The sequence below is a fragment of the Oncorhynchus mykiss genome, chromosome 15, assembly GCF_013265735.2.
Source record: "Oncorhynchus mykiss isolate Arlee chromosome 15, USDA_OmykA_1.1, whole genome shotgun sequence".
Taxonomy (NCBI): Eukaryota; Metazoa; Chordata; class Actinopteri; order Salmoniformes; family Salmonidae; genus Oncorhynchus; species Oncorhynchus mykiss.
In genome coordinates, this window is record NC_048579.1 from 57,519,195 (window position 1) to 57,574,521 (window position 55,327).

The 55,327-nt window shown below is 42.8% G+C and overlaps 1 protein-coding gene across 2 annotated transcripts; it reads right to left on the bottom strand.

Moving 5' to 3' along the window:
- Window positions 1–14,091: 14,091 nt before the first annotated feature.
- LOC110490399 (leucine-rich repeats and immunoglobulin-like domains protein 3) lies at window positions 14,092–36,817 on the bottom strand. 2 transcript variants are annotated; one of them, XM_021563774.2, is made up of 19 exons: window positions 36,350–36,817; window positions 32,610–32,681; window positions 32,416–32,490; window positions 26,067–26,201; window positions 25,750–25,893; window positions 25,179–25,322; window positions 24,760–24,903; window positions 21,874–22,017; window positions 20,223–20,303; window positions 19,980–20,051; window positions 19,317–19,388; window positions 18,905–19,068; window positions 18,070–18,408; window positions 16,887–17,168; window positions 16,233–16,691; window positions 15,776–15,937; window positions 15,447–15,587; window positions 15,082–15,300; window positions 14,092–14,843 (listed from the first exon to the last, which is right to left on the bottom strand). In XM_021563774.2, the coding sequence occupies exons 1-19, from the start codon at window positions 36,550–36,552 to the stop codon at window positions 14,578–14,580; spliced, it is 3,318 nt and encodes a 1,105-aa protein (XP_021419449.2). In that variant the 5' UTR covers window positions 36,553–36,817; the 3' UTR covers window positions 14,092–14,577. The 2 variants fall into 2 exon arrangements, with proteins under 2 accessions (XP_021419449.2, XP_036800670.1); XM_036944775.1 differs by having other exon boundaries at window positions 15,028–15,300; window positions 36,350–36,815.
- Between the last annotated feature and the right edge of the window lie 18,510 nt (window positions 36,818–55,327).

Consider the following 55,327-nt stretch of genomic DNA (forward strand, 5'->3'; position numbering starts at 1 on the left):
TTTACATGTGCATTGAGTTTTCCAGCAGGGGGCACAAGGCAGCAGAAACAGAGAGCTGCTGGACTCATTCTGCCATCACCACAACCATCTTTTATAATAATCGTATTTATGTTTCAGAAAGCTAGCAGTGCCAGGACATTATCTAACACACTGATGGAGCCACCACAGTGCTTGCTGCCGCTGCTTTTCCCCCCTTCGCTGGTCTGGAAAACATTAGAAAGTCTTTGTTATGAAAAGCGTGTGATGCTCACCAAAATGAACTGCACGTTTGAGCTCTCATGCCTCAGTCTTCATGTTGTAGAGTCTTGAGGAAGAAAAATAAAAAAATCTCTATTTCCATTTGGACCGTACTAAATTGATGTGGGGAGGAGGGGGTAATGTATACAAGACTTTGGCACCATACCCAGAAAGTCAACCTATGGAGAGGAGGGTTGTGTAACTTAATAAACATTTATTGTAATATTCTTCTGGGTGGGCTTGGAGATGTACATCTCAGAAGATGTCTCCAGGGGCTTAACTGTACTTCTCCTTCATTTTGGGGTGAGAGAGAGCCATCAGCTACAAAAAGACCCTGGCTAAGGTAGACCGATCCATCAACGGAGAGCCCCTCTGGACAAATCCACCTGATATGGAAACTCTTCATCTATCAACTGGAGTTGGTGTTATGTCTTAAAACAGAACCAACAGACTGCTAGCCAAATGGCACACTATTCCCAATTTAGTGCACTACGTTTGACCAGGATCCATAGCACTCTGGTCCCAGGGCCCTTGGGGCACTGGTGAAAAGTAGTGCACTACTTAGGGAATAGGGTGCCATTTGGAATGTACAAATCTGGGCTGGGAAAGTGGGAAATCCCCCTCTCTCTGTCTCCACTGTGGGCCTTGTTGCTACTCAAGTCCAGTGTCATAATTCAGTGCTATAACCCAAAACCAAACAATAAATATTAGACAGTTTAGTTGTTTTAAAAGCAGCTGTGTTTCTACAACAGTGCATGCCTGAACATGTTCGCTTTATGGCGATGTGGAGGCTTTTTCTATTGTCAACCACCAGCCTCAAAACATACTGCAGCCTACTATACACAACCCAAATGAGGTTTCACACACATGCTCTTACGTAACTTCATTGCAAGTTCTCCAACAGCACAGATCTGTCTGTATTTTTACATATAATATTTTATCAGTTCAATAGTCTTCAGGCACATGGTATATGTCAAGTGTGTACATTTTCAGATTGACTGCACATATTATGATTAGCCTGGAAAACACACAAGTTATATGTTTCAATTGGCTTTTTTGATGGCAGCAGTGCATCAGGGCTCCCCAGACAGCACCAGTAGAGCACGAGGCAAACAAATACACCATGGAGCCAAGAGTGGGTTCTTTGCATGTGAAGGGATCGAACAGATTGTTTCCATTAATCACTGGCAAAACCCAGAAAAACACAATAATTGCCTTAACATACCAGCCAAGACTTGAAATCAACATATCTGCAGCGCTCTCTGATGCTCCACAGAGAAACTCTTGGAGCTGAGTACTTATAATACTGTATATGGGAATATAGAAGTGCTCCCTATAATGAAAAGTCTCCGGCACATTCAGGTAATCTCCATAGCACAGTCCTGGCTAGCTATCTTCCCCACACTGTATGTAGCCATATTACTCCCCAATGTCATTCCTGGTCCACCTTCTGTTTGGCCGAGTCATTTGGAGTATTCTAAAACAGCAGCCATTTGGTGGCTTTGTCTCAGTAAACAGTGGATTGGTTACCGTGGTAGAAGACCAACCCAAACACCCCCGCTACTCTAAACCTCTTCCCCTGTTTGTTTTCTGTCATCAGATCTGGTTTCTACGTAGAGCACTTTAAATCAATGAATGAGTCATTTTGGGGGGTGAGGGGTCGATGTCTGTGTGCCCTCCTCCTGCCTTCCTCCCTCTTCCTCCCCCTCATCCCTCCTCTCATTCAGGTGTTGTTTGAGCTGATGACAGGGGGCTTGGCTTCACATTACAGGCCTTTGGTGTTCGCTTGCTCATAGTAAACAAAAGGGCCTATTCCATCCATTTATGGAGGAGCATCACTCACACCTTTTCAAAGCACATCCATTGACTTGTCCCAGGCCATCCATTGCAGTGCCGTAGGTAGACTCCCAATGGTGGAATTGAAGATATGTCATGTCATCGCTTGACAAGGACTCATCTGCACCTCAGTTCCAGGACAGCATCTTCAATGCCTTTAAAGGATAGCTATCTTTATTTAAGAAATTAAGCAAATAAGTGAAAGACCCTTGAGGTCAGGTCTTTGCCCATTTTTGTGTGTGGTTTGAGTGTGTGTGTGTATGGTGAGGTTCTCCTGAGTTGTTGTGTCAGCATGTTTGACCCTGGAGTGTCTGAAGTGGCGGTGCTCCAACAGGTCAAGGGTCAGATCAGTCACTACCTCGTGTGGGAGTGTCACCATCGCCTACATGATCAGACACTGTGTGGCACCCTGAGTTTTGCTCCATTTCACCTGTCAGTTACTCCAAGGATGTATGACTTAATAACCCCCTCTCAACCTCTCTTTGAGCAAATCTTCTATTTGCATTGATCTACGATACCATCTCAATTTTGAGCATGTGTCTCAAGTTAGCATTAATCTTTAGGTTTCTTGTAATTGTAAATAAATTCTGAAATTCTTGAATCGGACAATTAATTAGCATGGCACTTCAACGCAGACTCGGACGCATTACTCACTTCACTATGGAAAGATTGGGGGGGGGGGGGGGGGGGTATCTTACATGGAATAGCCTTGGGGTCAAGCCAATCAGGCCCTTCTCAAGAGTGAATGACCCTCTCTCCATCGTCAAGCGTGCAAGGCAGATCCCCTATAGATAAGAGAATTGGCCCTCTGGCCAGTCACACATTTTTAAGGGGGGTACTAGCCACATGATCTTAGAAGTTTCATGTGGCTGGTGAAAGCACCACAAAAAAGGCAATATTCATGCCTAAACTTTGCTGTTTTCTACAGCTTTAATACGGAACATTGTAATACTGAATATATTGTTTTAATATGAAGTTGTTATAAGAAGGCGGTGGAAGAACTATCAGTGCCAAGGGGCATCTTCTATCTACAGAGAGCATGGGGCACCCTTGATTGATTGATATTTGTGGCAGTGCCCTCCAAGGTCGTTCACTAAGTGAAGTTAGCCATGAAATGTGGGTTTGTGTCAATGACCGATAATGTCATAGTTGCCAGGTCAAAGAGGTTAACTCATGACACAATCTACCAGGCTTGACAAATAGCATGATGTAGCTGTAAAAGACGTTATGTTCTCACCTGCCTTGCTAAGACTGTCATTGCCATCATCGTGGCATCACGGAATCGTGGCTGAATGATGAATGATGACATGGATATTCAGTTAGCAGGATAAACGCTGCACCGGCAAGATAGAACAGCACACTCCGGTAAGACGAGGGGAGGGCGGTCTGTGCATATTTGTAAACAACAGCTGGTGCACAAAATCTAAGGAAGTCTCTAGACTTTGCTCGCCTGAAGTAGAGTATCTTGTGATAAATTACAGACCACACAACTTGCCTAGAGAGTGTTCAGCTATACTTTTCGTGGCTGTTTATTTACCACCACAGACGGATGCTGGCACTAAGACCGCACTCAGTCAGCTGTATAAGGAAATAAGCAAACAGGAAACCGCTCACCTAGAGGCAGCGCTCCTAGAGACCGGAGACTTTAATGCAGGGAAACTTAAATCAGTTCTACCTAATTTATATCAACATGTTAATAACCTGTTGAATCTAGGGTCACTATTTTCATTTTTGGAAAAATAACGTTCCCAAAGTAAACGGGCTATTTTGTCAGGACAAGATGCTAGAATATGCATATAATTGACAGCTTAGGATAGAAAACACTCTAAAGTTTCCAAAACTGTAAAAATATTGTCTGTGAGTATAACAGAACTGATATTGCAGGCGAAAGCCTGAGAAAAATCCAATCAGGAAGTGACTCATGTTTTGAAAGCTCTGCGTTCCGATGCGTCCCAATTGAGCAGGGAATGGGCTATCAACCAGATTCCCTTTTCTACTTATTCCCCAAGGTGTCTACAGCATTTTGACATAGTTTCACGTCTTTATGTTGAAGAATGAGCGTAAGCAACTACATTGGGTAAGTGTCCGACTGAAAGTCAATATATAAAAAAAAACTTGAAAAAAATAAAAAGAGTTCTTAACAGGGCGTGTTTTTTTTTTTTTTACCCACGCAGGTGTTGTCTCCTTCAGACATGAGCTCTCCAGAGGTAGTTATTTTTCCTCCCGGTCTTACTGAAAATACAGCTGTCCCGGTGGATATATTATCGAATATATATTTGAAAAACACCTTGAGGATTGATTATAAACAACGTTTGCCTTGTTTCTGTCGATATTATGGAGCTAATTTGGAATATTTTTCGGCGTTGTCGTGACCGCAATTTCCAGTCGAATTCTCAGCCAAACCTGAAGAACTAATGGAGTTATTTCGGCTACAAAAATAATATTTTTGGAAAAAAGGAACATTTGCTATCTAACTGAGAGTCTCGTGAGTGAAAACATCCGAAGCTCATCAAAGGTAAACAATTTAATTTGATTGCTTTTCTGATTTTCGTGACCAGGTTGCCTGCTGCTAGCTAGGCATAATGCTATGCTAGGCTATCGATAAACTTACACAAATGCTTGTCTTGCTTTGGCTGTAAAGCATAATTTCAAAATCTGAGATGACAGGGTGATAAACAAAAGGCTAAGCTGTGTTTCACTATATTTCATGAATATTAATATTTTCTACAAAATATTTTTTTGTCCGTTTTTTGTCCATTGCGTTATGCTAATTACTGTAGTTGATGACAATGCTCCCGGATCCGGGATGGGTAGTTAAAATTTTTTAATGTGCAACCAGAGAGAAAACATTTCTAGATCACCTGTACTCCACACACAGAGACACGTACAAAGCTCTCCCTCGCCCTCCATTTGGTAAATCCAACCACAAGCAAAAAATTAAGCAGGAAGCACCAGTGAAGTGAGGAAGTGATCAGATGAAGCAGATGATAAACTACAGGACTGTTTTGCTATCACAGACTAGAACATGTTCCAGTATTCTTCCGATGGCATTGAGAAGTACACTACATCAGTCACTGGCTTTGTCAATAAGTGCATCGAGGACGTCGTCCCCACAGTGACTGTACGTACATACCCCAACCAGAAGTCATGGATTACAGGCAACATTCGCACTGAGCTAAAGGGTAGAGCTGCCTCTTAAATGGTGCGGGACTCTAACCCGGAAGCTTATAAGAAATCCTGCTATGCCCTACGGCAAACCATCAAACAGGCAAAGTATCAATACAGGGCTAAGATTGAATCATACTACATCGGCTCCGAGGCTCGTCTTATGTGGCAGGGCTTGCAAAATATTCCAGACTACAAAGCGAAGCATAGCCGCAAGCTTCCCAGTGACACGAGCCTACCAGACAAGCTAAATCACTTCTATGCTCGCTTCGAGGCAAGCAACATCGAGGCATGTATGAGAGCATCAGCTGTTCCGGACGACTGCGGGATCACGCTCTCCGTAGCCGACGTGAGTAAGACCTTTAAACAGATCAACATTCACATGGCCGCTGGGCCTGACGGATTAACAGGACGTGTGCTCCGGGCATGTGCTGACCAACTGGCAGGTGTCTTCACTGACATTTTCAACATGTCCCTGATTGAGTCTGTAATACCAACATGTTTCAAGCAGACCACCATAGTCCCTGTGCCCAAGAACACGAAGGCAACCTGCCTAAATGACTACAGACCCGTAGCACTCACATCCGTAGCAATAAAGTGTTTTGAAAGTCTAGTAAGGGCTCACATCAACACCATTATCCCAGAAACCTTAGACCCACTCCAATTTGCATACCGCCCAAACAGATCCACAGATGATGCAATCTATATTGCACTCCACACTCCACACCTTTCCCACCTGGACAAAAGGAACACCTACGTGAGAATGCTATTCATTGACTACAGCTCAGCATTCAACACCATAGTACCCTCAAAGCTCATCACTAAGCTAAGGATCCTGGGGCTAAACAGCTCCCTCTGCAACTGGATCCTGGACAGGCCTGATCACCATCAACAACGAGACAGCCTACAGGGAGGAGGTCAGAGACCTGGCCGGGTGGTGCCAGAATAACAACCTATCCCTCAAAGTAACCATTACTAAGGAGATTATTGTGGACTACAGGAAAAGGAGGACCGAGCACGCCCCCATTCTCCTCAACGGGGCTGTAGTGGAGCAGGTTGAGAGCTTCAAGTTCCTTGGTGTCCACATCACGAACAAACTAGAATGGTCCAAACACACAAAGACAGTCGTGAAGAGAGCACGACAAAGCCTATTCCCCCTCAGGAAACTAAAAGATTTGGCATGGGTCCTCGGATCCTCAAAAGGTTTTACAGCTGCAACATCGAGAGCATGGTTGCATCACTGCATGGTACCGCAAATGCTCGGCCTCCAACCGCAAGGCACTACAGAGGGTAGTGCGTACGGCCCATCACATCACTGGGGCCAAGCTTCCTGCCATCCAGGACCTCTACACCAGGCGGTGTCAGAGGAAGGCCCTAAAAATTGTCAGACTCCAGCCACCCCAGTCATAGACTGTTCTCTCTACTACCGCATGGCAAGCGGTACCGGAGTCTAGGACAAAACGTCTTCTCAACAGATTTTACCCGCAAGCCATAAGATTCCTGAACAGGTAATCAAATTGCTACCCAGACTATTTGCATTGTGTGCCCCCACCCCAACCCCTCTTTTACGCTGCTGTTATTCTCGATTTATCATATATGCATAGTCACTTTAACTATACATTCATGTACATACTACCTCAATTGGCCCGACCAACCAGTGCAACCGCACATTGGCTAACTGGGCTATCTGCATTGTGTTCCGCCACCCACTACCCGCCAACCCCTCTTTTACGCTACTGCTACTCACTGTTTATCATATATGCATAGTCACTTTAACCATATCTACATGTACATACTACCTCAATCAGCCCGACTAACCGGTGCCTGTATTTAGCCTCGCTACTGTTTTTTTCGCTGTCCTTTTACTGTTGTTTTATTTCTCTACTTACCTATTGTTCACCTAATACCTTTTTTGCACTGTTGGTTAAACCCTGTAAGTAAGCGTTTCATTGTAAGGTCTACCTACACCTGTTCTATTCAGTGCACGTGACAAATCAACTTTGATTTGATTTGAATAATGGTTCATTGTCTGCTCGGGTATTGCCACTCTGAAATCTGTTGATTATGCTGAAATTAAACCTGTAAATACAAAAAGGTTAATACATTTTTTGTGGTTGTAGTTTGTAAGTTTGACTTATTCTTCCTCTAAATCTACAAACACATGTCCCCCTCTCCATCTCACAATATGAGTTTCTTCACAACAAAATTACTTTTAACAAGAATTTTAACACAGAATTTCCATTTTTCACACAGTTTATTTTAAGGCTTCAAGAGGGATCAGACGAGCCCAAACAAATGAATATGATAATGATAGCCTGCCAATTACAGTGCCCACTGGGCACAAAGAGCATTGTTTGCTCCCTGCAGTGGCTCTTTGCATACAGTGAAAGAATGCAAAGAGGCTGGAACGTCGATTGTGTTGACAGAACGAGCAGAAACCACCTGGACTTAAATTAAACAGGCAAGGTCACCTTTCTTTAAAATATATATATATATATATATATATATATATATATATATATATCTCCGCTCACAAAAGATGCCCCGAAGACATACACTCAACCAGTCTGTGTTAATCCAGGGCTATAATTTCAGTCAGGCTAAACACAGACAACATTTAGCTCTTTATTGGCCATTTGTTAAGGGATTATTTCTGGAGTGTTTGACACCACCAATATTGTAACACTATGTTTAGATCCATTAGCTACTGTTATTTAATTGATACACTAACTGTTCTATTCTTGTTTTTACTATGATAATGACTATCCCTTTCCAGCAAAACAAAGTAACGAATCCTTCTTTTGTTACACAAGGGGAATATGCCATGGAATTAATATAACTGTTCTCTCTGACAACACAAACAAATTGACTGAAACGTACTACTTCTGAAACAAGAAAGGACTCCTTGCAGTCAGTCTTCAAAGCAGCTGTAAACCAAAACAAAAACCTTAATAAGGTCTGAGGTAACCCTGTTTCAGGCGAGACTGATGGTCTCTAGTGGGTTGCTGTCACCATCACCTCCATAAATCCTGACACTTAGCCTCTCGTCGCTGTACTCCCCCATTCTTCTCTCACCCCTATCCCTCACTACACTACTCCCCCAGTCCACTACACTCAGAGCAAAATGTCACAAACCCCTATTACAAGGTCAGGAAATGGAGAATGAAAGGGGACACACCACTATGAGTTAGTTAGACTATGTTTCACCTGCAGGGTTTGTGTCAACTATAATGGGGGCATGTAACTGTACACTAAAGCACAGAAAGGTTAAACAATGATGAATAAGACACATCTTGCTTTAATTGATGGGGAGAACTGGAATGTAAATCCATATAGAGTTTGAAGGTCTGAAGAAAATATTGTTTTCCTGTATCTTAGTCTAATTAACAGTAGATTAGTTGGCTAGACAGTATAGTGGTAGTCACTATTCTTGTATTTGTGTCAAAATAGCAAGATATCTCCTCCCCTGGTTATAAACATAAAATCCTCTGGGACCCTGTCCTAATCCACCATTATCAGTGTGAAATGCAATGGGATGGGAGTAGACAGTAGTGTGGCTTTGAGGCTATGGTGAGAGAGCATCTTTTTCGAAGCTGTCAAGGGACTGATTCATGGCCTTGGCCGTCACCTCAGCCATTAATGCTTTTTTATGGGGTGGGGATATTAGCTAACACCATCCGTGGAGGCTTAGGCAGTCTGGCTGGTTCAGCCGCCATCATTTTGTGTGGAATTAGTCACAGTATAGACTGCATTGGAGACAAGGGAGTTTAAGATCGTAGCCTCCATGGTGAAAATAAACTAGTGTGAGAGAATGAGAAAGCCGGCTGTGGGCGTTGTTTCCTTCCTTTATGGTTCCTTCAGGTTTTCACCTGTGCTGACATGGCTGGGAGTTTACAATTGTCCCGAAAGATTTACAAGCAACCTGGCAGAAATTCCAGACTTTTTTCTTCAAATAGTTTTTACGGGAACGGTGGGGTGGGGGGCTTAGTTATTGTGGAACATTTGTCAGACATCCAGTTGCCTAGGCAAGGCCAACTAGTGATTTATTACAACATCTGCAAGATTGAAAAATGCGTATATCTGCTTTTAATCATATGAGCCCCTATGGTTCAATGGGAGAGCCAAATGAGAGCTTTTTAGTTGCGGAGAGGGTGGGATTCACTGATGGTTAACTTAAAGAGACGTTCCGGGAACTTTGGCGACTATGTACGTATTTTTTAAGCCTCCCAATTTGGGCTTGATTTGTCTATTTTTAGTTCATACGTGCATAATCTATGAGCATTATTACTGTCTTACAGTGGCACGTCCTTCAGGGCAGGTGGGGCAAAAACAAAAAATAATAATTGAGTTAATAAAACCGCATACAAACATGGTCTCAGCAACTTTCTGTGCCAGCGGAAAATACAGAGCATAGGGGTTGGTAATATTCATTAGTTGCACCGTGATTGGCTCAGTGTTCTGTCACTCATGGGGACACTACATCACCGCAAAATCTACGGGTAGAGCTTGAAATTCAAGCCCTTTGGGTGCTGCCAGAAACTTACATTAGAAGTGCCCATCCAAGAAGCCTCAAGGACATTGGCCACAGATAAAATGACGTCAAATCAAGTTATATCTACCTTAGCTTTGATTGGACTGAGCATGTCAACATCATACTTTCAAAATCTTAGCTAGCAAGCTACACAAGCAGTCATCATCATGCATCAAGTCAGCAATCTACTGGCAAATCCTTTTCAATCCTTGTCATATGAAGAGAAATTATAGATAAAACGTATCGGTTCTCATCGGCCATTGGACATAAACATTACACAACAAGTTGGAAATCGCAAATTCAACAATGAGTGCCACTGCAGCCCCGGGTTCGATCCCAGCTTGTGTCACAGCCGGCCGTGACCGGCAGACCCATGGGACGGCGCACAATTGGCCCAGCGTCGTCCGGGTTAGGGGAAGGTTTGGCCGGCCAGGATGTCCTTGTCTCATCATGCTGTAGCGACTCCTTGTGGCAGGCCGGTCGGTCGACTTTGGTCGTCAGTTCGACAGTGTTTCCTCCGACACATTTGTGCGGCTGGCATGGGTTAAGCGAGCAGTGTGTCAAGAAGCAGTACGGCTTGGCTCTCGGCCTTCTCCGAGTCCATAAGGGAGTTGCAGTGATGAGACAAAATCGTAACTACCAATTGGATATCACAAAAAAGGGGGTTACGCCATGAGCCATAAAAGTTTGAATACATTGGCTGTCAATCAAGCATGACTTCTGTCATGTTCAAAACAACTGTAAACTCAGATCTAGGAAATCTCAGATTTCAGTGAGTTCAAAATACGGAAAATAATGTTGATCGGTCATCCAACTCTGAATTCCAAGTCGGGATTTCAGGCCTCTTTCTAGAGCTCACAAGAAGGAACGTCGTGCCACCTTCCTGTTCAAGTGAGCACAGCACAACAAGGTGAGTGCAAAAATGTATTGTATGCTGCTGCATAATTGATCAAATCAAATTGTTTTTGTCATATGCGCCGAATACAACAGGTGTACCTTACCGTGAAATTCTTACTTACCGTGAAATGCTTAACCAACAATGCAATTTTAGGAAAATATAGTTAAGAAAATATTTACTAAATAAACTAAAGTTAAAAAAATGCAATAAAAACAGTTACACAATAACATAACAATAACATAACAATAACATAACAATAACATAACAATAACATAACAATAACTCGGGGGAACCGAGTTAATCTGCGGCTTTCAGGTTAGTCGAGATCATTTGTACATGTAAGTAGGAGTAAAGTGACTATGCATAGATAATAAACAGCGAGTAGCAGCAGTGTAAAAACAAAGGGGGGTTTTGGACCTAGTCTTGGTTCCCCGGTACCGCTTGCAGTGCGGTAGCAAAGAGAACAGTCAAAGTCTTTGGTCAGGAGGTATCTCTCACTGGCCACTACTCCAGTGTTACCAGTCAACTCTCAAGACGCTACAGCTAGCTCCCCGCTTGTGGAAGATCCAAACATTTTATCATGCTGTTAATGACAATCAGACAAAACCAAGAACGTCCTTTAGGCAAAACCAGCAGTGGGTTTGAGTTACTTGAGAAGGGTAAACTGTGACAGCATGAACAAACTTGCAAACAAACTCAAATTTGCATTGGTTTGGGGGTGGTACTGTTGTTTAGAAATGACATGATGCGTGGAAGAAGCAAGCGCTCACCATTTTGTTTTCCCCCAGAAGTTGCATCAACCAAAAAGTTGTGAACTAGTCTGGAAGGGCTTGAAAGAATATCCACAAGAAAGAATCTCCACTGACCAGTGAATGTAAGTCTCACCATGTTCAGAAGCAGATAAAGGTAAACATGTTTTTTAAGAGAATCATTATGAATAATTCTAATTATTCATGTCAGTGAATAAACATGATTTTCTCTATGCACGGTCTGAAAACTTCTCACAGACGGAGTTTGAAAGCAGAATATAGGGATGTGGAGGTAGGTAGTACGAGTTAGACTCCATTCCCCCAGCAGATTTTCTGAACTTCACAACAAAAGAATACAATTTCAGCGAGCCGCCCGTGGCCATTTAATATCATAAACATCTGTATCCATGTCGCCACATCTGGCAACAATGAAGACAAATTAGATACGAATTTCAGAGTGTCTGGCAATGAGATAAGGCTCTGGCATGCTAATTCACAGGGTTGGGCTTATTCACAGGGTTGGGGAGTCCAATGCTGGCCTAAGGAACTGATCCAAGATCAGTGTTCGATTGCTGGTGTGGGTCAATGTGTGATGCTCAGAAGCTGATCCAGGACCAGGGGTTGGGGGGGGGGGGGGGGGGGACACACACTCACTAACCCCTACTGTCAGTCATTTGTAGTCTGAGGAATAGTCGACTTCCTGTCTCGTTTCTCTGGAGCCGAAATCAAAGAGGGGAAATTATTCTGCAATCTGGCCAGTGTTTTCTTTTTTCCCCCCGGCGGGAAACGTGAAGGTTCTCGCTGGCTGCAGTCTCTGCAGGAGTTTACTGGCTCTAAATCATTTCTTTTTTTCTCTCAAGTAAACCTTTTAAACCCCCCTCAGCCCCTTGTTATGGCACAAATTGTTTCTCGATTGCAGTTGTTTTCAAAAAAACTTTGCCAGAGGAATAAATAAACCATTTTGGCCTCACCCAAATGTGTGGAGGTAAATTACATCCACACATGCATAGTAGTTTGGTGTGTAGTTATAGTAATACATAGTAATAGTTAAGTGCAAAACTATGTTTTCTAGTGAGAAGTCTCATCTGAACAACATTGTGGGGAAATCAACAAGGTATAATCTTAACCTAAAGAAACCCTTGGTGAGAGTTCATGAACTATGATTTTTTTTATTTACATGGGCAGCTAACTAACTCAGTAATGGGAACAACATATACATTTCCTAGATCATTGAAAAAGACACGAGTTGAAGTTTGGATTTACTGACTAATAACATGAACTTCAGCATTCTTTGTGTTCATCAAACATCATCTAGCCATGAATTCACTACACTGTTTAAATTCAGGAAGGTTTGAAGTGAATGCTTGCAGGTTTTGGTAATTCTCCAAGTTGATCAAACATCACATCTTTCTGCACCACCTCATCTGTATCGGGTCATTTTTGTTAGACCCCACAAGGTTCTCTAAACCAATGGGAGGCCTTGGGTTTGAGGACTAGCTTCAGCAGCTGTCTTCCAGGTGTTTAAATGTGTGTGGTTCTGGTTCCACCATCTTGTGCTTAGCCCAAGTTCCTCAAAGAGCTGGCAAGACTTCCAACAGATTGCTTCATTCCTTCACACTGGGGTGAATGTATACTCCCCAATAAGCACTCAGTGAATAACAAGGTGTGTCGCTGAGGCTCAAGGACATGGATGGGTTTTCAAACAAACCACTCTGAATATGATTCCATCAAACAAAAGGTTTAAACAAAACATTTGAATACATCTAGAAAATGTGTTATAACTCAATGAGGTCTTTATAAGCTCTTGTAATATATTCCACATTGGAAGATTGGCAGATGAAGTGGACGGCTGAACTGAATCCCCTTAGTAAGGCGTCTTTCTATAAGCCCACCTCAAAATACTGGCACCACCATCCCCTCTCAGTGAATCATCCATTTTATACACACATCTCCAATGTGGCAGTGAGAGAGCCCGCAAGACAATTTCCAAGGGCAAGTTTCAACAGCTAGCGGACAAGCACACCTTTTTCCTCCATTTTGAAAAGGAGAGGCCTGAAAAAACAAACCCAAGATGTGAAAAAGCCAGAAGGGGACAGGCTTGGGGAGTGACTCATCTGGTGAAAAGCTTCCATGTGCTGAATACAGCAAGAGCAGCAACCCCCACCCTCCTTCCCAGAGACGAAGGCCCAAAGAGGGGGAGAGGGGAGCCCTGTGACTGGCTGGTTGGGAGAGAGCAGGACCAGAACAGACGGCCAGCTCCAACAGTTCCAGAGACCTCATGTGACTGTTCCTTTCCTTGACATGTCTTCACTAATTTAGCCTTCCATCGATTGTCTCCAGGGTACTGAGTCTACACTGAGCCAAAGACTGAAGAAGCTAGCCCTGAACTTCCCACACACACAGACAAATGCCAAACGTATACACACACACACACTTTCTCAGCATACACTTGTTGGATTCTATTTGGGCAGCATGGTGGGGGGCCTCATGGCAGGCACAAGCCGTCCTTGGCGGTCTGTGGTTCTGCTCGGAAAAGCCACGCGCTATGTCAAACCCCCCCTTCTCATCCCCGGCATCAGCAATACTCTCTTCTACCTCGATTCTCTTCATCCTCCATTACAGAACAGTGGTGTCTGTGCATGGTACAGCCATTTAAAGATAGGAAGGAGTCACAGTACTTTTAATGTACGTAGCAGCACATGTTATGGTGTTTTATTATGTATAGGTATGTGCAAAGGGGTGCTTAACTCAAAGCAAAACAAAAGCTAGAATAACTGAACTGGCGTGGTCGGTCGCACAACACAAAATACTCATTTACAGGAAAAAGGACAGCAAAAATAATGGATTCTATTTTTACACTTAATTTACAAAATATAATAAACTTTGTATAAAAAAGTATATACATTCAATATCTATCTTCAATTGAAGATGTTTCCTTTTTTTCTTAAAAAAAGAACAGTCCTCGCTGTTAATATCTCCTAATATAATTTTTCAGCCTTTTGTAGGCACAATGCATTATCCTTTTACATTCAAGCGTTGCACATTTGCAGTGTCCATCATTGAGAAAGTGTCCATTCACTGAGGTAGTATTTTTTTTTGGTCATCCTCATTGTGAAGAAAAACTCAAAGGAATGTCAGTTTGTTTGAACGCACATAGTCAGCTATGTGCTCACTCGACCTTGCTGACTAGTAGCAGTCCTGTGGAGATCATATGGTTTCTCATAGATATTATTGCCGCTCTTTTCCGATTCCGATTTAGAAATCTTTGACTGGACGCTGTTCTTGTCTTCCTCGCGTTCCGAGTCTGTGTCCAGGGCTGCGTAGGGATTCTCGTGTAGCATCATGCTGTTGTGCAGGGCCAGTGGCGGTGGTCCAAATCCGGGGTATAATTCCTGTTGAGGCCTCCATGGGGCTTTCCCAAACGTTCCTGCGAGAGAGAAGGATGGAGGGAGATACAGGGTAAGGCCTGAGACATTCACATGTTGTGCTAGTTGTCAAGAAAATTAATATTCAATAAATCACTTAGTAATTGAGTGAATTTATTTTCTGAGTGGACTTAAAATGTGCTTGACTTAACCCAAATCCATACGGAGAAATTTCCTCAGACGTACCCATGAATGTGTTGGAGGAGGAGAGCCTCGTCTCCCGAGGTCGGCCGTACTCACTTCCATCTCCCTCGTCCATGGAGAGGGGGCCTTCGCCCTGTAGGTGGGGTGGCCCGTGGAAGCTGCTGCCGTTGGGCATCTGCATCAGCACACTGGGGCTCCCGTGGTCAAATGGGTCCTGGAGGGCCCCGCCACATGGATAGTAGTTCCTCCTCTTGGAGCTAGTCAGGCTGCCACTGTAGGAATCTATGCAGATGGGCCGCTGGTCCATAGCACAGCCTGTAAGGAGGGGGGAAGAAGTTACAGTGAGCCATGGTAAATCAGATCAGTATGACAGCAACACATTATTGTTATTGTTTCATTTAGGGAAAAATACTTATAATGCTACAATTTAAAAAATATATACATCTATCTGTTGCACCAACCTGTGAAAGACTCTGAGGATTCTTCGGTGTACATGTTGCCTCTCCTGAGGAGAGAGCTGATGGGTCCTTGGTAATGGCAGAGCAGGGGATCTATGGCCGCCTCCATGTCCGCTTCACTTCCCGTGTCCAGCTGACACAGACCTGTACGAGTCACATGACATATTAGTAACGCATTGGTACTTGCCTCAAATTACTTACACTATTCCAATATGTATTCAGGTGAAACAATACATATAGAAAAATGCTCAGAGTACAGTTGACTGATCTAATGCACATATTCATGACATAAAAGTCCCCATGCATTTCCAATGAAAGAGCTGCTCTCCTACCATTCATGTCTTTAGGCTGCATGTAAAATCCACTCATGGAGGAAGCCATGAACTGGTGGTTGCCACTGCCACTCTCTGAGGGGACATAGCCATCTTGTCTGTCGGCCAGCGTGCCCTGAGAGGACAGGTAGCTGGGGATGTCTGCAGGCAGGTTGGTCTCGTCTGCAGGGAAAACACCAGGGAGGGAAAAGTCTCAGAAATGTTTCCATAGAGAAATACAATGCCCAATAATAATCTGTTCAAGGCAATGGTCTGTCACTGATTCATTTCAAAGCATTCGTAAAAGGTGTGGTTTTAACAACATGCCAGCCAAAGTATGTGGAGCTGGAGCCCAAAACTCAAGCTCCCCCAAAAATGTTATTTTCTGTTTGAAGGAGGAGGCAACATGGGCATGCAAGTACTGAACTCTTCAAAACCAGTTCCGTGCTGACAAAATAAAATGGCACCCTCTCCTCACCTGTGTTAGTGACGCTGCAGTCCTCGTTGCGCCGACGTGTATGGTAGATAATGACCACCCAGACCAGCGAGGTGCCCACCACGCAGCACACCACCGCGATGATGACGATGCCCACCGTGGTCCAGCCGTCCTCGTCCGAGCCTACGCCTCCCGAGGCGCCCACCCCCACGTCACAGTTGGGGTTGGGCAGTACGGCTAGGCGCACGTTGCCCCGCTGGGTGCCCAGCGTGTTGGACATCTCGCACGTGTACATCCCGGCGTCGTCCTCCGCTGCGTCCACGATTATGAGCAGCTGGTTGCCGGCGGCGAAAAAGTGGCGCTCTGTGACCACAAGGGGGCTGTCATCTTTGGTCCAGTTGAGCCTGGGGGAAGGGCTGCCGCCGGCGATACACTGAAGGACCGCAGTCTCCCCTTTGGCCACGGTGCGGTCCATGAGAGGGCGCAGGAAGGAGGGCGTTTCTGGAGGAGAATGGGGTAAGGGGGAATGTTAGTTGTCTTACAGTCCCAAAACGCCTGATTTATATGTCATTTTTGGGGGGGGGAAACTTATGGAATACCATGAAATTAAATTGATCTGTGACAAAATGAAGAGGCACACACAGACAAATGCAAAGTTCTTTGACAGCAGGTGAAAATAGAAAGAACAATTCTCACCTAGCACAGTTAGCGTAGCGTTAGCTGATATGGCTCCGGCGGTATTCTGGGCGGTGCAGCTGTACAACCCGATGTCCTCTGTCTTCACATCCACGATGAAGAACACATCGTCCTCAGGCATCACGTGCATACGACGCTCCCGGGCGGCGGGGAAGTCTGTGCCCCCATCTTTCTGCCAGGCGATCTGTGGAGACGGGTGACCCACGGCGGCACACTCCAGTCTGGCCGTGGCACCGGCCCGGATACTCAGGTCCATGGGCATCTTGGTGAAGGACGGAAGCACTGGAGGGACAAAAGGGATGGACATTTTATTTGACATCTAACTGCACCACCACTTCAAGAGCAACATGATAGTTACAAGGTTTTGCAATGTCAGTCATAATGAGATTCCTTATATGTTCTTAGGGCACTCAAAGATGATACAAGTGTACTTGTGCACTGGTTCGTCATAGTTTATCATGCTGAGAGTTATACTAAGAAAGACAAAACTCTTGAAATAACCAGTGTAAGGGAATTCCACCCTTTGTGCACACAAGTGACCCCAGGAAACTTTGATCAGAGGTTAGTTTGTTTTTGTTTAATAATGATTGCAATCTGGAGTATTCACCCCCCTACTGAGGATCACCCCGCCCAGGGTGATGTCCCTTAACTTTAATACCATATAAGCTCATAATTAATAGTTGCTAATACAAAGATGTCTCTGCTAGGAGGAGTTCAGCTTATTGTTATTTGCAGTTAGTTTCCCAATCCTTCTTCCTCCTATTGTGCCTATCATGTGCCAGCAGAAGTAAGACTGGAACATAGTATCAACAAGAACTGAAAGTATAGTTTCAACACACATGAGGCAGCGCACAATTGGCTCAGCGTCGTGAGGGTTTGGCCGGCCGGGATGGCCTTGGTCCCATTGCGCTCTAGCGACTCCTTGTGGCAGGCCTGGCACATGCACGCTGAGTTCGGTTGCCAGCTGTACGGCGTTTCCTCCGACACATTGGTGCGGCCGAGTCCGACTTTTGCACAGTTGACCTCTTCATGCACTTACAAAGTCTACCACTGATTCTCAATCTCAAGCTAAAACAAAACATGAATCATTGTACTTTTGTAATTACAGGTGTTCCTATAATCTACAGATATTATACAATTCCTTTCACTAGTCAAATCAATACCAGTAGGATATTTAACTTACTGTTGACAGTGAGCTTGGCCTTGGTGGAGTAGGAGGAACCAAAGTGGTTTGAGATGACACACTGGTACTTCCCCTCGTTGGTGAACTCTACACTGCGTAGCTGCAGTGTGGTGGTGTACTCTGTAACCTCTGTTTCACGGCCTTGGCCTCCCCCCTGGGCTCTGAGGTGTGCCTGGTTGTGGATTTCAGCGTCATTCAGGACCTCATTGTCCTTCTTCCAGGCAAAGGTCATGGGTGAGTCGCTGGAGCTGGCTGCCGAGCACACGAAGGTGACGTTGGTGCTTTTGATGGCCGACTGGGTCTCAGGTTGCACCGTGATCTGAGGATTGGGGAAGTCGTCTGGTTGGAAGACAAGAGAGGAGAAACATTAGTTTCCATTTGATGTGAATGGGGCTAACTCAAACTGACATTCATTTTGGGGCTAACCAGTTTTTGTTAAATCCGTGATGGTCCACAAACAGCTTAAATATGGAAATTATACTATTTTATGCACCAAGAGAAATGAGAAATGTTGAAAGCTCCGAAGGCAAAGCACCTCAGCTCTAATAGTAGTCATTACTTAAAGAAACTGATCCCAGAAATTCCTCAACAATGATTTATTTTCTCCCTGCTCTCTCTGACTCCACCCGGCCAAGCTGTTAACTCACTGAGTTTCCACATGGTTCCATTACTACGCTGGCTCCATCAGAGTGTCCATGAGTTGAAGGAAAATATGGAACAATCTGGGTTAGTTCATAAAATGGAAAACCTGTCACGGCTAAATGGCTGTTTTTAACTAGGGCTACATTAAGAGGCTTTGTGTGTGTGTGTGTGTGTGTGTGTCAGTCACACTCACCACACACAAAGTCCTCCTGTCTGACGGTGAACACGCTCTTGCCCTTCAGCATCAGGGGATGGGCACAGCTGGCGTTCACGTAGGGCAGGAAGGCCTGCTCCGCCACCCACAGAGGAAACCACTTGAGCTGGCAGTCACACAGCAGGCTGGATGTGTTCAGGTGCCTGGGAGGGAGAAGGTACTGCATTAGAGCCAGGAATCACAAGAGAGACCCAGCACAAATATTATCCATAATACTTGAGCAAATGTATAGTTGTTACATTTTAAGATAATCACTTTTATCAGTATAGGTGCTTTTGAAGTAATTGTCTATGGAGGATTCTTCCTTTCCTCAGTTAGTCCAGAACAGTGACTCTGGTCTATTGGCATTGCAGAATATGAATGCAGTGTGACTGAACCCAGAGATACTTACAGTTCCTCAAGCTTCTTCATCTGCACAAAGGCGTTCCCTTGGACCGACATGATCGCATTGTTACTCAAATCTCTGAGAAGGGGGGGGAAAGAGGGGAGAACGGATGGATCTTTACACAGAAAGATGGCAAACTTTCCCCTCCATCTAGGCCTATCTGGAGGAAGACTGCTAACACTTCAATCATCAGAGAGAGGGAGGGAAGAAAAGGTCTTGAGAACAATAGAAATCTGGGCAGCACCGTGCTTTGTTAATCAAGAGGGGCCCGACTTCAGCTCCTTTGAGCTCAGACACGACTGGGGAAAAAAGTTAATTACAATCAAATGCAGCTGTTTCACAGATAGAAATACACACACACAGATGTACACACACACACACACACTTGTACACAGAAACCAGCACACATGCAAGCACAAACACTCCTCTCGCAATGCCTAAGCAGTTAGTGATCAATAGTCTCCCAACATATGGAGATGGTGAATAACAGAGCTCTGTTTTTCATCAAAGTTTGGACAAGAAGCAGGGACAAGAAGCAGAGACAATAAGGTGATGTGGTTCTCACTAACAGGCTTTGTTTCTCATGGTTATGGATTCTCCCATATTTAGTTTACAGCTTTAGGACAGTTGAGACAGACGTATGATGATATTGATTTGAGGTCAACTCACAGGTGCTCCAGTGTGTCCAGGCCAGAGAATGACTTCTTGGTCACCGAGCGGATTTGATTTCCTTGAAGGAACCTGAGAAAAGGATTTTTGAGTTTTCATTCAAATACAGCAATTTATATTAAGATAACAAGAAAATACTTCCAGTTAAAATCCGTTCTCATGGTCCATTTTATAGTTTCTAATCTATCTTCTGGAAACTAGCAGGTTAGAAGACAACGCCATGGTAAAGTCAAGCCTACTCACAGTTTCCTCAGTTTGTCCAGAGCAGAAAATGGTCCGTTCATATCTTCAATGGTCCAGGAGATTTCGTTGTTCTGCAGATCTCTATTTCAACAAAAAACAAAAACAAACCACATTGTAAAACTCCACACCCAGAAAACAATTGCACTTATTATAGTCTTAGCAAACCTTGGTGCGGCTTTGCGTTTCGTCTGAAAGAAGTCAAAGTCTTTACATTTGTATTCAAAGTGGTCCCATCACTGGAGGATGTTTCTCGCAAACTTTGGGGCTTTTTAAATGTTTGCGATGGTTTCTCCGTGTCTCGCAGCATAACACTGCTTCACATGCAATGCAGCGTGTTTAACAGGGAGGAACTCAAACCCACACGTTGGTTCTTCTTAATTTAGTGAAAAATTATACGTTTTTAGTCATGGGTTTTATGGCTGGGGTAAATAACATTTTAACTATATATCAAAGGGTTTTGAAAAATGCGAAATATCTTTGAACCTAACTGAATGTCATGTGCACACAGCAGTACATCATGTCTGCTAAAGAGATTTGCTGGATGTCGTCGCCCTTCCCCCGCTCCTTCACTCTCAAGTCTCTAAATACTTTCAAACAGCTAGTTTCCTCCTCTGCATGCCTGGTTACAAATTATTGGGGTTGAGGAGGGGTGGAGAGGGTAGAGGAGCGGGTTGTGGAGAGAGGCTGGGGGGTAAAGCCCTCTAAGCCACCCCAACTCCCCGTCCACCAACCTACATACCTGCCCTCTGCTGACCTTTCACGCACAGTTAACATTTGGTTCCATTTAAGAGAGGGACCAGGGCAATGTTATGGAGCCGGTCTGGAGAGGGGGGGGGGGGGGGGGGGGGGGGGGTGGAGCGGTGGACTCAGTCTCACTCTGCTGACTTGTTGAGGTTATGTTTGGGGAGAAACCACAGGCAGTACGTTCATCTATTCCACATCCCGAAAACAAACAAGGCGGGAATATTTACACTCACGCCTCGATGAGTGTGGAGAGGGACAGGGAGCGAAATGCAACAAGCTGGCAGCATCTGAGAAGTTAGCTAGCTGCTAATGTACTCTCATAGAAGTGAAATAGGACTTCTCTTATAGAACACAAAGCAATGATAAAGTGTAGGCTGATGGGGCCTCCCAAGTGGAGCAGTAGTCTAAGGCACTACATCGCAGCGCCAGAGACATCACTACAGACCTGGGTTCGATCCCAGGCTGTGTTGCAGCTGGCCATTGTGCTAAGGCGACTCCCTGTGGCAGGCATGGCGCATGCACGCTGAGTTCGGTTGCCAGCTGTATGGTGTTACCTCCAACACATTGGTGCAGCTGAGTCCGTAAGGAGTTACAGCAATGGGACAAGACTGTAACTACCAATTGGATATCATGAAAAAAGGGTAAAATATATATATATATTTAAGTGTAGGCTGATGAGGAGTTTAAATCGAGTTCATCCCTAAACTCTCATGAGCCTTGAGGCTTCTCAAACAACATCAGGGAAAACTCTAACCAGGATTAGTGATATTAACCATGGCTAATACACTCACTGCCAGTGGGACGTTGAAAATAATAATTTTATGCTTCGGCACATTATACAATAGAGCTGTCATCTCTGACAAGTAATTCACTGAAATTGAGTTTAGACATCCTTATTCAAACTTACAGCATCTGTAGGTGGGAGAGTCCTCGGAAGGCTCCGTCTGCGATGAAGCTCACACGGTTGTTCCCGATGTGGAGTTCGTCAAGCAGGCTGAGGCCCACAAAGCTGGACTCCTCCAGTCTTGTCAAGTGGTTGGACGAGATGTCCCTGTCGGGTGGAGAGAGAAGGAAGATCAGCATCACACAGTTCATACCCCCAGGGCAAATGGAAAGGAGGGGGGGTAGAAATAAACAGTTGAGGTAGAGGATAAACTGGCCTCAGATCACTAGGAAGGTGCACCAACTAAAGCCAGATTAATCTATGAATTACCAATAAGGTAAAAACCTTTCGGTATAGACTATTTTAAGTTAAGTTTTGAAAGTTAGATTGTACCTTGCACAGCTGGTCTACTTTGTTTAACCGTATGCAGACTAGAGGTCGACCGATTAATCGGAATGGCCGATTAATTAGGGTCGATTTCAAGTTTTCATAACAATTGGAAATCGGTATTTTTGGGTGCCGATTTTGCCGATACATTTAAAAAAAAAATTACACCTTTTCTTTAATCTTTATTTAACTAGGCAAGTCAGTTAAGAACACATTCTTATTTTCAATGACAGCCTAGGAACGAGGCAGAACGACAGATTTTTAACTTGTCAGCTCGGGGGATCCAATCTTGCAACCTTACAGTTAACTAGTCCAACGCTCTAACCACCTGCCTCACGAGGAGCCTGCCTGTTACGCGAATGCAGTAAGCCAAGGTAAGTTGCTAGCTATCATTAAACTTATCTTATAAAAAACAATCAATCAACGACTGTCGTTGCTCCAATGTGTACTTAACCATAAACATCAATGCCTTTCTTAAAATCAATACACAAGTATATATTTTTAAACCTGCATATTTAGCTAAAATAAATCCAGGTTAGCAGGCAATATTAACCAGGTGAAATTGTGTCACTTCTCTTGCGTTCATTGCACACAGAGTCAGGGTATATGCAACAGTTTGGGCCGCCTGGCTCTTTGCGAACTAATTTGCCAGAATTTTACGTAATTATGACATAACATTGAAGGTTGTGCAATGTAACAGGAATATTTAGACTCATGGATGCCACCCATTAGATAAAATACGGAACGGAATAAAGGTTTTGTTTTCGAGGTGATAGTTTCCAGATTTGACCTAAGGCTCGTATTTCTGTGTGTTTATTATAGTTAAGTCTATGATTTGATATATGATAGAGCAGTCTGGCTGAGGGGTGGTAGGCAGCAGCAGGCTCGTAATAGTCAAAGGTATATGGTTTAGAGAGAAATAGTCGACGCGTTAAAATTCCTGTAATAACCTGCGGCTGAACTTGAGAGGGGTTCCTTCGTTATTTTACCGTTCATGTCTTCCATAGAGAATGTCTTTATCTACTTCAAATAAGGTCTGTGTTTCGTGCAGGCTTAAACCGCCTCAGCGTTTTGATACTCGTGTAACTCTCACTAGGATAAGGTAACGGTTGTCAAAATATTTTCATAAATCCACTCTAGAAAAAAAATGATCTTCGCTTATATTTAGCCAATATTGATCAGAGTTACCTTGTCCTATGGATATCTACACAGTTATAAAATTGGCAAGGTGGTGTAAGCCTACACGAAACACAGACCTTATTTTAAGTGAATCTAAAAAATATCCTATGGAATAAATGAATGAACCGCTTTTCAGATTTTGCTAGAAGGTGTCATGGGAATTATGACTCACACTTTGGTAGTCAATTCTTATCATGTCCATTATTAAAATAGGATTTCCTGCATATAGAAGTACAGTTTTTGTTTTCAACATTCATCACAGGTAACTTAAACTCTATTTTTATTCAAACAGTTGAGAGTATGTGTCTCCTAAGCAGACTCTTCAGTATCATTGTCACTTCAGAGCTGTGTGTGTTTTACAGATGGCAGAGAAAAGCAGTGTAGGACAATGACATGGAATTGGCACCAGGGAAAGCAAGGTGTCTTATTTGTGATAAAGATGTAAGCATGGGGTCAGCAACGGCTAAATCAAAAAATACCACCAACCTGTGGAATCACCTTAAAAACACCCATCCAAAAGCCCATAATATGTATTATATTAAGTTAAAATAAAAGTGTTCATTCAGTATTGTTGCAATTGTCATTTCTACAAAAATGTATATAATACATTTTAAAAAATTGGCCGATTAATCGGTATCGGCTTTTTTTGTCCTCCAAAGTCGGTATCGGTGTTGAAAAATCATAATCGGTCGACCTCTAATGCAGACAGTATAAAAAGTATTAACTTTGTACTAGAAATCCTCAAATGCCAACATCAGACGAAAAAACTAACAAACCAGGAAGAAGGTTATTTACCAAAGAGTGGGAGAAAAAAGATCAGTCAACTGCCAATTTGTTTAACGCTCAGGCTCACTTGATAAGAGAAATGGAAAAAACAACCACTCCCCTCTCAGAAACAACCTTGTCGCTAGTAAAAAAAACATGGCGGACTTAGTAATTGGCCAGTGCCATAAACAAAGTTAACAACAAAGGAAACAATATGTTGCTGCCGCCACTTGTGGCAGCAGACACTCTGGTTGTGAAATCCCTCCCTCCTTCTCCCCCCTTTCTCCCCTATAGACGTGGCGAGGCATTAAAGGAAGGGGGCTATAGTGGCGGGGGTGAAGTGGGGGAGTAATATTTTGTCAGGAGCCCTGCATTGGTGTTGGCACTGGGCACTAGGGGTGGAGGAAGAGAGGGTGTGTGTGTGGGGGGGTGGAGAGTTGGAAACTGCGAGGAAGGTGGGGAGAGCAAAGGAGAGAGAGAAAGAGAGAGGTGTTGGGAGTTCACAGTGTGAATAGGAGAGAAAGTAAGAGGGAAAAAGAGAGGGAGGGAGAAGAAGAAGAAGAAAAAAGGGTCACTCACAGCTCGCTGAGTTTCTGGCAGAACTCCCAGGCGTCGGGCTGGATCCGGCTGATGGCGTTGTGGCCCAGGTGGAGCTGCTGCAGAGTCAGCAGGCCGTACAGCCAGCCCTTACTCACCTCCGTCAGGTTGTTGTAGTCCAGCTGCCTGCAGGGACACACAGAGACATACAAACAGAGGTCAGTCATCAACATATAGACATATAGACACACACAGACAGACAGAGATGAAGACGTATGCTGGCCTGGACTGATCCCACACTGTATAGGCTATAGTCAACTATCGTTGTCTAGACATATAGCTGCAAATACGTATCCAAAGATGGTATGCAGACACTTGCAACCAGATATATGCTGTTAAATCCACCAATGTACACTAGTAAAGGAAGACACATTTTCTTGTCACAGAGGACAGTTACTTACAGGACCTCCATGTTACTGAGGCCCCAGAAGGCTCCGTCCATCAGGCGGCTGATACCATTCCTCTGGATCTTCAGCGAGCGCAGGGCGTGCAGACCGTGGAACGTCAGGCCCTCCACCCTGCGCACCCGATTCCTGTTCAGCTCCCTGCAAGGTTGGACCACAACCAGACCGTAAGAGAACCGCAGCATCATATATGCAGGGTAGGAATAAGAGTTCACTCAACTCAAGAAGAATCTAATTCATCCAAGAGAAGCCAAGAAGATGTCAATGACTGTTGGAAGAGTGGTCAAAGAGTGGTTAGAGACGTCAACGCATTGTCAATAAGTGCCGTCACAATGTGTTTTCAGGAAGTTCACAGAGCAGTCAGAGAAACATCAAAGAGTAGCGAAAAGTCGTGGACCGTTACACAACCGCTCAAAGAGCGGTCATAGTATAGTTTGTGGTCAACCCCAACAGCGCTTAAAGAGCGGTCATAGTATAGTTTGAGGTCAACCCCAACAGCGCTCAAAGAGCGGTCATAGTATAGTTTGAGGTCAACCCCAACAGCGCTCAAAGAGCAATTGTCACTTACAGGTGCTGGAGGTTGGGGAGCTGGAAGATCTTGGCAGGGATGGTTGAGAGGCGGTTGCGGTTGAGCCTGAGGACCTGCAAAGTGCTGGACAGGTTGACAAAACAGCCCGTCTCCAGGGTGGAAACGCGATTGTTGTTCATGATGCTAGAGGAGAAGAAAATACATAATGTGATATTGATCATATAATTCATTCCAAAGAGGAAAAATGACCAAAGAATGTTGCAGTTCCACCAAAATGTTACTATTTGATCCAAACACTTATATCGTATTCTTGGACGGGGTTTAAGCATGCATTTTAGTTAAAAAGACAGACTCACAGGTTCTTGAGAGGCAGCGCAGGGAAGGAGTCAGCCTTGATATCCACTATGCTGTTATTGCTGAGGTCCAGGGTCTCCAGGCGTTGCAGGGGCCTCAGCTGCTCCAGAGAGATCTGCGTGATCCTGTTGTTTGCTCTGAAAACACAGATTGAACGGCTCCAATGAACGCTAGAAAATACGCTGTATTTTAACAACGCGGGTCACCAATCTAACGTTTCCAGACATACAAACACTCAGAGCAGTCAATTAGCAGGCGGTATTTAAAAATGACCAACCCTACCCCTGTTTTCCCATTATTATTATGTTAATATTATACATTTTTCCTAGAACATTGAGTCTCTCCCTGAACCATGAAAAAGACCACAGTTCCCTTGTTGTCTAGGAAAGGGGGGAGGACGGGGCAATACTAAAGCTAACCAATGTCACTACTCATCTCAACAGGTCAAAACAGCCGTTTGGTTTAGTGCTGTGTTATTTTGTTTATAAGGTAATTACTAACAAGGTATTTAAAAAAATAACCTGCCAATTACTTGTCTGATGAATACCATTCCCTCAGTGAAAGCATGCCTCAGCAGAGGCTGGCAATTTCCTGAGCTGCAGTGCAGGGACTGCTTAGTTATAAACAGTGTCTGTACAGAGCCGTCTTTGTGTATGGGCCTCGATGGGTAGAGAAAGGGAGAGTGAGGGAAAGGAGTAGGAATTCCCTCTAATACACCAGACTGCAGGCCCCGTTTCAGTATTAATTGCAAGGCTAACATAACAACAACCCCCCCCCCTCCCTCCCTCAAAAAATATAACTTGTATTAATGCATCAGTTCTTAATTTGATCTTCTTTATGATACGTATTTTTTGTGCATTTTCCTGATACTGATCAAAGTGTTTGCGTTTTCCCTATACTGTGCATGCATGCAATACACACGTCAACATACAGCCCTTTGGAGAAATGGATGAACATTGACATGGCTGAGAAGTACTGCTTTATGTGAACACTAGCACCCTTCAAGAAGCTGCCAATAAGAAAACAACAATGAAACGGACACACGGAACCAGCACTAGTCGAGAGCCAGGCTCAAAGTCTCAAACTGACTCAGCTCCTCTGTACGCCTGGCCAAAGCGAGACTAAAACAGCACTGAAGATACAATCAAGCGAGAAATTGAGCACAGTGGCAACGTAGCTTCTCAGTCCATCATAAAGCCTCAGAAAGTGGGATCTTTGACTTGGACAGAGCAGTCATTTTCCACACATTTCCCTAAATCTGCCATCCATACCTCTCTTATGACTAGGCTCCCCACGTTGAGACAGTGACACCCCTTGGCAGCCTTACCACCAAAACATACAGAGGAAAACAGACGAGTGTGTCTGTCAGTCAGTCCAACCTGGAACAAAGGCAGTACCAGGAGGATATATGGATAGAGGCCCAGGAAGGAGAGGCTGATGGGGTGTCTGGGGCACTTAGGGGTAGAACCTGCCACAGCACGTCCCTCTGCCTAGCCTCTGGCAAGGCCAAGACTCAACGCTTGGTTCTATGCCAACCGACTGTAAGAGTGTGGAGCTGAGGGTGGGGGTAGAGTGTGGGGCTGGGCGTGGGGGTAGAGTGTGGGGCTGGGCGTGGGGGTAGAGTGTGGGGGCAGAGTGTGGGGCTGAGGGTGGGGGTAGAGGGTAGGTTCTGGGAGGCTGAAACTAAATCCCCCTTTTTTCTTCTTAAACACTAAAAATGGTTTTATCATTTTTTAACACAGTTTAGGCAACAGCCACTGGCTGAGCTAGGTGCAGTGCAGCACACCACACCTCCCGCAGTAAAAAGGGTACAAGCCAGCCTTTTGTGTGCAGATTTGCAAAGGGCTTTCCACGCACCACGGCCTCTGTGGTCCCAAACAAAAGGGGCACACACCACCTGGGCCTGGGTTTTCATGTTCCCCTGACTGGTCGCTGAGAGAAGAGGAGAAGAGAGGTTGGCGAGAAAAATAGAAAGAACCTGTATTTCCAGTTTTGTGGAGCCCTGGATATTTTGAGGGGAGGGGGCAGTTGAAAAGCAACTGTCAACGCTGGCTGCTCAGTCCATGTTCCTCTACAAAAGACGGACTGACCCTGGGGCCTGTCAGCTGGAGGGAGGTGTGATGTGGTGGTGATGATGATGATGATGATGAGTCCCTGGTCTTTGTACCCCAACACGCTCCCCCCCCCCCCCCCCCCCCCACAGTAAACATCTGGCCAGCTGTGGAGACCAGACAACTCATATACGAACAAACCTTGTTTGTTTGAGTGCAAATGGGCCAGATACATCCAAGATTCCATTCAGCTGCTTGTGATGCTAACCCTCAGCTAAGTTGTGGAGAATTAGCAGCCCCTCCATCGGATAAGCCCCAAATACAACATGGTGTCCCAAGCTGATGTTGTTAATGCTTACTCTCTGACACACTTCCCACTTGAACCAAAACAGTGCTGCTACAAATGAGCCTCTCCGTGGCTTTAAAAACTTGACTTGACCCATGAGGAGCATAAGAATCCATACAAGAGTCATGTCTTGGGAAGTACAAAGACCACACAAGTCAACGCCTTTTATAACCCTCATGAGGACCCCTATTTTGAAGGAAGTGGTCAAGACCATCTGGCAAAACATGGACTACACACAGCAGAGGCCAGCCCTCTCCAGATAGACAGAGAGATAGGCTACGTGGGGACCTACAGGAGCTGTTATGGCTACACTTGCTTGAATCTCAGAGACCACTGAGCAATTAATTGAACCCGGTTGTATTAACCTGTAAGTACAACATACAACAGAATCTCAACACCCAGCCAACTCTAACTTTAAACATTGTGGCAGATGAGGACTGTGATATCAACTGAGACTGTGCATTTGAGGCCTACAGGGATAGACGTGAAGGAGAACTTGGCTACGGTCCATTCAACAAAACAGTTTCTCTCCATCTCTCTCTACTCCCCTACATCTGCCCAGAGATCTAATGAGAGCTTTTGAAAGGCCAACCTAAATGCTGTGTACAGGAGAGTTCTGTTATCTGTTGATCTCCACCCGTCGGGCCAACTCCACGGACAAACAAGCAGGGGCATTGTCCATTTGGACGGCACACACTTCAAATTTGTTTAACCAATTTTCTCGCAAATAAGGTTATTATGCACCGTTGGGTTAATAGTTTCAAGATCTGCCTGTCATTCTCGTTTGGGTCTCTTCAGGTTTTAGCTTCTCATTTTAACACACATTGAAACGTATGACCAGGGACATTTAAAGCATCTATAAAACTGTGCTTTGTTTATTCATTAAATGAATCAGGTAGCACATGCATGTGTCCCAATTTGAGGAAACTCCAAGCCTTTGGGTATAGTAGGCAACGTAATAACTATTTGAATAGAAGGCGGTGTACCCTACATTATTGCTGAGCTGATCCTAGATCAGCTGAAATGTGCTGCCGGACTCATTAAAGTGTTCTCTAGGGAATTTGATTGATATCAGTCAAAAAAAGCTAAAATGAAAAAAATAAGACTACACAGCAGCACATCTAAATTTGAATTACACCTCTGTCTAATTTGTCTGTTTTCGAGCAAATCTACTCCATATTTTTGGGATGTGTTGCCTTCACACGCCGAATGTGTTTATCTGAAGAAATATGACCTACATAAACAAGACGACAGTGTCAGACTATTATAGACAGCTGACGCTGCAACAGAAATATTCCTTTTTGAATTAAAGAATTTTAAAAATCCACATAAATTATAGCTAAACCGCAGAGGCCGCTGTCAGTCAGAAACACACATACGCAAACAAGTTACCCCAAAGGCAGCAACACTCCACTTTTTAATAACGCAATAAGATGGAATCAACAACGGAGGCCTGATAATCCTGAAACCCCCCTTTTCTCTCCATTTAGTACAGTCTGATTTTTCCTTCCATTCGCACATACTGGAGATGTTCTTGCCCTTCCTCCATTTCTCTGGCCTGGGAGGGGAGTAATGAAAAAAAAAGCCCCGGGGTATCGAATGCCACTTATTCAAACAGCCAGGCAGACATAGCGGCAGCTCTCGTCAACTTCCTTGACCCCACAGCCCAGAATAAAAACAAACGGCAATAACCCTGCAGCTGGTAGTAATTGAGTTGTGATCATCTTAATTAATTGAACAATTTCCCAGGAATTTATGGTAGGGGGTGGGTGCTTTAACCAGATTGCTGTGAAACCACCTCTCGTTGAGTTTGGTGGGCTCTACAAATTATCTGGTGATTCCAGGGCTGATTAGGTATTTGGAGAAGACGGTTTGATGGAATCTCTGTGTATGGAAAAGGTAACCGAGTTGGAACTGGAAAGAGTTTCATATTCTGCTTATCTACCAATTCATCCTTTCTTCTGTGGCTAAATAAGCTGACAGATATACTTGGATGTCTTGCTTACAAAGCTCTTGGCAACAAACATTGTAACTTTGTAACTCAATACTGTAATAACCTAATATCTACTAAACCAGTGTTTCCCAACCCTGGTTCTCAAGTACCTCCAACAGTACACATTTGTATTGTAACCCTGGACAAACACACCTGATTCTACTGGTCAACTAATCATCAAGCCCTCAATTAGCAAGAATCAGGTGTGTTTGTACAGGGCTACAACAGAAATGTGTACTGTTGGGGGGTACTCGAGGATCGGGGTTTGGAAACACTGTATGAAACCAACATTATAACTCTTTCTCTCATCGTTCAACCATGTTTCCCTTCAGACAGACGTTGTGTATTATGTATCAGTTATAGCACTGTAGTTGATGCGGTCCTACTGCAACCTGACAATGTACAGGAACAATGTCGTGATGATGTGTTAACTGTGCTATTAGCAATTTGGGTCAGATGCTGGTGTAGTGTTTAATATAGTGTCTGATGTGTGCCTGAGCCGCCCCAGCTAACGCAGCAGCCCTGCTTCTCATTACAGGCGCCAGTCTGAAAAATAAGTCATCTGATGGCTTCTCAAAACTCTGTTCTTTTTCCAATAGGAAATACCACACACATATTCTCCATCAATGATGCCAATACCAGCAACAAAAAGAAAGAGAGCGGGGGAAGAGGAATTTTGTATTTAAACCCCCCCCCCCCCCCCCCCCCCCCCCAGAGATTTTAGCTGCCGAGTAGACACTAAGCAATGCAACTGGGAATACTATGCAAGCACCCACAGACACAAATGAACACACGTTGTGGTAAGAAAGTATGAATTGATCATTCCCAAATGCACATTGAGGATGACAACTAGGCTGGCTGACATACTTTGGAACATTGCTTTCAATGGTGAAATCTATTGGAATTATTCTCCTATTCATGCATTATATGTTTTAATAAGAAGCATCAACTAAATATACACCTTGAGTGGAGATTTGAGAGTAGAGGGGAATACTATTGTACAACTCCTAGAACCTCTGAATGTTGTCAAAACAACAATGTTCATAAGTTCATAAATGAATCAGCCCTATTGGAAATCAAACATACCCTGGGGCACTGTATTTTGTTTTAGTTCCAGGTAATACCGCCAGCCACATCTGTGGCCTATAGGCTATACACCTAAAAGTCTGAAGACAAATTGACTAATAGCCGACGTCTGAAACCCCTTAGGCTTCTTTCTCTGGTGTTACTGCTTGTCAAGTTCAGGCTTGATGAGGAATATGCCTCTTCTAGTTTTTGAAATGGATGCATTCTTGTTGGGAAAAAAACGTCCTATCCATTGATTTTGTGAGACATTGTGCCGGGGGAAAAGTTCGAAATCAATGCCTTTGAAACCTCTGACATTGTCGGGTCTATTTGTCTTTGAAAACACATGAAAGCCCCACATTGCTCCATCATGTTCTGGGGCCATCCTACTAGGAGTGTATACAAACACTCAACCTCCAGATGGATGAAATGCCACACTACTCATACAATCAATCAATCAAAATGATTTATAAAGCCCTTCTTACATCAGCTGATGTCACACAGGGCTGTACAGAAACCCAGCCTAAAACCCCAAAAAGCAAGCAATGCAGGTGTAGAAGCACCTAAGTAGATACAGACTTTCTATAACGGAAATGAGATGGACGGACAGAGAAGTCTAATCTTACAGATCCCAGATCAACATTTATGGAAACACTGGAACCACCTCTGGCGATTCCATTTTTAACAATGACATTTATTTTCAGACATGTGAGTGACTTGTCTCAAACTGGCTGCCATGCCTGGAACAACCCAGTCTGGGAACCAACTCAGCCAAAAGGGGTTCCACCAAGGAGGGAGGAGCAGGGCTTAGCAGCTCTACACTGTTAACTAGCACTGACAACTCTGATAGGTGGGTTGGTGGGGGGAGGGTTGTTTCAAAAGTAATTCATACTTACAGAATGAGGGTGGTGATGTTTGCTGCATGAGGGCCCAAATCAGGTACCGTCTCAAATTCATTGTTGTTTAGCTTTCTGTAAACATACAGGCATAAAGGTTGTTTGTCACATGTGGTGTGAAGGGGCGGTGGAGGGAGAGTGTTTGTGACTGATGTTGTTTACTCTAGGAAGTACAGAACACAGAGTATACTTACATCTCACTTAAGTGCCGCAGTTTCCTAAACACAGTGCTGTCGAGCGACTGCAATTTATTATGGCTCAGGTCCCTGTAAAGAAAGACATTTGTTAGAGGAAAGTTACACAACATGGAGGGCCATTCACTTCACAACCAATCATATACTGGCCTTTCTGTTTTTAAACAGGAGACATAAGTTGTCTTAGTGAGCCTAGCTTATACAGCTCCAACTGAAGTAATGTGGGAAAGCAACTGAGTAATTTTCAAAACAAACCACTGTATGTAAAAAACAGTAAAGCTAGCCAGCTATAGGCCTAGTTTTGGCATAGCAGCCTTTTTTAAAACATTGAGAGAAAATCCAGCCAGACAAGCTCACGCATCCAATCCGCTCTTGAATCACCGAGCCAAAACAGACAACCAGATAAGTTATGGAAGGGAGAGATTCCATTTTTTTCACTTTTTGAGAGGGGGTGGAACAGGCCTAGAGAAGCCTGCCTTGCCCAGAGTGTTATAAAGCTGTGGAGTTATTGACGCTGCTGCGCACGATCAACATTGTGGTGCCAGACCCTTTTTTTGGCTTCCCCCCCATCTGGAATCCATCAACTGGAGCTGAAAGGAGGGAGGGGAAAAAACTAACAACTGGTAATCTATTCACAATGCCGGGGAAGTGAGTTTCCAAGCAGAAACACTCCTGTTGCACTTTTCTAGATCTGGCCCTGGTTTTATTCTTCAGCAAATCGTTTTTTCAACTCTTCAACAAGAGTTTTACTTCTCTCTCTGAAAATGTTTTCCCTTCCCAACATGCAGTTTTTTTCCCCACTAATCGGGCCATATGGGAGAGGTGGAGAGGTGTAGTATCAAAAATGGCCAGATAAGCCCTGAGGGTTTCTGACACTTACACTTCCTTCAGAATTCTAGGTCCAGAAGTGGACCCGATTAAATCAGTACAGCTAGATATGCTTTGGCCTGTATATATTAGACTGTGCGCCACACATTGATCCGTGTCTGAAGAGTGAATGAAACCAAGCTATCCATCCTCTTAGTAATGAGATAAGATAGACCTGCTGGTTCTTTGATGTGGTTCTTAAAGCACTTGGACTAATATAGATCACAAGGGAAATTAGGTAATTGACTTCCAAGCTGACAAAGGCATTCCCTTACCCACCAGCTAAAGCTCTTACGTTATAATCCAGAGCGCTTTCTCTCCTTATCTTTGAAGTGCCATAACATAATGGCTTGATCTCACTCATGTAAATCTGAGAAACATAAAGTTATTTTATAGGTGAGAACTGGCTGTGGATGGGATGGTCTGGTAATACAGCAATGTTGAGTGAGTCTCCTGAGAGAGCTTACCTCCTCAAATGCATATTACGCTACATTCCAGGCTATAAACCCGAAAAAACGAAAACTCGTCTAGATTTGAATCGTAAAATCTTTACCCCTCACTCACTCATCGAGAAATTTGAAGCTCAAACTAAATGCCTCTCCCTCCTTCCCTCCCACATTCACTCCCTCCCTCCCTCCATCCATCCCTCCTTCCCTTGCTTTCTCTCTCTTTCAGAGAGTTTGTACGAACTAATCCAACAGTGGCTCCTTAATCAGTACCATCGGTGGTTCTGGAGATGCTAATTCAGCAGATCTAACCGGTGCTGGAAAACAAAGGGCCGGGCAGTTTAAGATGTGCTGGAGAGACACTCGTAAATTAGCATGCCAGGGTGCAAAGAATTTTCCCCGTGTGGAACTTTTTTTCTCCCTTTTTGGCTGGCTTGCCTTGGCTATGAGGCTGTGCCTGTGTTTTCTGGCAATGTGAAATTTCCAGAGCGGGCAGCACACATTTTGTAAATGCCAAACAAACATTCTAACAGGGGACTAACTAGCCTAGATGTGTTGTGAAATAGGAACTAGAAAAAACACAAGCTAGTAGTGAGGATATATCAACATGGTGCAGTCTGAATGGAAGCCAGGCAGGCAGACCTATGAACATCTGCTTATTAATACATGTTAAACAACTATTTGAGTCGTTACCATGGGAGATTGGCCTGGAGTGACTATGACTTCATTTGACATTATGTATTTATTGTCTTAATAGCCCTGGGGCCTGAAGAGCTACTGAGCTCACATAATATGGAAAGGCCCAATGATGGTATCACCTCATAAACAAAAGGCAAACAATTGTCATTCAGCAGTTGGTCTCATCTAGGGCCTAGTGTAATGGACATCTGTATTCTGCATTAGCTCCTTATCATGATGTCACCTGATATTTACACACTGAAAAAGGTTCAACAAGTTGTCAAAATGAATTGTAATCCATTGTTTATGATGGCATTTTAGGCTCTTCGTTCATGGAAATTGTGATAGCACCAAAATCCCAAAAGTCTGTTGAAAGGTCTCCATGAACTATTTTTTTTATTTTTTTTACTTTATTTAACTAGGCAAGTCAGTTAAGAACAAATTCTTATTTTCATTGATGGCCTAGGAACAATGGGTTAACTGCCTTGTTCAGGGGCAGAACAACAGACTCGTTCGTACCTTGTCAGCTCGAGGATTTGAACTATGCAACCTTTCGGTTGCTAGTCCAACTAGCTCTAACCACTAGGCTACCCTGCCGCCCCCAAACTATATAACGTTGGGAAATGATTGTACCTCACTGCACTGACAACAAACTCAGAAGCAAACAGTACTACCAACTCACTAGCCTACTGATGTTGGCATGTCTTGTTGGGCCTACTGGGTGATTGGAATAATCCTAATATAAAAACGCTATGCAGTAGGTAGGCCAACTAATGATTCACTAGTGTAGAATGACTGACAATGTGGACACTGATGTGTAAAGGTAATTCGTGTTATATCTTCTTCTAAAACGGCTGGCTTTATTACTCACAAGACTGAGCTTCCCTCTTGTTCCTAAGGAGTATGGCACACATGTCCTATAGGTATTCACATGGAAGAATTGTAGGCAGTGTGACATTGCAAGAAATACGTTTGATATCAATTACAGTGTTGTTCGAGTGCAAAATCTAAATTTCCTTGATGTTTAGAGTAATTTCCTTTATCTTAAATAACACCAAATGTTGCTAAGGAATGATAAACAATCGAGTATTTTAAATTTGAAATCACAATAAATAAAAATCCAATAATATAATTCTAAATGTGACAAACACAACTTTTATTCAGTAAATATCTCTATACCTCAGTTTGGCAGAATATGGCGCTTGCAACGCCAGGGTTGTGTGTTCGATTCCCACGGGGGACCAGTACGGAAAAAAAGTACAATAATGTATCAAGTTGCACTGGATGAGAGCGTCTTCTAAATTACAACAAAAAAATCAGTTCTGGCCTTCGCACCTTGTAAAATGGAGAGGCCTATCGCGCGTTATTGCGAAATACTTTCTAAACAAACAGCAAATCAGTCCTGGAGAATCAAAAAGTAAGGATTTAGGACTAATTTCCCTTTCTTGTTGATGTGAAGTGAAAGAAACTTTGTTTCCAAACGGTTTCATTCTCTTCGAATCGTCAGTAAGCAACAACCTAACAAAGTTGGCAACAATGTAACAAATCACATAACGTTAATTCTCTGCATAAATGTATCTATTCGAGTATTCATTCCATTTATACAATTGTTGTAACTGTGTTAAAACCTATATCTATCAAACTACTCATTTCAACATAGGTGTGAAAGGTAATTAAGATAGCTTGTTCGTATCTATGGGCAGTGAAGATTAAATGGCAAATCAACAAACGCTCTCTAAATTGACTTACAATTGTACGGTCCATTCGGGAAGATTTTCAGGAATTCCACGCCTTTTCAACCGACTGCAGTCCAAAAGGTCTCCAACACATGTGCACGGAGACGGACACGTCCTTGTGTTTTCATCATATCCAAGTATAAGTTCTATTCGGGAAAACAGTAAGAAAACAACCGCATACATCGCAGCGTTGAGAGGCTGCATAGATGCGGACATTTTAGCCACACTGAAGTTCCCCCCAAGTTTTAGAGAAAAGCGCGAGAAAATCCGATATAGTAAAAGTTCCAACCCAAGGACAATGTTGTACGGTTTAGTCAGAGGTTAGGTTAGTCCTTAAATCCAATTCCTCGACCGTATTCCTTTGAAACTACGAACATGTAAAATATTTTTACGGGACTCAAACTTCTCCATACCTTCGTAAAAGTTTTAGCCTGTAATAGCATACTTTTTGCCTTGCACTCGCAGCAGCTACTACTTTCAAGGCTCTCAACAGCGCGCCTCTCTATTGGTTGTTGTAGTGATACGCACCGGCGGGGGCAGGGGTGGGGGTGGGGGTAAATAGTAGGCCCATTTTACAACTGTTCCAGATTCATTTTATTCAAATTTTACACAACTTTGTTTACACCATAATGTTGATAACACAAACAGACGGCTTATTCTTGTCTAATGTAGACATTTCACATACATATTTGCTAATGTGTGTCAAAGACAGTCTTAACACAGATAAAACCAAGGTTTTTGAGAATGCCTGGCCAAGGGTCATTTGTTTTATGACTTATTACTGGTTGTAAATTCTCGAAAGCTTAACAATGTGTAGTCTCTGATAAATGATTACATTAGCAAGATGAAGGCTACTTTCCCCTCTCTTTGCTTATTACCATGTGAGATACAACAGGTGTAAAACAGTACAGTGAAATTCTCACCTTGAGAGCTCTTTCCAACAATACAATGACAATAACATAGATAACAGAAAATAGAATAAAAAATGTAAGTAATAATAAAAACCAAACAAGAACTACTATTAGAATTTAAGAAACTCCCGTCTCGTTGTTTATTACCATGTGAAATACACATCATGACACTTCATGGCCCCTTGCAATGTATCGAGCCTTCCCGTAGGCAGAGTGTGAAAGAGCAGTTTCCTGTAAATTCACTTTTCTGTTGTTTCTCCTCGTCTTATCATTCAATCTCCCATGTTATTAGGTGTGACTGTGGACATAGTATAAGTGTACTTTGGCCAGAGTCTGATACCAGTTGGTTACATTTCCATAAATTGCAGTTCACTCCGTGAGATCCTTCAGGCAAAACAACCTGAATAATGCATGCTTCTAATAAGTCCTGATTGCTTGCAGCATAACTGACTCTATTTCCTCCCCCTTTTTGTCCAATTACAACAAAAAAAACTCTCCTCAATTTCGTCTGAAAATTGCACGTCCTCTGGCTATCCCAAACGGGCTCAATCTGTCCTTTTCCCCCAAAGTACCTCTTGTTTGGACAGACATTGTATTCGTTTTTCCACTCCAACTCACAATGAAGGTCATTTAGTTAAGGCATGTGTATTGTTGTCTTTAAGCAGTCTCTTGACTGCTTTATTGCATCAATAATTGAAACAGCAAGGTGTGAGACTTGTCCTTCGGCCCAGTTGCCCCAATTATCTTTGTCATTTGTATTCAAAATGGGTCACCTGGTCAATTGAAAATGAGATTGGGCCTCTAGAATCAGAATACAAGCAAACTGGGGCACATGAGAATCAATTCTCATTGACGCCAGTACAGCCAGAGAGCAACTTCATTATTTTATTCTGTGCTAAAACTTCAGCAACAAATTAGGAGCTATCTTATTGGACTGTCCTGTTAATTATCTTTATAAGTATAGCTCTCTGTGCTACAAATTCAGAATTATGTCTGAGGCACATTCGAGGTGTGGGTTTGCTATTATGTAAGGTGCTTATATTCTGAATGGTTTGCAGTCAAATTGCACAAAATAAATGCTGCAATTTAAGTGAGTATCTTTTTGTAAGGTATTAAGGTATGCACCTTAAATAAGGTAGGATATACATCTAAAACACCAAAATGGTGTGTTGGCAATTTGGAATGTGAGAAGACAGTATTGGTATACCAATCATACCAGTCAATCCAATGCATAGTCCAATTTTCCATTAAAAACAATTGATCAATGATAATTATTGTATTGTACTAGAACTAGGTAGAATTATTCTCCCCTTTAACATATAATTAGAGACTCAACTAGGTTTCAATCATCTGTAAAAGTTTATTTGAGATCAGTATTGAACAATTATGAAATAACCTGAAAAAAACGGTCCTTTGTCTTTCGTAGCCTAGAACCATTAGTTGTTTTTCATCAATCTGTTAAAGCCAATGCTCAAATAAGGACAGCAAAAGTACTGTTGTTCTGTGTCTATGTGTTATCTGTTATTTTACCAGCAGCAAAAACAGTCTTCCACACTTCATTCCAATACATTAAATTGGACTAAATCCACAGACAACCGCACATTTTCTAGAACATCTGACTTAGTAATAGCACCCTGGAACAATCACAGTGTGGGAATGCATGGGGAGTTTGGGGGTGGAAAGGCATGCCTATGCATCTGCATGACCGCCGTGATTGATTAGGTCCCTGGGGACCCCTGCTGGATTAGGGGAACGAGGGGGGAGGGAGCGTGTAGGCCAGCCAGGCCTGGATGGTGGGTGAAATGCCCTAAAGGCCCTAGGAAGTCCAATCCCTGATCAGTTGATTGCTTCCTCATGCTTCACCAGTCTGCAGTGGTCTCACTCTCAGACTGAGAGCAGGGAGAAGAGAGCAACAACAGCAGTTGTTTAACCAACCAACCCACACTCTTTAACATATAAACTACTGGGTGAACACAAGCCAAATCATGTCTTTGCATGTCTCCACAAACCTTTATGAAAATCACCTGCCAGTGATAGAGAGAAAGCACATTACAAAGACAGAACTTTGTTTGTAATCTGACTGTGTGTAATGCGAGTGACATTTATTGTGACATATTCACAAGCAAACATTCGAGACACATTCAACAAAGACACACATTTTCCTGCTGTCTGGAGAAGCACTGAAGCAGACCCTCGTTCAGCTAAAACATATGCCATCTAAAGCATTCCCTGCTTGGTGAAATCATATTTTCTCTTCTTGGCTGCCGAGTTGTTTGGCGCCTAGATGATGGATGCTTCGCTGGTCACGGAACATCCACCGCACCCCACACAGAGGATAGCTTTAGGTACTTTTCTCTTACATGAGAACTACAAGTCCATCAAGTGTGGTTTAATAAGACTAGTGTCTGGAATGTAAGAAAATAAAGGCGTTGAAGACCTGGTGAAGTCCTCAGAAGCACGTACAGAGGTTGGCAGTTGACTGCTTTCACCCGATAACTCTCTCCAAGTGGCTAGGTGCCAGTCATTATACTCAGAATAGTAACAGAATTAAAACATGTCTACCCAGCATGCCTAGCTCCAGGTATCAATGTTGGCCAGTAAAAACATTGAGGAGGGTTGACGGGTGTGTGTGTTTGTGTGTGTGCATGGGAGGGAGGGGTCTCTCTACAGGCAACAGAAGGCAGACACTGTTTATTCACGTTTCTTTACCCAGAGTCAGAATGAGGTACTGTGTCTGTATAAACCTGCAGTCTACTCCATCTAAAATGTCAGACACAGTTGCACTTGATAAAAGTTGCATTTGGGTTGGGGGAGAACATGGAAAATAGTTGATACCATCCAATTGAAATATAATAAACCACAGTTAAAACAGTCATGGGAAAATAAAACAGTTTAGTAACAGTTTCACCTCTTAATGTGACTGAGTGACTAAAATGTCACTGCATATGTTTGTGTCACATTGAAAATGGATCTTTAGCAAGTGAGATTCTAACTGAAAACTGATGCATCATGCTTTTGAGAGTGAAACCAGGCATTGGAATGTGGAGCATCTAGACACACATCTTGACACATACCAGGTTTATGAGACCTCGTCTCACCTCAAAAGTCTTGACTACCAAAACACACAAACAACATCACTTTTCCCAGACTCCTCGGCTCATCGACTCGCTACCACAGGAAAGTGTCAGAACAGAGTGGCCGCTGTCAAGGTTACACACACAAGCCTCCTATCCCCATGACTGTGTGGGGTTTCTGTTGATGGGTGGCTGAGTGGGTGCAAAAGTGGTCTGTGTTCGGGTCTGAGTTGTGTGGCCTTCGCCAATTACAGGTCGGAGACCCCTAAACAAAATAAACGTTGTGCTGACTGGGACGTGGCATAAAGAGGGCAGTGTGCAGATGCATATTTCATGGTCAGGGATACATGCCGCTTATAATTAATGAGATGACAGCCGTGGGCATTGAGTGTGGTCGCCAGTCGATCACCCAGCAATTTGTCAACAAGCCCTCACTCACCCTATAACACATAAAGCCATAGTACCACTTTCTCTGCATGCATAGAGGGGATCCACGTTTTTAGAGGACAGAATTCCCACAACCTTCTCCCTGTCCGATTTGGGACTCTAAAAAGAAGTGTACTACTGTTCAATTGTGGGTCCTAGTAGGCTAATGTCTGTACATTGAAAGAACGCTAGTGGAACATTGTATTCGTGTTTTATGGTTCATTGCTAAAAGTCTACAGCCTCGTGTCACTATTGATCATAGATATGTAATTATCTAGTTGTCCTCTAAAGCAGTATTTCAGTCATTTATAACAACTAAAACAGGTGATATTACAGCAGTGAGTAAACACAAGTCATGTTGTTTGATATGGGGGACAGCTGTACTAAAAGTAGATTTTGTCCAAATGTAGTCACTACTACACTGGGATTGCAGGGTATAAGGCAATCACAGACACTGGGTGCAAGTACACATTATGACTACAGTATTGCTGGTGAAAGACTGTCCTAATTCCTGCCTCAATCAATACCTCACACTGTGGGAGACAAAATCTAATGACATTTCAACAGCTCACAATATGATGGTCATGACACTCAATGCCTGTGGCAATGTCCAAACTAACCCATTGTAATCACTCTTACTTGTGTGTGTATGTGTGTGTGTGTGTGCGTGTGTGTGCACGTGTGAGAGTTGTGTAAGGGAATTCTGCCCCATGTACACACAAGTGACCCCAGGAAACTTTGATCAGAGGTTAGTTTAATAATGATTGCAACCCGGAGTATACACTTACAGTAATTTGCGAGTAACACACTCAGTACAAAATATAGTGTTTTCCCTTTGTATCCCTACTGAGGATCACCCCACCCAGGGTGATGTCCTTTAACTTTAATACCAAATATGCTCATAATTAATAGTTGCTAATACAAAGATGTCTCTGCTAGGAGGAGTTCAGCTTATTGTTATTTGCAGTTAGTTTCCCAATCCTTCTTCCTCCTATTGCTATCATGTGCTCGCAGAAGTAAGACTGGAACATAGTATCAACAGAAACTGAAAGTATAGTTTCAACACACATACATCTGACTTTTGTACAGTTGACCTCTTCATGCACTTACAAAGTCTCTACCACTGATTCTTAATCTCAAGCTAAAGCAAAACATGAATCATTGTACTTTTGTAACTACAGGTGTTCCTATAATGTACAGATATGGGGTTCTGGGGTTCATTTTAATTGCTCAAAAAGGTAACGAGAAGAACCGTGGAGACATGAGTTCCCCAGATGCTGAGTTTTCCCTCTTGAAAAACTGCTGAGCTGAAAAAAGAGCCAGAGGACCCTGACTGAACCTCTGCCAACGATGTTAACACTGAACGTCTGAATGGAATCCAGCATTATTAAAAGATGACTAGTGACATCATCTGATGGAAAACGATGACACATCGCCGATGCCTTCTCAGATAGATGGGAAGAGCAGAGCTAGCTTTACAGTGGAGCTCGGCATCTGCACCATTCATCACAAAACCATCTGTGTGTGAGTACCTCACTATGACAGACAGAGCTGTGTGACGTTGTCAGGCAGGATGTGGCTGTGTCTCGTATCTCATTTGAATGTCCCCATAAGGCTTGTCTGTCCCCACAAGTCCGTGTGAAATGTCCCACAGAGGTCATCTGTCCTGTTTACTGCCACATATGAGAGTACTGTTTTTTATAGTCCCATGTAGACTAAGGTTGTAGACCTCTCCATGCTCTGGCAGCCCTACCTCTTATAACCACTGAACCCAGTAATAGGGATGGTCTCAAATAACCTATAATTACTCCAATAAAACATACCAAATGATATAACATTTTTGACGGTCATGACTTTTATTTCTTATAAATCCAGACCAGAGGCAGCAAACTTCCATGTTGACAAGTCAAACAAGAACATTGATAGCCTAGATGGATGAAGACCCCCTAGGAGTGTCTGCTTTTGTTTGCAGATGATCTTAAATTACATTCCCTTGGTGTTGTTTATCTCCAAGTTAATAATTGTTTCACTCTCCCACTCACCAGCACAATGCAGTGGGTCATAGAATCACAATGATTTTAATACAGACTCAGGTCCCTGACAGGTCATCCATCTTATAATGATGGGTAAGGCATTATTTTCAGTCCCAGGAAATGAGCCTGTTTTTCTGACAAATAGCTTCTGGGACACTCAGTGGCTGGAGACTATACATGTATCATGTTTCAGACTAATGCTTTGAGTGTGTAGACATGTATCCATCACCATGACAACCTGACAGATATGAAGTGAATAGGTCCAACCCTTTTTTTGTTTGTTGGTCAAATAAAGATAGAACAACAGCTACAGCAATTATGAGCATTTTACAATATTTAGGGGCATACCCATTAACCAGAAAACGGTGGTGGTTTGTTGGTCGCGGCTGCACTTGGCCAAACAATGAGGCGTCAGTCAAGACAGACAAGATCTCTCTCCTGCTGGGCCATTCGGACATGAGGAACCCTCCCCTACCAGGAGAAATCAGTAGTGGAGTCAAACTCAATGATAAAGAAACACTAGCTGTTCCAACAGCACAGATTAACCCCCACAGGAGATCTGAGCCACACATGGAAGAAAAAAGGGGGTTGATTTGAATTGCAAATAGACAGCTAGTATTTTTGTGTTTACAAATAAATAAAATCAATAAAAATGCAGCCTTAACAGCTCAGGATAGACTCAAGAAACTACACACCAGCCCCCATTCATGTTACTTTTTTTGTTTAAGCAAAACACCTATAATTATCTATTTTATTGTTCATGTATTTAAGTGAATGCTTTTAACATTAACAGTATGACAAGAAAAAAACAATCTAAAATTAACCGAAAATAAATAATTTGGTGAAGGGTAGTAAGATCTTGACATCCATAAATAAATGCAACAGAGCAACAAACAAATAAACTTTGATAGTTAGACCATTTAATAGGTATTTGATTAAAACCTGCATTACTATTGTAAGCTGGTAGCCCATAGCTATAAGTAAACACTGTCTCCCACCTCCAGCTTCACTACTGCTGTGGTTACTGGTGCTGTACCAGGTAGACGCAGGTAGCCTCTCTTCATCATAGACACGACAGATGGTTAACTTCCTTGGTTGTACATGGTGTAACGCTGCGTTTCCCAAACTTGGTCCTGGGGACACGAAGGGGTGCACGTTTAGATTTTTGCCCTAGCTCTACACAGCTGATTCAAATAATCAAAGCTTGATGATGAGTTAATTATTTGAATCAACTGTGTAGTGCTAGGGGAAAAAACAAAACATACACCCCTTGCGGTCCCCAGGACGGAGTTTGGGAAACGCTGGTGTAACGGAAAAATATAGCCCTTTCACCATGGCTGTGAAGACGCCTTTAGCAGAGTTGTAGCCACTGCCAACGTTGGAGAATACTCACTTCTACTGTAAATGGATGTCAGTGGAGATCGGTCCAAAGGCCCAGACCAGACACTTTAAACCCTCCTACAAAGTCTTCAGTTCTTCCTCTTGAGCTTTGTTCACACTCCTCATCTCCTCCACAGCTCTGAGTTTCTGGTCCGTGGTTCCCAGTTTCTCCTTCAGCACAGCCAGCTCTCTGATCAAAGAGCAGGGGTCAGGCTGGCAGACAGGTAAACTGGTTCCAGGCCTCTGGTGAGGCAAACAGAAAGCATTAGTAGGACCAAAACTTCCTTCAATCTTACAATGGGTGGCAGGTAGCCTAGCGGTTAGCGTGTGGGCCAGTGTCGATCAAATCCAATCCAAATCAAATTTTATTGGCCACATACACATGGTTAGCAGATGTTAATGCGAGTGTAGCGAAATGCTTGTGCTTCTAGTTCCGACCATGCAGTAATATCTAACAAGTAATCTAACAATTTCACAAGAACTACCTTTTACACACAAGTGTAAAGGAATTAATAAGTACACAGAAATATATGGATGAGCGATGGCCGAACGGCATAGGCAAGATGCAGTAGATGGTATAGAGTACAGTATATACAGTGCCTTGCGAAAGTATTCGGCCCCCTTGAACTTTGCGACCTTTTGCCACATTTCAGGCTTCAAACATAAAGATATAAAACTGTATTTTTTTGTGAAGAATCAACAACAAGTGGGACACAATCATGAAGTGGAACGACATTTATTGGATATTTCAAACCTTTTTAACAAATCAAAAACTGAAAAATTGGGCGTGCAAAATTATTCAGCCCCCTTAAGTTAATACTTTGTAGCGCCACCTTTTGCTGCGATTACAGCTGTAAGTCGCTTGGGGTATGTCTCTATCAGTTTTGCACATCGAGAGACTGACATTTTTTCCCATTCCTCCTTGCAAAACAGCTCGAGCTCAGTGAGGTTGGATGGAGAGCATTTGTGAACAGCAGTTTTCAGTTCTTTCCACAGATTCTCGATTGGATTCAGGTCTGGACTTTGACTTGGCCATTCTAACACCTGGATATGTTTATTTTTGAACCATTCCATTGTAGATTTTGCTTTATGTTTTGGATCATTGTCTTGTTGGAAGACAAATCTCCGTCCCAGTCTCAGGTCTTTTGCAGACTCCATCAGGTTTTCTTCCAGAATGGTCCTGTATTTGGCTCCATCCATCTTCCCATCAATTTTAACCATCTTCCTCTTCCCTGCTGAAGAAAAGCAGGCCCAAACCATGATGCTGCCACCACCATGTTTGACAGTGGGGATGGTGTGTTCAGCTGTGTTGCTTTTACGCCAAACATAACGTTTTGCATTGTTGCCAAAAAGTTCAATTTTGGTTTCATCTGACCAGAGCACCTTCTTCCACATGTTTGGTGTGTCTCCCAGGTGGCTTGTGGCAAACTTTAAACGACACTTTTTATGGATATCTTTAAGAAATGGCTTTCTTCTTGCCACTCTTCCACAAAGGCCAGATTTGTGCAATATACGATTGTTGTCCTATGGACAGAGTCTCCCACCTCAGCTGTAGATCTCTGCAGTTCATCCTGAGTGATCATGGGCCTCTTGGCTGCATCTCTGATCAGTCTTCTCCTTGTATGAGCTGAAAGTTTAGAGGGACGGCCAGGTCTTGGTAGATTTGCAGTGGTCTGATACTCCTTCCATTTCAATATTATCGCTTGCACAGTGCTCCTTGGGATGTTTAAAGCTTGGGAAATCTTTTTGTATCCAAATCCGGCTTTAAACTTCTTCACAACAGTATCTCGGACCTGCCTGGTGTGTTCCTTGTTCTTCATGATGCTCTCTGCGCTTTTAACGAACCTCTGAGACTATCACAGTGCAGGTGCATTGATACGGAGACTTGATGACACACAGGTGGATTGTATTTATCATCATTAGTCATTTAGGTCAACATTGGATCATTCAGAGATCCTCACTGAACTTCTGGAGAGAGTTTGCTGCACTGAAAGAAAAGGGGCTGAATAATTTTGCACGCCCAATTTTTCAGTTTTTGATTTGTTAAAAAAGTTTGAAATATCCAATAAATGTCGTTCCACTTCATGATTGTGTCCTACTAGTTGTTGATTCTTCACAAAAAAATACAGTTTTATATCTTTATGTTTGAAGCCTGAAATGTGGCAAAAGGTCGCAAAGTTCAAGGGGGCCGAATACTTTCGCAAGGCACTGTACATATGAGATGAGTAATGTAGGGTATGTAAACATTATATAAAGTGGCATTGTTTAAAGTGACTAGTGATACATTTATTACATTCAATTTGTAATTATTAAGGTGGCTAGAGATTTGAGTCAGTATGTTGGCAGCAGCCACTGCGACCCTACTTTGTCTCTATACTGACGCTTAGCTTATTTGATTGACTTGCAGAGGTTTGTATTCGGTCATGTTTCCTGTCGCCTTGCACTGATTAAAAGCAGTGGTTCGCGCTTTCAGTTTTGCGCAAATGCTGCCATCAATCCACGGTTTCTGGTTGGGGAAGGTTTTAATAGTCGCCGTGGGTACAACATCACTGATGCACTTGCTAATAAACTCGCTCACTGAATCAGCGTATACATCAATGTTGTTGTTCGACGCTATCCGGAACATATCCCAGTCCATGTGATCGAAGCAATCTTGAAGCATGGAATCAGATTGGTCGGACCAGCATTGAACAGACCTGAGCACGGGCGTTTCCTGTTTTAGTTTCTGTCTATAGGCTGGGAGCAACAAAATGGAGTCGGAGTCAGATTTGCCGAAAGGAGGGCGAGGGAGGGCCACTTTAATAATGGAATTGATGGAAATTGGTGTAAAAATGTATCACTAGCCACTTTAAACAATGCCACTTAATATAATGTTTACATACCCTACATTACTCATCTCATATGTATATGTATATACTGTACTCATTTAAACTGCTGCATCTACTGCATCTTGCCATCTTTATGTAATACATGTATCACTAGCCACTTTAAACTATGCCACTTTATGTTTATATACCCTACATTACTCATCTCATATGTATATACTGTACTCTATACCATCTACTGAATCTTGCCTATGCTGTTCTGTACCATCACTCATTCATATATCTTTATGTACATATTCTTTATCCCTTTACACTTATGTGTATAAGGTAGTAGTTGTGGAATTGTTAGGTTAGATTGCTCGTTGGTTATTACTGCATTGTCGGAACTAGAAGCACAAGCATTTTGCTACACTTGCATTAACATCTGCTAACCATGTGTATGTGACAAATAAAATTTGATTTGACTTGTATGCGTCGCGGAAGTTAGAGTAACAATGATCCAGAATTTTGCCAGCCCGGGTCGCGCATTTGATATGCTGATACTGCCATGCCCTGGCCATAGAGAGGCTTTTATTCTCTATTTTGGTTAGGCCAGGGTGTGATTAGGGTGGGCATTCTATGTTCATTTTTCTATGTTTTGTATTTCTTTGTTGTTTGGCCGGGTATGGTTCTCAATCAGAGGCAGCTGTCTATTGTTGTCTCTAATTGAGAACCATACTTAGGTAGCTTTTTCCCCACATGGGTTTTGTGGGTAGTTAATTTCTGTTTAGTGTTTGTTTCACCTTTCAGAACTGTTTCGGATATTCCTTTTGTTATTTTTGTATTTAGTGTTCAGTTTCAAATAAATAATATGAACACGTACCACGCTGCACCTTGGTCCTCACCTCCTTCCACCAACAGTCGTTAGATACAAGTTAGAGAGCCTTGTTTTCAGATTAGCCTTGTTAAAATCCCCAGCTACAATAAATGCAGCTTCAGGATATGTGGTTTCCAGTTTACATAGAGTCCAGTGAAGTTCTTTCAGGGCCGTCGAGGTGTCTGGATATGCACGACTGTGGTTATAATCAAAGTGAATTCTCTTGGTAGATAATGCGGTCGACATTTGATTGTAAGGAATTCTAGGTCAGGTGAACAAAAGGACTGTATGTTGTTATGATCACACCACGACTCATTAATCATAAGGCATACACCCCCGCCCTTCTTCTTACCAGAGAGATGTTTTTTTCTGTCGGCGCGATGCGTGAAGAAACCAGGTGGCTGTACGGACTCTGATAACGTATCCCGAGCAAGCCATGTTTCTGTGAAACAGAGAATGATCTGCCCTTGAGCAAGGCACTTAATAACCCTTTAATGTCTTCAAGGATTCTGTGCAGTCCATTATGTTTATCTCTCTCTTATATAGGGATGTGAATGGAGGAAGCTATAATAGGAACAAATGGGAATTGTTATTGATTGGAAAATAGGTCAGTCCTTGCTTGGTTGTGGAAACTTTACCAAACTTCCCAGTGTCATCATCAGCAGTGATCAGCAGTGGGGTTGTTCCACCAAATTAGTACTTGTTGCATCCTTTTGATATGTTAAATTAATGTTAAAGCCTGTTGTATTAAATTAAGTGCCCTTTAATATAGACCACATGGAGAATTCAACAAATATATGTTTTTTATATGACTAAAGACTTGCTAAAGAGCCAGAATTCAGTGTTTTGACATGTCCCTCTGTACACCCTCTGTGACTTTTTCAAATGTTCTTATTTTAACCCACTTAACCCCAAAATGTTCTCCTTTCTCTTTATTTCTCCTTGTTAGCCTATTGTCTGCAAAGTTGTTACATTGTAACCGCATAGTAATAATAAAGGTTATACCCTATGGGTTTCACTTTACATGAAGTTACATGATAATTAAGCAAGAAGGCCCTCGGGGGTGTTGTATATGGCCAATATTCCACGGCTCAGGGCTGTTCTTATGGGAGTGCTTGGATACAAACTTTAGCCGTGGTATATTGGCCATATACCACAAACCCCCGAGATGCCTTGTTGCTATTATAAACTGGTTACCAATGTAATTAGAGCAGTAAAAATACATGTATTGTCATATCCTTGGTATATAGTCTGATATACCATGGCTGTCAGCCAATCAGCATTCAGGGCTCGAACCACCCAGTCTATAATTACAATTATATCTTACATAACTACATTGTTCTTACTTTACTCCTTGACTCGGTATAGCCTTTGAGCCAGGTCATAACATAGACATAAACTAATTGAAAATGACTGGAAGTTAATGACAAGGTGTGCCTTGTTAAAATTGTTGTTGCCAGGTAGTTGCACTTGTAACGAAGGTCAGATTTTGGTTTGAGCTATTAACATGATCATTTTACAGGTGACTTTCAAACGTGTAATTACAAAACATGAATTACACAGTGGAAAAAGAACATGTGCAATAACATCAGTAATTACACATGCGGAATAACCTTCACCAAGTGGATGTGCAATTACACAGTGCTTGTTTCAATTGTCTAACAACCCATAGCCCTACAACCTTATTACCATGTAATTACATAGTAACACCTATGTAATTAGTATGTCGTCATTACAGTAATTACTCTGTAGTTACATAGTAATAGGGCAAACTTAATGGAAAGTGTTTTTTTTCTTTTCTTACGAAGTTACACTACCCAAAGAATACTCATTTGGTGGAATGACCCAGTGAGCAGTGAATTTTCAAAGTGTGTTGCATTATAATTATAAAAGCCGCAAGTCAACTGCATGAACTTTACAAGGACCGATGGAAGGCCACACACTTTTTGATAGTCACAGCAAGTCCCAGCAGCCATCACATGCATTGTGGGAGGCAGAGTTGTATCATTCGGGTGTTTTTGTTGACCCACGTGAACGTGACTAAAACAGGAGAAGACTTTCTGTCGCAAACTACAAGCTATGGTGGATTCAAATAAACAGGATATTTGAGAAACCTTTCTAATCTGATGATTTGCCATAACCCATCCATCCATGTCACTATTTCACCCATGCATGCTAGGTTTCTGGAATATTGTTCCACTACCTAGTATAGAAAATAGTGTAATTTTAAATGTAATTTTTGTTTTTGTGTGTGAAAGCATCTATGTGAGTCAGATTATATTAACATGACAACAAATATTTACATGAAATCATCCCTTTAGTGCTCTAACCAAACGGTATAGTCATGCATTGTTCCATACCGTAGGTCTAGGAGGAATGATATCCAATTTTCCATTGTGAGCACTTATGTCCAATGGCGCAAACATGTGGCAAACATGCCTGTGGTCAAAACAGGATGTGTGCCTCTGTAGAAAATGTGATTCTTTTTGTGCTGCTATAGAGGGCATCGGGTCTAGAAAGTCTTTATTGTGAAGTAAAGTACTGTACCTCAGGGAACCTGACAACCATGATGGATCCACCAAATCTCCAGTTAGCTGTCACTGCTGAGAAGGTCAATATTAGTCCATGACAGAGGTTGATCCTGACATATTGTACATCCCTGTCTCAGTCCAGACTGATTCCAGTTATGCCTATATGGTGGACCATTGGAGAACGTTCTTCAAAATAATTGGTCTCTAAGGTTTTTTCAAAAATATATCACCCTGTTAAATTTGATACTATCTCCAGGTTTTCGAGACAAAATTAGTTAGATATTCGCTGTTTAGTTGAATTTGCATTTCAAAGACATGAGAACAGGCATGCAACCCCCTAACACCCAGGTCAGCATTGTTAAGGGTGATCAGCAGTGTTAAGGGTGATCAGCAGTGTTAAGGGATGTCAAGGAAAACAATGTAGAGTTAATAACATGTAACTGATTTCTAATTTGCAAGAGGACCTACAATAGGCCTAGCTGATACATTTCCTGTGAATCACAAGGCGACACGTCAGGAATGTGTTAACAATTACAATACATCATTAAATGGAAAGGGACAAAATAACCATGCATAACTCTTTTCACAGCTTCGGTTCCCTGTGTAGGTTGAATACAAAGAAGATGCAGGGAGCTTGGTGAATTGGTGACAGGGAAAAAGACAAAAGGCCTTACCACCTCTGGAAAGCAAGGGGGAGAGGGGGTGAACTCCACAGTGACAGCACCTATAGGGTTCCATGTGGAGTGCTGATTATGCACCCTACCTCCCCCTCCTATCTTCCTACCTCCCCTATCCCTCCTCCATCCTGTGCTTTTGTGTGTAGGTCGACCGTGCAAGGCTGGTGTTGTATATTCAGGGGCAGCATGGGACACCTCAGTAGCAACTGCACTACTCTTTGTGTGAGGTACAAGGAACTTTAGCAAATGGGAAATACATTGAAGTTCGTCCGTAGAAGGACATGAACAGTTTTTGTGTGTATGTGTGCCTGCCAGTTTCTGTGAGTGTACTGTGAAAGCATGGAAAGGCCCTGGTCAGAGGGCTTGGTAGAATACAGCTGCTGGTTGTCTCCTCTCTCCCCCCACCATGTTACAGGGGGAGGCGGTGAGGTAAGAATGGGGGAAGGGGGAAGCCCTCCATATCTCCATTCCACATATCAACACTATACTACCCCCAGCTGCAGCTTCTCAAAACACCCAAGGTCTTTTACACAGGTACCTTTGTGGAAACAACATGACAGCAGCAGTAAACACTAAGGTGTTGAGAGAACCACTTCCTATGGTGGTCTTATCAGTCACTGGATCAAATGGTGTCTAAGTAAAGCTTTAATTAGAAGTACAGTGCACTTAAGCAGTACTCTAGCAGGCTTGCATATTTTGAGTTGATACAGTAGATGGTACAGGATGAGAACATTTATCATGAGTAGGGTAGCACAGTTGCTTTAATACCCAGTACAGTTGTCAGCAACAATTGAACAGAAGATGACGGAGACAGACATGGCAGCTCTGCATCTAGCTCCCTAGGATTTTTTTTTTTGTGTGTTATATTTTTTACAAGGATTTTGCTTCACCCACAATAACATTTGCTAAATACAGTGCCTTGCGAAAGTATTCGGCCCCCTTGAACTTTGCGACCTTTTGCCACATTTCAGGCTTCAAACATAAAGATATAAAACTGTATTTTTTTGTGAAGAATCAACAACAAGTGGGACACAATCATGAAGTGGAACGACATTTATTGGATATTTCAAACTTTTTTAACAAATTAAAAACTGAAAAATTGGGCGTGCAAAATTATTCAGCCCCTTTACTTTCAGTGCAGCAAACTCTCTCCAGAAGTTCAGTGAGGATCTCTGAATGATCCAATGTTGAGCTAAATGACTAATGATGATAAATACAATCCACCTGTGTGTAATCAAGTCTCCGTATAAATGCACCTGCACTGTGATAGTCTCAGAGGTCCGTTAAAAGCGCAGAGAGCATCATGAAGAACAAGGAACACACCAGGCAGGTCCGAGATACTGCTGTGAAGAAGTTTAAAGCCGGATTTGGATACAAAAAGATTTCCCAAGCTTTAATCATCCCAAGGAGCACTGTGCAAGCGATAATATTGAAATGGAAGGAGTATCAGACCACTGCAAATCTACCAAGACCTGGCCGTCCCTCTAAACTTTCAGCTCATACAAGGAGAAGACTGATCAGAGATGCAGCCAAGAGGCCCATGATCACTCAGGATGAACTGCAGAGATCTACAGCTGAGGTGGGAGACTCTGTCCATAGGACAACAATCGTATATTGCACAAATCTGGCCTTTCTGGAAGAGTGGCAAGAAGAAAGCCATTTCTTAAAGATATCCATAAAAAGTGTCGTTTAAAGTTTGCCACAAGCCACCTGGGAGACACACCAAACATGTGGAAGAAGGTGCTCTGGTCAGATGAAACCAAAATTGAACTTTTTGGCAACAATGCAAAACGTTATGTTTGGCGTAAAAGCAACACAGCTGAACACACCATCCCCACTGTCAAACATGGTGGTGGCAGCATCATGGTTTGGGCCTGCTTTTCTTCAGCAGGGACAGGGAAGGTGGTTAAAATTGATGGGAAGATGGATGGAGCCAAATACAGGACCATTCTGGAAGAAAACCTGATGGAGTCTGCAAAAGACCTGAGACTGGGACGGAGATTTGTCTTCCAACAAGACAATGATCCAAAACATAAAGCAACATTTACAATGGAATGGTTCAAAAATAAACATATCCAGGTGTTAGAATGGCCAAGTCAAAGTCCAGACCTGAATCCAATCGAGAATCTGTGGAAAGAACTGAAAACTGCTGTTCACAAATGCTCTCCATCCAACCTCACTGAGCTCGAGCTGTTTTGCAAGGGGGAATGGGAAAAAATTTCAGTCTCTCGATGTGCATAACTGATAGAGACATACCCCAAGCAACTTACAGCTGTAATCGCAGCAAAAGGTGGCGCTACAAAGTATTAACTTAAGGGGGCTGAATAATTTTGCACGCCCAATTTTTCAGTTTTTGATTTGTTAAAAAAGTTTGAAATATCCAATAAATGTCGTTCCACTTCATGATTGTGTCCCACTTGTTGTTGATTCTTCACAAAAAATACAGTTTTATATCTTTATGTTTGAAGCCTGAAATGTGGCAAAAGGTCGCAAAGTTCAAGGGGGCCGAATACTTTCGCAAGGCACTGTATGTGTATGCGACCAATACAATTTGATTTGATTGGGATCTTGATTTTCCTCCTGGTTAGTTGAAGCCCCAATGGGATGTTTCTAGTGACTAGTGACCTCTAGGGGCAGAAGTTAGAGATTAATTGACATTACAGAGACTTGAAAGCCTTGGGACAGTAGTACGCAACCATGAAATCAACCAAGAGCAATATCATCTAACACTGCAATCTGAAATACTGAAGAATGAACAGATTAGTAGATTGAAAGATAGAATAGATTGGGTAAATAAAAAGAGACGTTACCTACAGTCAATATGAAGCACAGCCATTAAGAATTTCTTCAGGCGTATGTGCTTAGCACAGAAAGTACTGTGGTTCAGCAATCAATTTTCTAAAAAGCAGCACAGACCAACTTGCAAAAACATATTGGTTTGGAAACCTCAAGACAGAAAAACTACAAGAGAAGAGTATGAATATGGATATATATTATGATTTCTACGGGCCAAAACCAATATAAATACAACCAATGCAATAAAACTTGCATATTACATGTTGACCTTCTCACAAATCCTGCCCCCTTAATAATAGGTCTTCAGTTAGCACAGAACCCAAGTTGGTAACTTACTATAATGTACTCTTGTAAATTTGTTATTACATGGTTATTACTAGTAACAACATTGTATTCGAGCATTTACTACACATCAAGCTATCCCTTCATGTGCTGGGCAACACACATATTCATTGACAATATTGCCACCTGGTGGTGATCAGTTGGCGTCAGTCATACAAAGAACAGTGCCCATGGCAACAGTGCCCATGGCGATACATACTATTATATAGATTAGCCAATATTGATTATTTAAATAATTCAATTCAGTGTGCCTTTAGTCTATTTTCACACGCTCTTTGAATATACACTGAACAAAAATATAAACGCAACATGTAAAAAGTATTGATACCGCATTTATTGAGGTGAAATAAAAGATCCCAGAAATGTTACATAAGCATAAAAGTTTATTTCTCTCAAGTTTTGAGGGAGCGTGCAACTGGCATGCTGACAGAGGGGTTACGGCATGGGCAGGCATAAGCTACGGACAACAAACACAATTGCATTTTATCGATGGCAATTTAAATGCACAGAGATACCGTGACAAGATCTTGAGGCCCATTGTCGTGCCATTCATTTGCCACCATCACCTCATGTTTCAGCATGATAACGCACGGCCCCATGTTGCAAGGATCTGTACACAATTACTGGAAGCTGAAAATGTCAGAGTTCTCACCAGACATGTCACCCACTGAGCATGTTTGGGATGCTCTGGATTGCCGTGTACGACAGCGTGTTCCAGATCCAGACAATATACAGCAACTTCGCACAGCCATTGAAGAGGAGTGTGGCAACATTTCACAGGCCACAATCAACAATAGCCTAATCAACTCTGTGCAAAGAAGATGTGTTGCGCTGCATGAGGCAAATGGTGGTCACACCAGATACCGACTGATTTTCTGATCCACACCCCTACTTTTTTAAAGGTATCTGTCATATCTGTATTCCCAGTCATGTGAAATCCATAGGTTAGGGCCTAATGCATTTACTTAATTTTCTTATATGAACTGTAACTCAGTAATATCTTTGAAATTGTTGCATGTTGCGTTTACATGTTTGTTCAGTGAATTTCAATTTCTGTTTATTTTCTGATTACATGCACCATGGCGACTAGTTTACTGTATATTATGATGGTGTTTTCCCATCAAAGAAGGTGCTTATCTT

Excerpts from the sequence above, each read along its gene's own strand:
- LOC110490399 (XM_036944775.1), bottom strand. The coding sequence starts at position 36,552 with ATGTCCGCATCTATGCAGCCTCTCAACGCTGCGATGTATGCGGTTGTT. Across the intron at positions 19,069-19,316 it reads ATGAAGAAGCTTGAGGAACT|GCACCTGAACACATCCAGCC; the intron begins GTAAGTATCTCT and ends TCTCCCTCCCAG. Across the intron at positions 16,692-16,886 it reads CGCTACGCTAACTGTGCTAG|AAACGCCCTCCTTCCTGCGC; the intron begins GTGAGAATTGTT and ends ATTCTCCTCCAG.